We start from the raw sequence: 71,584 nt of genomic DNA on the forward strand, positions 1-71,584 counted from the left end.
ATTAAATTCAAACTGGCCTGGGGCGGCCTGCAAATCCATTAAATATGAAATTGTCTCAGAACTTCAGATTTTGCTTCTATGCAACGTTGTCTCTTTTTCCTGGATGAAAATGCGCAGCTCTACCAGAATCAACACTCTTCTACTGAGCTTTCAGAAGCTTTGCCCGCACCCCAAATCCTTTAAACCTCTAAAACCAAAATCTATGGATTATACTGATATTTCCATGGTGCTCAAATAGATCATATAAACCCCTCTGTCTTTTGATGATGTATTTTTGTTTTTCTTTTCATTTCATTCTTCTTAAGTACCGTGTTCTGAATGCCATGCTAGAAATATCATATTATTTTCATTAGTAGCAGTACCAGTAGTAAAAGTGAAGGGCTGATAAATGGCCTCATCCTGGCCATATCTGTTTTTATGTGATTAATAGTAAATACAGTATGTCCTTCCAACATTAAAATAATAAGTCAGCCAAGTAATTACACATAAATCTGTTTTTGTCCATCCGCTCTGCTGCCCCAAACCTAAGAACACACATTCAGTTGAGAGTTTAAGGCTGAGGTGATCAGATATAATGCGTTTTAAAAAGACCTTTTATTATAACCCTCAAATCAGGAAAATGTCAAAATGTGTCAGTTTGGAAAGTGCAAAAAAAATTATCCATTGGCAAAAACTAGACAAAATATATGTAAATTGAGATACATATGCTTATACACTGCCTGGCCAAAAATAAAAAGTCTCCACCTGGATTTAAGTAAGTAAATTATGTGGGGTTGATGCTGCAGTTGGTCTGCAGGTTTAGGTTCAGCAACAGTATGTGCTGAAAGAATGAGGTCAGCTGACTACCTGAATATACTGAATATAGACCAGGTTATTCCATCAATGGATTTTTTCTTTCCTGATGGCACGAGCATATTCCAAGATGACAATATCAGGATTCGAGAGTTTCAGGTTCAGGGAGCATGAGATCATCATTTTCACACATGGATTGAGAGAGAGTTCACCACAGAGTCCAGACCTTAACCTCATTGAGAATCTTTGGGATGTGCTGGATGGAGAAGAGCTGCTTTGTGCAGTAGTCAGACTCTACCATCATCAATTCTGCTGCAAGATCTTGGTGAAAAGTTAATCCAGCAACACTGGATTGAAATAAATCTTGTGACATTGCAGAAGCTTATTGAAACAATGCCACAGTGAATGCATCCTGCAATCAAAGCTAAAGGCGGTCCAGAAAAATATTATACTGTGTGACCTTTTTTTTTTGGCCAGGCAGTGTACATTTACGCCATTTCTTAATAACTTAAAATGTATAATGATTCTTCGTAATCTGTCATTTTCATATTCTTTAAAAGCAGTAATTAAAGCTGTTTAATAATTAATCCAAATCCGAATCTCATCTTTTAAATCATATCCTGACTTCGATATATATGCTGACCTCGGGCTACATGAGGGCAAATGAAAACTCTTCTCCTGAATGCTCCAAAATTCTTGTTTTTATTTGGAAGCTGTGCTTTTGTAGATTAATGGCAACACAATGCATCAAACACCAATAATTCAACTTTCACATGTGATTTATTTCTATAATCCCCGTCGTTCTCTGCGAGCAGAACCCAGAAAAAGTAAATCATCGGGTATTAATTGAAAGCAGACCTTTGCACAGGGTCTTCTGACTGGGTGATATAATCGAGCTTGGCTGGTGGAGGATTTCTCCGGGTCCAAATTGGAAAATATGCAAGACACGGTTGGAAATGAGGCGGCGTGCACGGCTTCTTTTGGGAAATCTTTCTGGGAGTGTTGTCTCAAGGACTATTTTGGGGTGTGTTTGAATATGCACATCTGGAATTATCTTTGCAATCAGGCAGAAGAGAAGTTTGAACTTTTTTTGGGGCTGATCTGGACTTGATGAAGAAGTGAAGCATTTACAGGATTTGAGAAGATTAGGATTATTAGACGGGGTGTTGACGGGGTACATGCGTACAGTCCTGATTGCACCTTAAACACTTCACCTCTCATTCATCACTGTGTCACATTAGCTGACTGGGTACGGGATGGTCATTCATCATAACCCGTTTGATATGACGTTCACGTGGAAATTGTGGGTTGATTACCCTGTTTTCCATGGCGGAGGCCGAGCAATCTGCTTTCACTCACTTCAGAACGCCAGAGCCGCTAATGGTCGGCGTTTTTCGAGTTTACTTTCAAACTGGCAGAGCGACTGACCCTCCCTAACGCTGTCCTGTTAGCTGCAGGAGAAAAGGAGAGGGAAGCCTAAACAAACTCCTCTAATATAACTACGGCCCAATGTGCTCGTGCCCTCCGTCTGCCACTCTATTAACTTTGAGTGTTTTTCCTGTGTGAACCTCAAACAGTGGGGATCAGGAAAGGCGCACGGATGACTGAAGTGTTTATGACAAGGCGGCTCACTATTGTCCGTACTCCCTTGGCATGGTTCTGGTCATTGGCTGAAATGATCGGGGCCAACATAATTAAGCGGAGGGAGAAGGCGTAAAAAAAACAGACCCCTTAAAAGATTTCGGAAGTATTTTGATGGCGCGTTAATTCAGGGGTTACTTGAACACCTTAATCAGCTATGAAAGCAAACACATCTATCAGAGTTAATTACCTTAACCCGGTTTGGCTCGCTTTGAATCAAAAAGGCCGTCTGATTGATTTGCAATGCTTCAGTTCCTCAACGGCCGTGAATCCGCGAGGCACCATGGAGCGCAGCAGCTCAGGGCCAGGGATTTTACATATTCATTCACAGTCTAACCACCTGCCTTAACACAGACAGCACATGGCTCTACTTCTACTACAGCACAACTTAAACTTTAAACTTTTTTACACTTATTGGGACCTTCCTGTGAAAAGAAAAAATAGAACTAGAACTCCTCACTAGAAACAAAAAGCTAATTTTCCCCTAATGATGTATGTTCATCACAAGTAAAATAACAGTATACAGCTCTGGAAAAAAATAAGAAACCACTTAATGATGATATTTTTTCCTTTGATTTTACCAAATTCAAAACCTCTGGAATATAATTAAGAGGAAGATGGATGATCACAAGCCATCAAACCAAACTGAACTGCTTGAATTTTTGCACCAGGAGTAAAGGCATAAAGTTATCCAAAAGCAGTGTGTAAGACTGGTGAAGGAGAACATGCCAAGATGCATGAAAATTGTGCTAAAAAAACAGGGTTATTCCACCAAATATTGATTTCTGAACTTTATGAAACTTCATTATTTGAGGTCTGAAAGCTCTGCATCTTTTTTGTTGTTTCAGCTATTTCTCATTTTCTGCAATAAATGCTCTAAATTACAATATTTCTGTTTGGAATTTGGGAAAAATGTTGTCTGTAGTTTATAGATGATAGGTGGTCTCTTAATTTTTTCCAGAGCTGTATAACATCACAACATTTCTCCATTTCTAACCGATATTCCCTATAGATCATATGTTTTGTGTATAGTGCCCAAAGCCAAGAGCCATATCTGATATATCCTCTCCTATCTGTTAAAATTGAAGGCTTTAACACACAGGCCTGTAAGAACGGGCAGCAAGGCTGAGTGGGCACGCTCCTACAGAGAACTGACCCCTCCACTTGATTTATACCCAATGACTGCCCCCAGCTGTTCAAATTGCCAGAGCCAAGACTAAGCATGCATAGCAGAATCAGCCAAATGCTATTTAGAGGGAATTCAAAACCTCCATCCAACAATGAAGGATCCATGCAGATGCCAAAGATGGCAATGTTTAAAATCAACTTTGTGTTCCAACAGCAAGTGTTAGACACTCTGGCCAGCCAGAATATTCCAATCCCTGTCAGAGCAAAAGTGATAGAGATATAATACTTATTATACCACAGTTAGTTCCGATCCTGCAATGTGATTGGCTGAGAGATGTTTTATTAGTGACATTATCAGCCGGTAATGCACTGTAACCATGCACTGAAGTTCTCCATGTATTACTCCACCACATACAGGTAACCTAGCAACGATGCAGCGCTTACAAACCAAATACAAACCAAATGCGATATAATACATGAGATATATGTAATGGAAAGCTTATCTTCCTCTCTTAATATGCAAAAAGGTCAATTTAATCGGATATGAAAACGATTTATTGAGTACACTAAATCAATAAGACCAAATTACTATTGGTCTTAGTAATAATACCACTATACCTGATGATGTAAGGCTGTAGTATGCATGTATGCATATATAACAAAACCTCCTTGGATGTGTGTAGGGTGTTTATTTTTTGGTGTGTTTGTATTATTTTTTAATTATGAATAAAAGTCTTACAATTTCAAATGTGTAATGTAAAACTTTTTCCTTTCCCAAATAAAAATTGAAATAAATTAAAAACAGTGAACACTTGGCTGAACAGTGGGTCAATCCGGTTAATTTTCACTCTGGTTTTATTGATTTCTGCATTAAAATAGCACACAATTGTGTAATTTTGATCGGCTTGTGCTGCCAGCAGACACAATGTACTGTTATCCAAGGGAACTCTCAGAAATTCCACAGTTCCAAGAGGTGATCAGTGCAAAACCACTGGCATACAAGGCCATGGCAAGCAGCACTCCCTGTCGCACCTTTGTAGAGGCTGACTGGTAATATGGGGTATCAAAAAAGAAAAGAGAAAGACAGAAGACAACAAGAAAAGAAAAAAGTAAGATCTCAAAAGAAAGCAAAGAGATCTTAATAGAAAACAAAAAGTTTTTTTCACTGTCCTTTGTTTGAGCCATGCCATTTGCCAAATAAATTTTAAATGAATAAAAAAATATATATAATAATCGCAGTGTTTTCAAATGCCCATTCCGAAACCGTAAAATAGGAGCACGGAGTAAAATCCTCGTTGGCTCCCTTCGAGCCATTCAAAGAGAACAAATTGCCAGAAACTGTCAGATCCAACAGCCAGCGGAAATAATTCACAGCTTCATTGTGTGACTATTAAGGTCTGCAACTGAGGGGCTTCTGTTTCAAAATATTTTGTCAGGCCTTCAGTGAGAGATGAGCAGCACTGTCTGGCACTATGTGTGAGGCCAACACAATGAGTCATTGTGGCGGAGAAGGGAGGGAAAGTGGGCTTTCGGGGTTCAGACAGAAGGGAAGGGATATTAGTCACAACTCTCTGAACTTCTCCAATCTGTGTTCCGTGGCCAAGCGCGGTTCACTGTGATGAGCATGGGCGCCGAACAAAAGTAGATTATCTTCCACCTGGTGACCTGAACAAGACTGTCGACAAGCAGTTCACAGGCCCGTTCCCTCTGAACCTCGGCTTGGCTGCGGAACGACAGATCCATTAAGCTGCGGGCCACTGAAACGGCGTTGGTTGTTCTGCGCTGTGAAATACCCTGCACTGTGATGCGTCGCAACAGGTGGCTAATGCTTCGGCTGATGATATGTGTGGCAAAAGTTCGCTCGGACGTTCTTGAGAAGAAATATTGTAAAAAATAAAAACCTATGTGTGGAAAAACGTGGATGCTGGAGTTTTACAGCAATCTGATGATCATTAAATCATAAGATATACTACAGATGTCCTGACAAGGATCTTCTAGCCAATTCTGCTCGGTAGTGGAAAGTTCTGACCTACATTTATATCAAATTAACAGCGCTCTGTTGTTGGACCCGTCCAGTTCGGCCATCACAAGCCTTGAAAAAACAAACTATAGCGCTGTAGAGCGAGCCCAAATTTCGGCCAGAGCCAGGACCAGGAACAAATCCTAGAAAATTTGTTCACTAGTCCAGAAAAAATAGGCTTTGCCTCTGCTCTAAAACCTTTAGATTTCAGCTGAACTTGATTGCTGGACTAAATTTCCAAAAGAATCCAAGAAGATGCATCCACTGCTGATTTACAGTACCAATCAAAAGTGTTTTGTTCATTATTTAAAACTGTCTGCATTGTAGATTAATACTAAAGCCATTCAACCTATTAACAAAAAAAAATTCCCTACTATTAAAAAAAGGTCACACACTCTAATATTTGGTTGAACCGCCTTTATCTTTGATTGCAGCACACATTCACTGTGGCATTGTTTCAATAAGCTTCTGCAATGTCACAAGATTTATTTCAATCCAGTGTTGCATTAATTTATTAACTTTTCACCTAGATCTTGCAGCAGCATTGATGATGGTAGAGTCTGACCACTGCACAAAGCAGCTCTTCTCCATCCAGCACATCCCAAAGATTCTCAATGAGGTTAAGATCTGGATCTGGAATATGTCTGTGCAATCAGAGAAGAATAAATCCATTGAAGGAATAACCTGGTCTATATTCAGTATATTCAGGTAGTCAGCTGACCTCATTCTTTCAGCACATACTGTTGCTGAACCTAAACCTGCAGACCAACTGCAGCATCAACCCCACATAATTTACTTACTTAAATCCAGGTGGAGACTTTTTGGGAGCCAGGCAGTGTATTAAGCAAACAAGAAAGTTCTAAAAAAACAGCATATGTTTTATATTTTCGATTCTTCTAAGTAGGTACCACTTGCTTAGATGACAGATTTGTACATCAGGAAAGGAAGAGCAAGAGTTTCCTATGTTGCACTGGAAGAAGCACCTAAATGCTTCTTCACAGAGTATTTTGGTTATAAGTTACTTTTAAGTTACTACATGATTCCTTATGTGTTACTTCATAGTCTGGATCACTTCAGTATTCATTTACTAAATAGGGAAAAAAACACAGAATGAGAAGGTGTGCCCAAACTTTTGACTGGTACTGTACACTGTTAAAAATGAAGGTACATTAAAAGTTTTTTAAAGAAATTCTGTGGATGTTTCCTGACCCACAGTGTCACATATGTATCAGGAAAACATCATAAAACATCATATTCTGACAGTAATATCATAATTGTAAAAAAAAAAATAAATAAAAAATATATATATATATATATATATATATATATAATAAAAGCTGATATATATAATGAACTCTGATATATATATAATGAGATATATATATAATGAACTCTGATATATATAATGAACACTGATATATCTGATATATATATATATATATATATATATATATATATATATATATATATATATATATATATATCAGCTTTTATTAGATATTTCCTGTTTGGCTTGCCATAAATAGAAATACAAATATATAAATATAATATATGTATACATATATATTTATATTTTTGTATTTATATAAATATATATATTTATATATTTATATTTATATTTATTTACTATAGCAGTATCCTATTTTGAAAGCAGTTTGTTATTTACTATAAAGCTTTTTTTTATATAATTGTTAATGTTTGCATTCAGAAATATTCAGCACTTCAGTTTTGTGGTAGATTATTTTGTTACATTACAGTGTTTTTTTTACATCCACAGTGTCACAGGTGTACCAGGAAACCATCATAAAAGGCTAATCTTACCACCGAAAGTGGTCTGCAGTGCAGTGGGTGGTAAAGAAGCACTGCTTTTTAGCTTCCATGGCACATGGCAAAAGTAATGGGGCCTGATATTAGTTCTATCCTATGTTATTTTGAATGTTAGTGTACTAACTTTGCCTTTAAACACCATATGTGTATACAAAGGAGACAGACAAGCAGTTGATTTTTGTCAAAATGATGTTTGTTACTCTGCATTTACAATAAATAGTTGATTTTCATGGTATATAGTATATTGTATAGTGTACGACTAATGACAGTGCTAAAAAAAACACAATGTGGCCTACATCAACTTTATAAAAGTATTCTGGCCAATAAGCTGTCTACTTTACTCTTTTATGTACTGTACAAATACAGTGGTTGCTTGCTACAGTCACATACATGAACTGTTCTTTAATTAACATGAATACATTAAACCCTTTCATTTCATTAAATCCTTCAGAACTATAGAAGTGTAATACTGACACACGTAGAACCAATACATCTGTATATGTTCACAATATGTTCCCTCATTTCCAAAAGACCCCACTGCTGACTTCACTCCAGTTTAAGGTCCCTATGAAATCTACATCTCGCACACGACGGTAAAGTTGGACTGAGCTGACTCCTAGTGATAAACATGAGAGCTATCTTCTGCCTGCATGTGTGTTTTTGCACTATTTTTTTATGTACAGTATGTGTATTCTCTTTTACTGATAATAAGAAAGGTGGTGTAGGAGACAGGAGGCATGATATGTACTGTATATATCCAGGACAGTGCGGACACAGACTACGAAGCACAAAGAGTGTCCAGCTGCTCAGGGTTTAGGTACTTGACTACCTCCTTAATGCCATCTTCACAGGTCCTGCTCCCGTTCATGTCTCGCTCCTTGTCCTCCTCTTCTTTGAACTTTCTCCAGGTGTCTGTGGGGAGAAGATGCAGTGTTTTAGCCTCATTTCGCTAGTTCAGAACATGCTATCAGCTTGTGAGACTGTGAGTTCAGGCAGCTTCTATCCTTTCATGGGTGTATTTTGGGCTTAACGTGAAATAAACCAATTAGTGTGCCAGTTGCCATTCCCTTTAAGAGGCAGGTGAGCTCTGACTTTGTCGTGGTTCGTATCTTAACAGTGCGTCTCAGCAGAGGATACTGACCTGTTTGTTCACACTCATTTAAGGGAACAGCAATGTTATTTTATTCTTTATTCTGTTTATTGTTAAGTTAAAAGTCGGGCATGGCGCACCTTTAGAGCTGTTGTCTAGGTTTATTTCAGTCAGTTGAGCTCCACCAGTGTTTTCCACTACCAAAATATATAGAAACACGCCAGAATTGTATCTGAACACACCTCACTTCCAGAACACCACACCCATCAGTGTAGCTTTATTCTTAAACTCTTTTAACTCTTCTAAACAATTTTAACAGTGCAGGTGAAAGGCGTTAACGGGGTGTAAGATGGAAAAAGAGCATCACCACACGCCTTAGGGCGATAGGGCCTTTGGTCTTTGTTTTCTGGGGCGGTCCAGATGAGGGCCAGTTTCAGCATTTCAATTTTTTTTCTTTAATTAGTTAAGTAGTTCCTGCTTCTCATAATATGGATTAGAACACATCAAATAGGGCTATTCATGTACAAGTACCGTATGTAATAAACTGTATCTAGACTGTTTTAGAATAAAAATACACAGAAATTTTGGGTCAGTGATGGAAATTTGCAATTTACAAATGTATGTTTTTTAATTTTCTGAAAAAATCTATTTTGAGATAACAAATACATCAGCTCAGAGTTAATTCAGTAATTTAGCCCTACACAATGGAGCTCTCAGGATCTGTAACACATGTTATTATTATTGAAGATTGTGTCAACATTGCTTAAAGAAATGTCTTTTTTATCATTATAGTTTTAGTTGATTGTTGGTTTTATTGTCCATGTCTGCACTGATGTTTTAAAGATTGTATGGTCATGAACATTTGCATTGAAAACATGGAGAAGTCTGAAAAAAAGTCATGGAAATCTATTGGTTATAAAGTGTATGAACCCTGTTTTCATAACACCACTTGTTTTGAAGAAATGAATATTGTACTGTCTTGCCACACAGGACTGGGACAATATATTAAATGATCTAAGCAGACGATAATGTTGACATCATGACTACCCTTCCTGTAAGGCAAGACAGTCATTAGGTAAGAAGGAAATCAAACATTTCTTCACATTATACGCAGGGGTATCTAATTTCCTCTGCTCTGAGGACCCTGCCCTGATCTGCAGGTGCACTCTGCCCATCCATCCTACAGTATATTCTCCCTCTGTTCTCTTCAGACAATTATGATTGTGCCATATAGTATTGTACATTACATATTGTGACAGTAATATGATTTAAAAAGTATATATACTTGTTTTAAAAGCAGTTTATTATTTACTGTAAAGCCTTTTGTATAATTGTTTAAGTTTGCAGTCAAATATAGCCAAAATATTATAAAATATTATAAAACATTATAGAAGACTAATATTCCCACTCAGCTCCCTTCTTTAACTATTTACTGTCCCACAACATGTGCGATGTCAGTGTAATTCTTTTAACACTTTTGAGTCTTTCAAATTCATTATAATTAAATGAAGCTGCAGCATTAGGAGGTTAACAACACTGCCCCTTGGTAGACAGGGGTTCAATTCTCTGATCAGGCACCACATTCAAAGACAAATAATTTTTTTCAACATAACAGCTAATATAATACATCTAAAACTAAAAAGACAAACAAAACGGATATGTAGACTCACCCTCATCTAATGTAGTGAGAAGCACGTAGTTCTCCGGACGCTCTATTAGATCCTTTTTCTCGACATCACCCGTCTCCATTAAATGCAGCACCCCTAAAAATATATATGCATACATATAAACATATACATATAAAAAAATTAACTGTTTTATTTAGTGACTTAAACACAGTGTCACTACTGATGTTCAGAAGGTAAAAAATACTCTCTAAATTTCTTAGCATGTTCAATCTGTTTTCTGGATGATCTTAGAAATGTTTTTCAGTTTTTTAGTTTTATTATTATTTTTACTTTTATTATTACTTTTTATGTTTAGTTTTGGGAAAGTTAATGTTAACATTTCCATAATGTTAGTATTCGTCTAACTGGGAACGTTATGTGAGAAACATTCTAATAATGCTTTGATGCAAACCATTATTGTCACACTTTTTCAAACATGTTTCTGTAATGTCTTTTTTGTCTTACTAAACTTTGTAATTATAAGATTATATTGCTTATTATAGAAATAACACGACTTATATCACCTTATTTTAGGTTTGAATCAAAATAAGCAGCAATGGTCACCAGTCAAATTATTCTGATTCTTATTTGCAAGTTCAAGCTTTTGCTTACTTCCCTCATTTTGCTTATTTTAAGAAATCTTGTTCTGTTGATTATATGCATATACACCTAAATTTACATATATGTTTGCAGTGTAAATGTTCTTATGAGGTTTTCTTTTCAATAGCCTACACTAATTTTATTTACATTATACACTGCCTGGCCAAAAAAAAAAATCTTGCATTGATGATGGTAGAGTCTGACCACTGCACAAAGCAGCTCTTCTCCATCCAGCACATCCCAAAGATTCTCAATGAGGTTAAGATCTGGACTCTGTGGTGAACTCTCTCTCAATCCATGTGTGTAAATGATGATCTCATGCTCCCTGAACCCTGAACTCTTTCACAATTCCAGACCCATGAATCCTGGTATTATCATCTTGGAATATGCTCCGTACCATCAGGGAAGAAAAAATCCATCAATGGAATAATCTGGTCTATATTCAGTATATATTTAGGGAGTCAGCTGACCTCATTCTTTCAGTACACACTGTTGCTGAACCTAAACCTGCAGACCAACTGCAGCATCAACCCCACATCATTTACTTTTTTTTGGCCAGGCAGTGTAATATCCACTTTTACACTATTAAATATATATATATATTTTAATTGATTGACAGTAATAATTTATACACATTACCTTCTACTGTTTTCCATACTTGCACCTCGATGGCTGTGGCTCCTTGTCGCTCGATAGCGATGATCCTCACCGCATCCTCCGTCTGAGCGGCTGATCTCGGTTCCACTTTATACACCAGGAGACTGTTATTATCCTGCCCCAGATAACACTCTGTCCTGTTGCTCTCACTCTTACTCTCTGTGGGGGTGAATAAAAAATACAGGACATGTTTTATAAACACATTAAAACAACAGCGAGCTGCTCTGATCCGATCATGTGTTTATACAGACTGCAGCCCTGGAGGAAAGGTGTGTAAAGGTGTGTAAAGGTGAGGAAAGGTGTGTAAAGGTGAGTAAATGTGTGTAAAGGTGAGTAAAGGTGAGTAAAGGTGTGTAAAGGTGTGTAAAGGTGAGTAAAGGTGTGTAAAGGTGTGTAAAGGTGAGTAAATGTGTGTAAAGGTGTGTAAAGGTGAGTAAGGGTGAGTAAAGGTGTGTAAAGGTGAGTAAAGGTGTGTAAAGGTGTGTAAAGGTGAGTAAAGGTGAGTAAAGGTGTGTAAAGGTGAGTAAAGGTATGTAAAGTGTGTAAAGGTGAGTAAAGGTATGTAAAGGTGCGTAAAGGTGAGTAAAGGTGTGTAAAGGTGAGTAAAGGTGTGTAAAGGTGAGTAAAGGTGTGTAAAGGTGAGTAAAGGTGAGTAAAGGTGTGTAAAGGTGAGTAAAGGTGTGTAAAGTGTGTAAAGGTGAGTAAAGGTGTGTAAAGGTATGTAAAGGTGTGTAAAGGTGAGTAAAGGTTAGTAAAGGTGAGTAAAGGTGAGTAAAGGTGTGTAAAGGTGAGTAAAGGTGTGTAAAGGTGAGCAAATGTGTGTAAAGGTGTGTAAAGGTGAGTAAAGGTGTGTAAAGGTGAGTAAAGGTGTGTAAAGGTGAGTAAAGGTGAGTAAAGGTGTGTAAAGGTGAGTAAAGGTGAGTAAAGGTGTGTAAAGGTGAGTAAATGTGAGTAAAGGTGTGTAAAGGTGAGTACAGGTGTGTAAAGGTGCGTAAAGGTGAGTAAAGGTGAGTAAAGGTGTGTAAAGGTGTGTAAAGGTGAGTAAAGGTGTGTAAAGGTGAGTAAAGGTGAGTAAAGGTGAGTAAAGGTGTGTAAAGTGAGTAAAGGTGAGTAAAGGTGTGTAAAGGTGAGTAAAGGTGTAAAGGTGAGTAAAGGTGTGTAAAGGTGAGTAAAGGTGTGTAAAGGTGTGTAAAGGTGTGTAAAGGTGTGTAAAGGTGAGTAAATGTGCGTAAAGGTATGTAAAGGTGTGTAAAGGTGTGTAAAGGTGTGTAAAGGTGAGTAAAGGTGTGTAAAGGTGAGCAAATATGTGTAAAGTGTGTAAAGGTGAGTAAAGGTGTGTAAATGTGTGTAAAGGTGAGTAAAGGTGTGAAGGTGAGTAAAGGTGAGTAAATGTGAGTAAAGGTGAGTAAAGGTGTGTAAAGGTGAGTAAAGGTGTGCAAAGGTGTGTAAAGGTGAGTAAAGGTGAGTAAAGGTGTGTAAAGGTGTGTAAAGGTGAGTAAAGGTGTGTAAAGGTGAGTTAAAATGTGTAAAGGTGTGTAAAGGTGAGTAAAGGTGAGTTAAAATGTGTAAAGGTGTGTAAAGGTGAGTAAAGGTGTGTAAAGGTGTGTAAAGGTGAGTAAAGGTGTGTAAAGGTGAGTAAAGGTGTGTAAAGGTGAGTAAAGGTGTGTAAAGGTGAGTAAAGGTGTGTAAAGGTGTGTAAAGGTGAGTAAAGGTGTGTAAAGGTGAGTAAAGGTGTGTAAAGGTATGTAAAGGTGTGTAAAGGTGTGTAAAGGTGAGTAAAGGTGTGTAAAGGTGAGTAAAGGTGTGTAAAGGTATGTAAAGGTGTGTAAAGGTGAGTAAAGGTTACTAAAGGTGAGTAAAGGTGTGTAAAGGTGAGTAAAGGTGTGTAAAGGTGTGTAAAGGTGAGTAAATGTGTGTAAAGGTGAGTAAAGGTGAGTAAATGTGAGTAAAGGTGTGTAAAGGTGAGTAAAGGTGTGTAAAGGTATGTAAAGGTGTGTAAAGGTGAGTAAAGGTGTGTAAAGGTGAGTAAAGGTGTGTAAAGGTGAGTAAATGTGAGTAAAGGTGTGTAAAGGTGAGTAAAGGTGTGTAAAGGTATGTAAAGGTGTGTAAAGGTGAGTAAAGGTGAGTAAAGGTGTGTAAAGGTGAGTAAAGGTGTGTAAAGGTGAGTTACAATGTGTAAAGGTGAGTAAAGGTGTGTTAAGGTGAGCAAATGTGTGTAAAGGTGAGTAAAGGTGAGTAAATGTGAGTAAAGGTGTGTAAAGGTGAGTAAAGGTGTGTAAAGGTATGTAAAGGTGTGTAAAGGTGAGTAAAGGTGTGTAAAGGTGAGTTAAGGTGTGTAAAGGTGAGTTAAAATGTGTAAAGGTGAGTAAAGGTGTGTAAAGGTGAGTAAAGGTGTGTAAAGGTGTGTAAAGGTGAGTAAATGTGAGTAAAGGTGTGTAAAGGTGAGTAAAGGTGTGTAAAGGTGAGTAAAGGTGTGTAAAGGTATGTAAAGGTGTGTAAAGGTGTGTAAAGGTGAGTAAATGGTGTGTAAAGGTGAGTAAAGGTGTGTAAAGGTGTGTAAAGGTGAGTAAAGGTGTGTAAAGGTGTGTAAAGGTATGCAAAGGTGTGTAAAGGTGTGTAAAGGTGAGTAAAGGTGTGTAAAGGTGTGTAAAGGTGTGTAAAGGTGAGTAAAGGTGTGTAAAGGTGTGTAAAGGTGAGTAAAGGTGTGTAAAGGTGAGTAAAGGTGAGTAAAGGTGGGTAAAGGTGAGTAAAGGTGTGTAAAGGTGAGTAAAGGTGTGTAAAGGTGTGTAAAGGTGAGTTAAAATGTGTAAAGGTGAGTAAAGGTGAGTAAAGGTGTGTAAAGGTGAGTAAAGGTGTGTAAAGGTGAGTAAAGGTGTGTAAAGGTGTGTAAAGGTGAGTAAAGGTGTGTAAAGGTGAGTAAAGGTGAGTAAAGGTCAGTAAAGGTGGGTAAAGGTGAGTAAAGGTGGGTAAAGGTGGGTAAAGGTGAGTAAAGGTGTGTAAAGGTGAGTAAAGGTGAGTAAAGGTGTGTAAAGGTGAGTAAAGGTGTGTAAAGGTGTGTAAAGGTGAGTAAAGGTGAGTAAAGGTGGGTAAAGGTGAGTAAAGGTGTGTAAAGGTGGGTAAAGGTGAGTAAAGGTGAGTAAAGGTGGGTAAAGGTGAGTAAAGGTGTGTAAAGGTGAGTAAAGGTGTGTAAAGGTGTGTAAAGGTGAGTTAAAATGTGTAAAGGTGTGTAAAGGTGAGTAAAGGTGAGTAAAGGTATGTAAAGGTGTGTAAAGGTGTGTAAAGGTGAGTAAAGGTGTGTAAAGGTGAGTAAAGGTGTGTAAAAGTGTGTAAAGGTGAGTAAAGGTGTGTAAAGGTGAGTAAAGGTGTGTAAAGGTGTGTAAAGGTGAGTAAAGGTGTGTAAAGGTGAGTAAAGGTGAGTAAAGGTGTGTAAAGGTGTGTAAAGGTGAGTAAAGGTGAGTAAAGGTGTGTAAAGGTGAGTAAAGGTGGGTAAAGGTGAGTAAAGGTGTGTAAAGGTGTGTAAAGGTGAGTAAAGGTGTGTAAAGGTGAGTAAAGGTGAGTAAAGGTGTGTAAAGGTGTGTAAAGGTGAGTAAAGGTGAGTAAAGGTGTTTAACGTTACCTGGGCAAATCTTACAGCACTTGCCCTCTATCTTGACGGGATGTTTGCAGGGGTACTGGCTGGGGCAGGTGACGCGTCTGCACTCCTGAAGGCCGTCCCTGCAGGTGCACAGGATGCACTCCAGGACCTTCCCCAGCACAGGATGCCACACGTCACCGTGGGAGTAGGTCTTCCCACTGTACACGCAAGCTTCGACAAACAACCGTGAGTTAAAGCTCATATAATAGCATTTCAATAGATAATATAATATCTCCAAATGTTTGTGAACACCCCTTCTAATAAATGCATTCCCACTGCAAAAACGAAATAAATATTAGTTTTAAAAATTATTTAGGTTAAATATCAGACATTTCTCATTTTTGCAATGTTGTCAGACTTTTTATACTATACTTTATATATATATATATATTTATATACTTTATACTATATTTTCCACTTTTGTTTCTAATATTATTAAATTAGTTTGAAGCAGTTTAATCTACTTTAATCTACTGGAAGTTTCTGATTCCACATGCATATATTTTTGCTTATTTTAAGTTTTATTATTTCTTGACAAAAAACGAAAATAGCTTTCAGTTATTCCCTAAATTTCTCTGCCAATAGGATACTACACTTTTAATGAATCTTCACTGAGTGAATCATTTAAAATAAGTTAAATCAAGCATACTCCCTGATTTTATATCATAAATTTGGACACAAGAGTCGAATAACTTAAAATAAGGTGAAAATTCTATGTTAGACTGCCTAAGATTTTTGATCAATTAAATACTTAAAAAAATATCATTTATTGCCTTGAAATTAGGTCACTTCACTTGCTTAGATATTTTTTTGCAGCGTAAATAAGTAATATCTCTAGTGCTTCCTTGTATTATTACTTGAATTTTTTTCGTCATATTGACGACATACAATGTACAATAAGTCGATTAAATAATTATTGTGACAGCCCTATTTATGATTAATATCACAGCCCTTCAGCTGATCCTTGTTTTAGAGCTCACCTCTTTGATGCTTGCGCTGCAGGAGGATCTTCACAGTGGTTTCAGCAGCTCCTTTCAGGTGCAGCGTGTGCAGGTTGAGGCCTCTAAGTGAGCCTCTCAGTGTGGACGGAGTGGCCCTCACAGCGCGGCTCCTCGCCTGCTCTCTGGAGCACTGATCCACAGAATGCCTCTTGGGTTTTAGGAGACATGGAAGAAACAAATGTTACGTTTCTGGAATTTATAATGTTGTTGTTGTGTTTAAATTCCTTTCTATAAAATGATTATTTAACAGGAGAAAGGAAAAAAAGTTTCGTTTGCAGTAGTTTAAAGAAACCTGGACTTTAATTATGCAAACTTACATGCCTAGCAAACTAGAGCTTGAGGGCAGTTTTGATGAGAATATTTTAATATGATGAGTTACTGACTTTAATGGAGGAACACTAGTGTAACGCTAGTGTAGCTCCATATACCACATTTTCTGATTGCTGCAAAACTTACCATGCAGTTATGTGCCAGCTAGTTTCATCTGCAGTAGTTTCATGAAACCTGGAACTTTGATTATAAAGGCCTTGGGTTCTATCTTACACCCTGCACAAGGTACATCGCGATGTTCATTGCTATCTTACACCCCACCAACAGTCACCTTCTGCCTGCATCGTTTAAATAGCAACAGTGCTTGTGAATATAGCTACACCACTGGGCATCATGGTATGAAATTAGGTATTTAATGAAATTTCTGGTGTATTCCTATCTTGGCAATGGAAAACACAGGTGCTCCACTGACTGAATACAATCTAGACAGATGTGAACAGTCAAACGTTCATTGCTATCTTGGTAGTGAATTGTCAACACACGCATGTCTCTAATTTTTGTACACCCCTGCTTCTTATGCACACATAGACACGCAGCAGTGCTTTTACATCAACAAACTTTTAAATCAACAAAAAACAGAATATAAAATTATAACCATATAATAAAACAACATTATTCTACATTGACACAAAGTATAGCTCATTGTCATACCTGTTGTTCTCGTGAGTGAGCTGCTTGTGCAATTTCACAGATTATACAAGCTTTGTGTGATCAAGTAAACAGCCGAGTCAGAAGTGAGTACAGTAAGTACATTAAAGTTGCTAATTTACCTAGTAAAATTTGCAACTCTGCATGCAAAAATCACTAGGAACCAGTAAAGATCATTGTAGCTTGTAGGGTAATACTCTAATTTTAATTTATTATATGCAGAAGGTAAAATTTCTATCATTTCCATAAGTAATTACCTAGCATTAGTAATTAACAAATACATACCACTCCTCTATTCAGCTGCTGTGCTCCATCCCCATATGATGATGAATTGATATCAGTCGGACCCTCTGGTAATTTAACAGAAACAAGAAACATATTGCTACGTTACATCTATGTAAAAAAAAGCACAACCCTATTTGCTGAATTTTAGGGAGTATACATAATAAAAGCACAAATCAGGAAAACAGTAGGGACAGTATGGATGATATGGTGTTCCTTTAATACAGTTGTCGACCTAAGAAATTAAGAAATAACTGTATTAAGAACACATATTAATATATTCTGTGACTGATTATAATTAAAATGTATAAATGCTGGTACTCTGTATTTCTGGGTTTCAGCTTAGCAAACTAGAGCCTGAGGGTAGTTTTGATTATTGATTGAATATTTTAATATGGTGAGTTACTGACTTTAATGGAGAGCTTCAATGTAGGAAATAAACACTAGTGTAGCTCCATATTTCACATTCAACAACTTAAATACAAAGTATAATCTACCTTCTGAACTCGGCAGTAAGTGATACTTGTCACATGATTACTTTCCTTAAAAAATAACATGATAAACATTTTGAGATGAATGGCTGACTAAAATAACTATGTATATTAAATATGGCTGTAATGTACATCTATACCTACATTTAAGACCTGCAACACAACAAAACATTTGGTCTAGTACAGTATTTACCACTAGGTAAATACTATGTGATGCAGTGTTTCAGGTGCGATTTTGTCTTATGGAGACAGATCAGGACTGCAGACAGACCAATCGATTATCCATACCCTCTCCTATCATAGCTATGCCTTTCTAATACTTGACTGTAACATTCGATTTTGCTTTTGGATTTGTTGCTGATTGTCTATTTCTTCCAAAAAGGATCGGGATTACTGATTGAGTTTCCACTGTGTGTTGGTTAGACAAAACATGAAATATCTCGGGTTCATACTGTATGCGAAGCAATAAAAGCTAAAGTAAATGTAAGAAACAATGTTTTTTTGCATTTCCAGTATGTCTAAACTGCTTCTGATTTGGGGTTATAATACCAATAATCATAATAAATAATCACCTTTGCAAACTAAACAGCAAGTTTCTGGAACAGAGACAGGTGAAGAGCATGTGATGGGCTGACAGGTTTTCAGTGCACAGAAAATATTTCCACTCTTGAAGACAAAAGAAAGTAAAGAACAGGTAAAACAGTTGAGATCCACCACATTCAACCTATGTAAACATATACAGGTGCATCTAAAAAAAATAGAATATCATTGATAAAATATGAAACTCATATATTAGAAAGATTTATAACACACAGAGTGGTCTATTTTAAGCATGTATTTCTTTTATTGTTGATTATGGCTTACATCGGAATATTGTATAAGACCAATTGGTACTTTTGGAATTTCTGCTGGAAAATGAAATCCTAGAGCAGTTTGGACTGTGTGTCTCTCCACTCTTCCTCCAGACTCTGCTCCCTTGATTTACAAATGAAATGTAAAATTTACTGATGATCAGTGATGGTTTGGAGAGACATGTCATCTGCTGGTGTTGATCCACTGTGTTTTATTATCAAGTCAATATCTTACAGCACTTCTTGCTTCTGTCTGCTGACAACTTTTATGGAGACGCGGATTTCATTTTCCAGCAGGACTTGGCACACTGCCCACACTGCCAAAAGTATTAAGTTGGTCTTATATATAATTCTAATTTTCTGAGACATCGATTTTTGGGCTTTCATTGTCTGCAAGCCATAATCATCAACAATAAAAAAATAAATGCTTAAAATAGATCACTCTGTGTGTAATACATCTATATAATATATCAGTTTCACATTGTGACATAAACTGAATTACTGAAATAAAGTAACTTTTCAAAGATATTCTAATATTTCTTGAGATGACCTAGTATATACTACACTATATTAATTTACTGTCCTTTTCCAAAAACAGGTAAAACATGTAATAAATCAGTGTAAAAATGTGATCTGACTCACCGAGCATGTGCACATGACACACTGGTTGAACTGTCGTGATGGGAAGAGGTCATGATTGGTGAAAGTCTCCCCTGTTTGATATACAGTTCCATTGTATCGACAGGTTTTGATTGGAGCCCTTAAACCAGCTGGAGTTCTGTGCTCATCTGTGGATGATGATAATATAAATCATGATCATCATCATCACACAGGTTAAACAACCTTTATACCTGACTAGCAGTCAGACAGACAGACTAGCAGTCAGACAGACAGACAGATAGACAGACTTAATGTCAGATACAGCAGTTATTAATCTACGCTTATTATTGGATTATTAAATAGGTTTGAAAGTCACATTTATCCCTTTCCAATCCCAGGTTTATTGTTTCAACTAAAACACTCAGAAAAAAATAGTGATAGAATTATTGGTTGTTGGTTATTATTATAGTGGTTTGGAAGTCAGTTGTTCCCCATTAAATTATCCGCCTTATAAAATCCCAGGGCTATTATTCTGCAATTACATGAGAAACAGTGTAAACTGGCTCAGTATGTTTAAAGTGAAGCAGTCAGAATGTGATTGATGTGCAGAGTTTCAGCTTTAATTCCAAGGGTTTAACAATAATATTGAATTCACAGTTTAGAAATTACAGCAATTTATTAAAGTGCCTTCATTTTCACAGGATTAAAAGTAGACTAATTGGAAAACTGACGGATTGGCAGTTTTATCCGCAGCCTGTTCTGGTCTGTTCTCTACATTATACATGCTGTAAATATACTGTATACAGTAGTTAAAGGTCTGAAGTTAATTTAAAGGAGAAATCTGGTGTGAAATTGACATTGGATGTAGTAAAACATAGCCCACCTCCACTCTCCTGCGACTTTCTAGGATCCAGTTATGTTGTGCACGTTGTCCAAACAGGCTAGAATGGGTTTTAATGGGGCATATTTTGCCCCTGCAGATAAATAGCTTTTTACACTGTTATTCAGGCTCAAAGTAGCTCCACACCTCATTGCTAGAATCCGAACATTTAAAACAAGGCATTTAAAACTTTAAAATTGTACAAGAAGTTTATTAAAAACACTGTTTACCACCCGTAGCGAAAGCTAAATCTCTGGGTGCCGCCAGCATAACAGAGGAGAAGGCAAAGGGAAAAGAAGACAGAATGGTTTGCATTCATGCCTTTCCAGGATGCAACATTATGTGCTCGTCACTTATAAAGTTTTTAATGCCAGGCCCTCCGTATTCTACCTATGAGGGGTGGAGCTACTTTGATCCTGAATAACTGTGTAAAAAGCGATATAACTGCAGAGGCAAAATTTGCCCTGTTTAAATCCCATGTTAGCCTGTTTGGACAATATGCACAAAATTACGGGATCTCAGAAAGCTGTAGGAGAGCGGAGATTGGCTATTCAACAAAGGTTAAAACTCTTTATTATGTTTTATTACACCAAAAGTCAATTTCACACCGGAGTTCTCCTTTAAAAATACATTTGTTGAATTTAGTTTTGGTTGCTACTCATTTAAACTGGAATTAGAGGTGATACTCTGAAACTATGGAGGGCATAATTAAACTCTTTTTCTTTAAAATCTATTTTTAATTTTATCCCATTTTATTCATAATTTGGAAGGCCAACTACCCCGCCCACTCAATAGGACTCCCCTTATCACTGGTAATGCTCCCAATACTCATCACATCATCACAGCGCATTCAGAGGAAAGCACAACAACCCAGTTCTGATACAACATTTAACAGACTGTGGGACTAACAGACCAACTGTACTCTCTCAGACTCCGGCTGCTGATGGTGAAGCAGCATGACCCGGCATTTGAAGGCAAAGCAACAACTCTAATAGTCATCAAATCATTCTTTGTTATAATGGTGTACATCCCAGAGTTGAGATTTACCAAATACATTATGTCATTTTTAAACATGTATAATATATCACAAACCTAATACCTCTGTATATTATAATTTGGTTTGATGTTTTAAATTACAGTATCTTTTAATTCTGTTCATAAACAAAATGTTGAGAAAGGGGTAAAAATAAATACATTTCTAATTATGTTTCAATGAAATCGCATCCTATAGTCTTCATGTAAACTGTATGTCTATTTTCACCATAGTTTTGCAAACTAGGTATCTGTAGCCTAATAACAAATGCAATATTCTTTATTACATATATTTCACTGACCAAATTTATCAACTCAGAACAATGCTCCAAAAATAAAGGATAAAATCTCAAGTGCCAAGGTGCTTTTTAAGAAAGAAGTAATGCACAGGTGAACTCAGTAACACTAAAAAAGATTAAAAGTAAAAGAAGTAGAAGAATTATTTAACTGTTTGACAGATGAACACGAAGAAGAACAAGCTTTTACACCAATAAACAATAAACAGAAAATAAAATAACACTGCTGTTCCTGTAAATTACCTGCTCAGTGCACCGTTAAAATAGCAAACCAGCAAAATCAGAGTACACCAGACTGTTAAAGGGAATGGCACGTGACACACTGATTGGTTTATTTTATGTTACACCCAAAACACACTCATGATTAAATAAGAGAATTATTACATGCCTTTTGTGCATTTAACGCCACGCAAGGCATACTTTTCCATTCGTTATGATAGCAAAGACACACTGACACACCTTAAATCAAGCTATATGGTGCGTAATTGATGGCTCACATAAGGATTGCTTAAATAGAGCCCAATATGTTAATCGTGTCTTGACGTAAAAGTAAGATATCTTTATAACACTGTAATACTTAGCAAACATGGTTCTATTCAGTAAAGAAAAACGTTCTGAAAAACACTGCAGAGCATCATTACCTGACAATAAAGAGTGCTAGAATAGAAAGTGCTCCTTCCACTGGTAAACGGGATTAACAGGTCACAACTGGCACATGAACAAGAGAGGGACGGTGACAGCTGAGCAAAAGCTGTCAAGTAAACTAGTCATGTCACAGGCATGACATTTAAACAATTCCTATAAAATCCCAGGAGTGTGTGTTCTTCATAACCACACTCTCAGTGCAGTATGACTGAAGCTGCTTTAAATATACACTCATTGACAAAGAAAAATAGTGTGACAATCATCCTAGCTAAATTGGGAAGAAAAAATGGGAAAATATTAGAAATAAATCTTAAAAAATAAAAAAAAAGTCAGAGTCAGTTGCGCTCTTATTTGGTCGGATTGCTACTGTAACAGCGCAGCTACCTGGACCTGTCCAACATGTCACATGCCTGTGTTGACAGTTCACTATCAAGATAGCAATAATTGTCTGACTGTTGATGTTTGTCTAGATTTTATTCACTCAGTGGTGCACCTGTGTTTTCCATTGCCAAGATAGCAATACACCAGAAATGTACCTGAACACACCTCATTTCCAGATTACCACACCCATCAGAGTATATATATATTCAGAAGCACTGTTGCTATTTAAACAACGCAAGCAAAATGCATAAAAATAGACTGTAGCAATAAGCATTCAAGCAGTTCAGCTTGGTTTGATGGCTTGTGATCATCCATCTTCCTCTTGATCATTTTTAAGTGATCTCTTATTTTTTTCCAGAGCTGTATCTGCCTGTAATAAACTGTAATATATAACTGCATGTTGGGTTCTGCAGCAATCCGGGGTTTGCTACTGTTTCTTTTAGGATGTGATGATGTGTGAAGGTCTGGGTTTAGTGTGGGGGTTTACCTGCACAGTGTGGGCAGCACTGCTGAGAGTCGGTCACAGGATTCTCACATCTCAGAACAGGACACTTGATGGGGTTACATTTCACATGACCAGACTTGGGAGGGTGACAGGGTTAAGAGCAGATGTTATAGTCATAGACGCAAGAAGACAAGGGACAGACAGACAGACAGACAGACAGAAGGTCCAAACAACCTTAAACACATCTTTCTTCTTTCTATTTCTTTCCTTTTGGACAAACTCAAAATCTCATTAAATGTTTTTATTTTTAATGTTTTCCTACATTGTAAATGAATAGTGAAGTGATCCAGAATACTCTGTGAATCATTTAGATGCTCTTATCTTGTGGTTTCTCAGGCTGGTAACAATGATGAACTTATCCTGTGCAATTATCCTGAGGAAATGTTTAAGCTTCCTTTCCTTTGCAATCCTGATGAGAGCCAGTTTCATCATAACATAACGTTTTTGATGGTCTGCAGTGACTGCACTCGAGGATATTTTCTTGAAATTTATTGTAATTTTTCGAAATAACTGACCTCAATTTTTCTTAAAGTATTTTTTTCTTTACTTAGATTAGTAGTTCTTGCTTCTCATAATCTGGATTAGAACATTGCTCAAATATTCACTATTCACTGTATACCTGTAACTCTACCTCTTCACTACTTTACTTTAACTGATGCTCTCAAACACTTTATTAAGAGACAAGAAATTCAAGTAATTAACTCTTGATGAGTTCAGCACAGCTGTTAACTGAAAGCCTGAAATCCAGGTGTTTCTACCTCATAAAGCTGACTAAGAAAATCCAGCAGAGATGTGCAAAACTGTCTAATCTAAGCAAGAGGTGCTACTTTGAAGAACAGCTCTGGAAAAAAAATAAGATACCACTTCAGTTTCTGAATCAGTTTCTCAATCAGTTGCTATTTATAGCTATATGTTTGAGTAAAATGAACATTGTGGTTTTATTCTAGAAACTACAGACAACATTTCTCCCAAATTACAAATAAAAATATTGTCATTTAGAGCATTTATTTGCAGAAAATAAGAAGTCAATATTTGGTGGAATAACCCTGGTTTTTATGCACAGTTTTCATGCATCTTTGCATCATGTTCTCCTCCACCAGTCTTACACACTGCTTTTGGATAACTTCATGCCTTTACTTCTGGTGCAAAAATTCAAGCAGTTCAGTTTGGTGGTTTGATGGCTTGTGATCATCCATCTTCCTCTTGATTATATTCCAGAGGTTTTCAATTTGGTAAAATCAAAGAATCTCGGTCAGCGGTCTCTCATTTATTTTTATTTTTTCCAGAGCTGTATATTATATTTCCAGAAGGGTATCTCTATGTATCTCTGTATAAATCTGATAGTCCTCTACAAAAAAAATCTTCTGTACTTCAAAGCAAGGTACAGTCAGTACATACTTCAGTGCAAGCACAGCGCATGCAGAACATGAATCCGAAAGGCTCCAGATAGGGATGCCAACTGTCCCCTGGGTAGTATGTCTTCTCTTTGAAGGTGCAAAATACAGCAGGCACTGCACACAAGACAAGCAAATAACACATTTACCCCAACTGAGGTCATCCCTCAACACTTACATCACCCTGAACATCTGGCTGATGGTGAGTTTTACAGCAGCTCAGAGCTTCTTTTATATCCAATTATCAGAGTTTAGGAGTGGATCTGAGCAGACAGCTGATAAGTCTGATAGCTAATGACTCTATAAACTGGCCTTCAGGCAACTCCATAGTTAGAGATAAATCCTCTAAATGTCTTTTCTCTTATCTCCTGAACGTTATTTAACCTGTCTAACATCCTATACAAGACAAACACATATATATATATGCCCAAAACCATCAATAATAACAACATCTCTCTCCAACTCCATCCAGTCTCACTTACTTCTCTTGCTCTGTATCGCTTCTGTTTCAGCAGCCACGAGCCAGCGCATGGAGACTAGAATAAAAAAGTGCTTCAGGTATGACATTCTTCTCCTCTTAATCCAGAACTTTCACTGCCTTCAGCTACTTCACCCCTCGCTTCTTAACTGCGACAGAAACTACAGCAGCAGCAGCGGCGTCGATGCCCCTATAAAGAGCATGAAGCTCAACCAAAGCTCCTCCTACAGGCCTGACCTGGGATCAACACTTAGTACTTTACTGCTATCCTTATTTATGGGACATTCCAGGATTTTGGTACATTTCCTGTCCCACCACTTACATTTCAAATGTACGTATCCAAAATATCCAAATTAATATTTTTTTGTGAAAAATGTACTTGTTATAAGACAAACTGTAAAATATGGTGGAAAAATAAGCTCTTTAGATATTATTCAAAAGACTTAATACCTTTGGACCACCTTTTCACTTGTCACTTGTCCCACACATGGATTGACCAACTCCTTTGGCAAATTTAACAATTAAAATAAGCTCCAAATAAATGACTTCCTCTTGTATATTGTTGATATGCATCTCCTTTACTTATGAAAACAACTTCTTTGGTCTACATTGTTTTGCATGTTACAGCTTTTATGCTATTAAGTCGTGTCCCGCCACAACATGCGTGCAAGAAGGCAAAGAGACAGACAAACAGACAGACAGAAGGTCCAGACAACCTTTAACACATCTTTCTTCTTTCTATTTCTTTCCTTTTGGACAAACTATCTCATTAAATGTTTTTATTTTTAAGAACACATAGAGAATCATGTAGTAACTTAAAAGTGTTAAACTACTCTTAAAATACTCTGTGAAGCATTTAGGTGCTCTTATCTTGTGGTTTCTGAGGCTGGTAACTCTGATGAACGTATCCTGTGCAACAGAGGAAACATTTAAGCCTTCTTTCCTGTGGTGATCCTGATGAGAGCCAGTTTCATCATAACATCAACGTTTTTGATGGTCTGCAGTGACTGCACTCGAGGATATATATATATAACATGTGCGCAACCCTGTTACCATAAGGAATTTTACCTGGCAGAGAAAGAGTTAAAAATATTTGTCTACTGGCACAAAGGAAGTGACATCACAAGGACATTTTCTGCCCACATGGCAAGACCAAGAGTAAGTGCTATAACAATTTTCACATTTTTTTTCCAAATATCTTTGTCCAAGTTGTGTGTGTCACTCAGTGAACTCAACCCTGTTACTCATATTGTAAGACTAATAATGAGTAGAGTCAAAATTTACTTTATATACTTATATAACCATGTTTGTCCTTGATGTTGTATACATAGCTAAATTTTACAGTTAGAATCTGTTCCTGGGGTAAACCACAACTTAGCCTAGATTTGCAACCCTGTTACTCGCAACCCTGTTACTGTAAGTTACCAATCTAATAAAAAAAACTGCTTTGATACCTGAGCTTCACGAATCAAACTTTTTGATAGTCTATTACCTGTATTTAATAAATATATGACTAAAAATGATCAAATTGAAGATCAAATTTTCAGAAGTGACCACCCCTGAAATCCTGGAATGTCCCATATATAGTTCTTACTTTCTTTGTAGTTTCTTTTACATGTTAATATATAGTATAAGTGCAAAAAATAACTTAAATATCTTGCCTCTTAATGTTAGTTTGAGAGCATCAGTTGTAAAGTTGTGAAGAGGTACAGTACAGGCCAAAAGTTTGGACACACCTTCTCTTTTTCAATGCGTTTTCTTTATTTTTATGACTATTTACATTGTAGATTCTCACTAAAAGCATCAAAACTATGAATGAACACATGTGGAGTTTTATGTACTCAACAAAAAAGTAGAAATAACTAAAAAACATGTTTTATATTCTAGTTTCTTAAAAATAGCCATCCTTTGCTCTGATTACTGCTTTGCACAATCTTGGCACTGTTGCTATTTAAACTAGGCAGGTGGAAAGTGTAAAAGTAGGCTGTTGGCATGGTGTAAGGTAGCAATAAGCACCGTGACATTCCTTGTGCTGGGTCTATCAACCAACTCCTCAACCAGCTTAATTAACTTGCTTGAAATTACCAAACAGATTTTCCAGAGAATTTGGGGTCTGAAATTAAGGCCAGGGCATGCAGGATTCTGATAAACCTAAACCGGTACCAGTTTAAAATAAGACTACCTTTATAAAGGGTTTAGAATTGGTTTACAATTAGTTTATTAATGGTTACTAATTAGGTTGTAAATGCCTTAAAAAGCATTAATAATCAGTTATAACACATACGTAGAAAGGGCAACAATGACCTGCTGTTTGCTAAATAGTGATCCCACAGCCATCTATATTGTTGCCCTTTCTACGTATGTGTTATAACTGATTATTAATGATTTTAAGGCATTTACAACCTAATTAGTAACCATTAATAAACTAATTGTAAACCATTTATAAATCCTTTATAAAGGAAGTCTTATTTTGAAGTGGTACCCCTAAACCTTAGGTTGGCGTGCAATACCTGCAATTGACTGACGCAAGACTGCGAGTGACTGACGTAAGAAAGTTCTACCTCATTCACTCTCCTCAAATTGGTTTATCTGCTCTTTTTAAACACTGTGAAACAACAGCCAACAATTCCTGCAAACATAAAAGACAGAAGCTGGCACACTTACACAAGCAAATCTTACTATATTTCCGACAACACAGTGTAAGACATGATGTTTATTTCCATGCAGTGCAGGTGTCATACCCATTTGAGTTCATTCAAACATACTCCAGCGATTAACACAGAGATTAAAGAGCTCTGTTGATGTTTCACAGGCTGTTTAGTAGATAAACCACACAGTAACTTGATACAGGTGGAATAAAATACAACCAGATGAGCCTTAAAGCCACAATAAGGGATTTCAGTGCAGAGAAGAATATGATTAGTGTTTTACTTCATAAAAACAGTAACAGAAATAGACTCTGCTATTATAAAACATACAGCTCTAGAAAACAATAAGAGACCATTTAAAAATTATGAGTTTCTTTGATTTTCCCGAATGGAAAACCTCTGGAATATAATCAAGAGGAAGATGGATGATCACAAGCCATCAAACCAAACTGAATTGTTGCACTGCTTGAACTTTTGCACCAGGAGTAAAGGCATAACGTTATCCAAAAGCAGTGTGTAAGACTGGTGGAGGAAAACATGATGTCAAGTACATGAAAACTGTGATTAAAAAACAGGTTTATTCCACCAAATATTGATTTCTGAACTCTTAAAACTTTATGAATATGAACTTGTTTTCTTCGCATTATTTGAGGTCTGAAAACTTTTTTTTCTTATTTCAGCCATTTCTCATTTTTTTTGCAAATAAATGCTTTAAATGACAATATTTTTGGAATATATTTGGAATTTGGGAGAAATGTTAATTTTAACCAAATTTTACTTTTTCCAGAGCTGTATATGGTCAGTTTCCTGGATAGAGATTAAGCACATAGTTATATATATATATATACATATATATATATATATGTATATATATATATATATATGTATATATATATATATATATATATATATATATATAACTGGCCCGTTCTCTATGCTAACAAAACAGTGTAAATCTCTGATATCGACCAACTATAATTAAGAAATCTCTTTTTGTTTAAGTTCCATTTTCATGTCTGACATCTCTCTCTATTTGTGCTGCGTGTTTAACTGCGTTGAGGTGGACTGTCTTGTACTTTTCCTTCACATCTTTCAGTAAGGTCAGAGCCTCTTCATATTCCTTCCTGTGTACGTCTTTTCTTCTCATGACTTCACCTGAACAGAGAAATAAAAAAAGATTAATAGTGTTTTATTGAAGAAGCAGCGACAGCAGGCCTCAGACTACTGTGCTCATGCATCCAGCTCGGCCCATCACACAGTAACTACTGTTCTGGTAAGTGATGAGATAACAGGAGCAGCTGCAGGGCCAGAGGAGTTCCAGGAAACAACCTATTCCTCTCAGGAGATCCCAACTGACTGACTCAGCAGTAAAGCAGAAACAAGTACAAATCAGAGGAACTAATAAAGACACAGCAGTATCTTTCACTGACTGAGCCTACGATGATCTGAAGCAGTGTCTAAATGATAGAACAGTCATTACTTAACCCCTTAAAATGCCTTGTCCCGTATACAAGCTTATACAATGTGTAGGTGATACAAAAATTACACATTTTAGTTGTGTCCCTGGGTTTTACTCTGTCCTGTTACCATAACACATTACCCCATCTGAAACATCTGGAACATTTTACAATAAGTCACATATACAACAGGAAGTGACATCAGCTGCTTCTTCTAAAAAAACATGGAAAAACCAAAATTAAGTTCCTTTATTAGTTTTTCTGTATATTTGATCTTATTTGAACTATTTTGGGAAAATCACTACAATGCGCAAAAAAATGCTTCCTGTTACTTTCAGTCCTGTTACTCAAAACATAAATAGTAACAGGAATGAGTGCCAGTAACAGGAGTGATTTTCTTGTCATAAATATCAATTATTTGAACATGCAGTCAGCCATTCTTTAAAATAAAGACACAGCATTGAAGAAAAAATGAAATGAATTAGTGGACTTTTAACATTTTTTAAATGTCACCTGAGTTTTGTAACCATCTACAGTTTAAAAACCTTTTTTAAGTAAATTTAAGTAAAGCTGCCTGAGTTTGACCAGTACATGTTTTAAATAGATAAATATATGTGTTATTAGACTGAAAAAAAGATAACAAAAATAAGTTTATTTTGGAAGAGTTACAACATGCAAACAGGAACCATTTGGTGGAATGCCCCATATGATGTGTATTGGTTAGTTCATAATGTGTATTGTACAGTATGTGATGTGTAGTACGTATTCTACAGTATGTATTGTACAGTATGTAATGTGCAGTATGTATTGTACAGTATGTATTGTACAGTATGTAATGTACAGTATGTATTGTACAGTATGTATTGTACAGTATGTAATGTACAGTATGTATTGTACAGTATGTAATGTACAGTATGTATTGTACAGTATGTAATGTGCAGTATGTATTGTACAGTATGTGATGTGCAGTATGTATTGTACAGTTTGCAATGTGCAGTATGTGCTGGGCAGTATATATTGTGCAGTATGGTCTGCAGGATAATGAATAGAGAAGTAATGAAGTTTACCCAGAGGAACTTCACTTATTGTTCTCATCTCCTTCATTTTAGTGAGGATTTCTTTAACCTTCTCTTCTTTGGGCTTGCTTGGTTTTACAGAGGGCAAATTTCTTATCTGGAAAAAGAATTCATCAGAACAAAATAAACAAAAGATTAGCAATGCAATTTAACTGTAACTGGAGGCTAGAAAATAATCCACATTTTGTGTGGATGTAGAATAAGGTTATTTTATTTTGTATTCTGTTTTATTGTTGATGTAAAAAATTGCATAGCTAGCAACCGGCACGCGCTATGTGTTTGTGCACTGCTAAGTGTCCATGTGTGCGTAACAAGCGGGGATGTATGTGCCAAGATAGTAATGATCGTCTGACTGTTGACATCTATCTAGGTTGTATTCAGTCAGTGGCGCACCTGTGTTTTCCGCTGCCAAGAAATAGAAATGCTTATCAGTTTCTCTGATTTTGCTATTTATAGGTTTATGTTTGAGTAAAATGAACATTGTGGTTTTATTCTATAAACTACAAACAACATTTCTCCCAAATTCCACATAAAAATATTGTCATTTAGAGCATTCATTTACAGAAAATGAGAAATGGCTGAAATAACAAAAAAGATGCAGAGCTTTCAGACCTCAAATAATGCAAAGAAAACAAGTTCATAAGAAATCAATGTTTGGTGGAATAACCCTGGTTTTTAATCACGTTTTTCATGCATCTTGGCATCATGTTCTCCTCCACCAGTCTTACACACTGCTTTTGGATAACTTTATGCTGCTTTACTCCTGATGCAAAAATTCAAGCAGTTCAGTTTGGTTTGATGGTTTGTGATCATCCATCTTCCTCTTGATTATATTCCAGAGGTTTTTAATTTGATAAAATCAAAGAAACTTATCTTTTTTTTTCCCAAAGCTGTATATTCACAAGCTCAATTGCAGGTACAAGGCTTAAGATAATTGGGGGTGTTAGGCCCCATATAATATATTATAAGGTGTTTCCAGTGAGGAATTCTTAATTGATTGAATTTAGAGCATTAGAGACCAGGTAAAATGATAATCTCAATAGAACTGTGGCCTCAACAAGCCTTTCCACAGTCACTGATATTTTTTCTCTCTTTTTTGTTGTATTTTATTTCTAAAATGTTCTAAAAAATTCCCACCACCTCATTATTAAAACAGATGGACTGTCCAGGAAATAAATGGTTGGAGAAGTCAATAAAACGAACTCTTGCGAGAGCTGGTATTTGATTTCTTTCTCACCCGCTTCTGTTGTTCTTTATATGGTCTCTGAAGTTGATCCAGGTTTGCTTTAGGATCTCTGTAGACGAGGAGGTTTCTGAGTGTGTGCTCCAGTGCTCTCACTGTGTGCTGAATCCCTGATTATAAGAATAGACCCTCAGAGCCGTCATTTATATTGTGTATTATACTAAAATCAAAGCTTAAACAGCCTGATCAGGCCAATACTTACCAACTGGATCAGGTATGTCAAAATCAAAATGATGCAAATCATCATCTTGGAAAATTTCATAGCCTGTAAGTTTCTCTGCACAATTTTTTGTGTCTTTTCTCAGAATTTCAGCAGTTTCCACTGTCTCCGGGGTTCTTTCTTGATATTCATGTTCAAGCAGGTCAATCTGGACAAACAGGATAAAATAAAACTATGAATAAAATGAAATATAACAATGATATCACAATGCTTTGGCTCCTGAAGAGGATAAAATACTGCTAAATAAGCAAATACCTGGAATTATGGATTTATTGTCATATATGTAATAGGGCCACAGCGATTATTCGAGAAAGATACATTGTTTATATATTTGTTTTTTTCTACTTTTTATCCCATTTACCTCAATTTACACAGCAATTACCCAACCCACTCATTAAGACACTCCCCCATCACTAGTGATGCCCCAACACCAGGAGGATGAAGACTAGCACATGCCTCCTCTGACACATGTGAAGTCTGACTGCTTCACATGTGTCGGAAGCAGTTTCGATACATCAGCTCACAGACGCAGCCTTGTGCTGATCCACATTACCCTTTGGAGTGATGTGGGGAGAAAGCGCACCATCTACTGTACCCACCCAGAGAGAGCAAGACCAATTGTCCTCTCTCAGGGCTCCGGTAGCCGATGGCAAACTAGATTAACAGGATTCAAACCGGCAATCTCCTGATCATAGTGGCAGCTCTTTAGTCTGTGTGAGGCATTGAGTCTGTGTGAATGTTTCCTATAATATTCTTTGTCATTTTTAGATTACTATATCTACGTCAAACTTTTACAATGTTTTGTACAAATTTGGGCCCAAAACGCTTCACAGTAAATTAAAGTACAGTAAAACATGCATTGGACTGGGAGCCTTACCAGTGGAAAGTACAAGTAAAGTGGCTGACAAAAAAATAATCGTGGATAATTGACTTGTAGAGAGTAAGTGAGGGTTTAAATAGGGCTGAGTGGAAGAAGTAAAGGGCGTGGATCAATCTTCCAAAATTATTTTATATTCATAACTCCACACTAGAGCTGGGCAATATGGCCCAAAAAAAATACGATTTTCGATTTAAACAGTTTTTTTCCCCTACTAAAATCTCGTAAAAGTCGCTAAAAGTTGCTAAATGACGCCATCGCCTAATTTGCATAATACATGTTTTTGAAGCTGTAAAGGATTAACATTGTGTGAGTGAGTAAAAAAAACTCTAAATATGTTAGAAATGATACAAATGAACTCCAACAAATTTACAACTTCTGTTGCTTTTTAAATAGGCAGTCACGTCTCGCGGGAGAGAGGGGCGGGGCTAAGCTCAGGGGAGCGTCGGTGGTGACAATTAAAACTCAGAAAAAATCGATTTTCATAAAAACACATCGACCTTAACTGTAAATTCGAATTAATCGATAAAATCAATTAACCGCCCGGCTCTACTCCACACTGTATTTTGGGATGTTTATTTGTCATTTGATATGTACTATGAACCCCTGAGTATGTCATTGTACAGTGCACAAATACACACTGGATTTTCTCTTTTGCATTTGCACCTATGTGTCAATATGAATATCGATATTTGACGCCACATAATGATAATGTATTGCAAGCAAAAATTATACAATATATTGCAATATCAATATTTTGTCCCAAATCTAATCATTCTCACTCAGAGGTCCTGCTGTTTTAGCCTCCTAAGTCTCATTTTGTAAATTAGAAATGCACTAGAATCACCTCTGTTACGAAGAATGGTTGCTCAGCCTCCAGGGCTTCACTGGGGAGTTCAGTATCTTCAGTATCTTCCAAAATCTCCGACCCGCTGGCCACAGCCCCGTGTTCCTCCCACTCCTCACTGCTGGTTTGTGAGAAGCTGGGGAGCAGTACATCAGTGGACTTGTTCTCTGATGGCAGAGGATTGCTGTTTTTATTGCGTCTCTCTGTGTGAGGATTTTCTGAAACACTCAGGGCTGAAGTGATCAAGGGATGCTTTGGTACCTCCGGGATCTTAGATTTGACCTGAATTTGTAAAGGAAAAATATATATATTGTAACAATAATCTTACCAAACAATGAGGACAAATAACACATCATAAAGAATGAAGGCAGTGAGTACTTGGCTGGCAGTTTTTACTGGTTTAAACCTTAAGGAATAATAAGAATATTCACTATTGTTTTTTGGGAGGAAAAAACTAATATAGCCTGTCTTATTATATTACATTAAATACCAATTAACAGTTTCAGTAGTTCAATAGTTTCTCATTTTGGTGATAAAGGTCTTCTCTGTGTGCTTAGAACAGCATTAAGTATGATAAACACATAATGAACAAAAGTATTGGGACACCTACAGCTCTGGGGGAAAAAAATAGACCACTTAAAAATTGAAAACCTCTGGAATATATACAATCCTAGTGAAAAAAGGTAGATTAAATTATACTAAGCATTATTATGTTATAGTGCACTAAAGTGTTCTTGTAGCCACTTGTTTTATTATTAATCAGTATATTTAAAGAGTGCTAAAATATAACAACTTCTTTTGTACCATTTAAACATAATTCTTAATTTATGTAATCCCGTATTTTAAATATACTTACAGTAAAATTCTAATACATTAAATGAGTATTACAACTGTATCACTATTATTATACACCAGGTATTTTAGAAATGTACTAAGAATTGATGTTAAATATACAGTATTTACATTAGAGTATAAATATGCTCCTTGTTCCTATTTTTTTTTTATTAACACACTTCTAATATAATTCATTGGGTTTAAAAATATATTTTAATATACTGGACTACAATTTTTTTGTGAGTTACAAATTTACTTAACATTTTATAAATGTAGTAATTAAATTTACTTTCTAAAAACTTTACATGATATATTGTACTTTAAGTGAACTTCTGTGACAGTTGTTTTTAAGACACTTTGCTTAAAATGTACAAAATTATATTTAAAAATAAGTATTTTAGAAATATATTTAATTACATTAAACTAAATGTGTACTTCATAGTAGTCTATTTTTATAAATGCACTATATTGTACTTTTTAAAACGTATGTTCAAAGTTTACTTTCATTCATTTAACATTTAATGAATATTAATATCTGTTAGTATATTTAAACGCACATTTCTCAATATGTTTTAATTACAATTAAGTATATATTTTTTCACCAGGGCAAGAGGAAGATGGATGATCAGAACTGCTTGAATTTTTGCACCAGGAGTAAAGCAGCATAAAGTTATCCAAAAGCAGTGTGTAAGGAAACATGTAGAAGCTCCTTATGAGTGCCAGTTTCATCATCATCATAATATTTTTGATGGTCTTTAAATTCTTTCAGCATTCTTCATTTTTTTTTTTGATTGATTGACTTGTAACACAAAATGTAACATAATAAATGTAATAAAAAACACTGAATTTAAGGTGGGTCCAAACTTTTGACTGATACTGTACTCTAACTCTAACACATTCTAGGGAACCTGGTGTACCTTAAACTACATGGGCTATAGAGTCCATAGGACGTCAGAGGAGACATCAGAAAATGTCCTGTATGTCCCATTATGTCCCTCCTTTAAGAGACCTACTACAATATTAGGAAGTGATAAATAAATAAAAAACATGAAATGTATCACCTTTCTTTTGAAGTTAAGTGGGAGCATAATATGCGCTTTCTTAGCATCAGTGTTCTTCTTGCGTCTTATCATAATACCCAGCCTGTCTTGAAGAAAATATGTCAGTACTGGCGGATCACCTAAATAAAACAAAAACAAGAGAAGTTTAAAAATGCAAATGATAAAAAGGAGATTCTTTCTTAAATTCTGCAAATAATAATGTTAACATTTAAAGATGTGTCCGTAATAGCAAAGAACACTGAATCAACATTTTTTTTCTTGGTAACATTACTTTAATTAATGTACTTCTATTAATGTTGATGATGGAAAAACAACCTTTACACAACCTTTACTATGTATTATTACTTATTAGGCTTTAGTTAGCGTTGAAATTCTGACATTGAATCAACATTCAATTAAATGTTTTAGATAGATAGATAGATAGATAGATAGATAGATAGATAGATAGATAGATAGATAGATAGATAGATAGATAGATAGATAGATAGATAGATAGATAGAGTGGTATAAGAAAGTTTGGGCACCCCTGATCATTTTCATGATTTGCCTTTATAAATCATTGGTTGTTCAGATCAGTAATTTCGGTTACATAAATCATATAGCAGATGAACACAGTGATATTTAAGAAGTGAAATGAAGTTTATAGGATTTACAGAAAGTGTGCAATAATTCTTTAAACTAAATTAGGCAGGTGCATAAATTTGAGCAGCCCAACAGAAAAATGACATCAATATTTAGTATTAGATCCACCTTTTGCAGAAAAAATAACAGCCTCTAAACTCTTCCTATAGCTTCCAATGAGAGTCTGGTTGAAGCTTCTGGTTGAAGGTGTTTTAGATCATTCTTCTTTATAAATCATCTCCAGTTCAGTCAGGTTTGATGGTTTCTGAGCATAAACAGCTGCTTTAAATCACACCACAGAGTTACTATAATAATATTTAGGTTTGGGGACTAAGATGATCATTCCAGAATGTGTACTTGTTCCTCTGCGTGAATGCTTTAGTAGATTTTGTAGATGTATGCTTTTAGTAGCTTAAACTTGAACTTTCTCACTAATTCCTAAACATTGTACTCAAGAATCTGCAGGTATTGACTGGAATCCATGCATATTTGTGTTGAAATGCTGTGTTCTTTTCCCTTCATGCATATCGCCCTCAAAAAAACTCAATTTTAGATTCATCAGTCCACAGCACCTTATTTCAAAATAAATCTGGCTTGTTTAAATGTGCTTTAGCTTTAGCATACCTCAAGCGACTCTGTTTGTGGCGTGTGCACAGAAAAGGCTTCTTCTGCATTTCTCATACTCTTCCACACAGACTCTCCTTCTGCAAAGTCCACTGAATAGTTGAATGATGCACAGTGACACTGTTATCTGCAGTAAGATGATGTTATAGGTCTTTTGAACTGGTCTGTAGGTTGATGACTGTTCTCACCATCCTTTTCCTCTGATTATCTGAGATTTTTCTTGTTCTGCCACTACAGATCTTAACTAGAACTGTGTCTGTAGTTCTTCCATTTCCTCACTATGAAACTGATCAGCTGAAATCTCTGAGATTATTGAGCTTTTTCTATCCTTCCTCTAAACCATGATGTTGTACAATCTTTGTTTTCAGGTCATTTGAGAGTTTTATTTTGAGGCTCCCATGTTTCCACTCCTTAGAGAAGATGAGAAAAGAGGAGAGAAACTTGCAGTTGGCTTTTTAACCCTTTCTCATAATTGTATTCACCTGTGTATGTAGGTCAAGTGTCAGTGAGCTTCCCAAACAAATGTTGTGTTTCAATAATAAGTGCTAAAGGTATTCAAATCAACAAAATGACAAGGGTGCCCAAATTTATGTGCCTGCCTAATTCAGTTTAAATAATTATTGCACACTTTCTGTAAATCATATAAGCCTTCAAACCAAGCTGAACTGCTTGAATTTTTGCACCAGGCATAAAGTTATCCAAAAGCAGTGGGTAAGGAATCATTTAGTAGCTCCTGATGAGTACCAGTTTCATCATCATAATGTTTTTGATGATCTTTGAATTCTTTCTTGATTTTTTTTTGGATTGATTGACTTGTAGGTCAAGTGTCTTCCCAAATAAAGTTTGTGTTTCAATGATTAGTGCTAAAGTTATTTAAATCAACAAAATGACAAAAAAGGGTGCCCAAATTTATGCACCTGCTTCATTTAGTTTAAATAACTATAGCACACGTCCTGTAAATCCTATAAACTTCATTTTACTTCTCAAATATCACTGTGTTCATCTGCTATATGATATATTTCAAAAACCGAAACAGCTGCCAACCAACCTAAAATCAATGTGAACAAATAATGAAATTCTGAGTCAGAGATCAGTGTCGTTTCAATGCATTAGAAATGGAAAAATGAGCGTTGATTCATACTTTTGCTATCTGGGTGTTTAATAAATATTTGACCCCAACAGTGGGTGTTGGGATCAGTAATACTTATATTAAAGACACAAATAGACGATGAGCTCACCACTCCTCTGGGTAGTCAGTGGGTTTGAGTGAATAACAAGCTCCCTGAGCTCAGGAAACAACGCCACAGCCAGCAAGGCCTCTTCCTCAGCTATCTAGGGAAATGTAAAACTAAGAGTTCTTACTGTTTCTTCACCAAAGTACTTTTTTCCTAAAGTGCAATCTTCCCTGCTGACACCAGATAACAAACAGACCTTATTCCCAGCCAAATTCAGATGTCGAAGCTGTGGAAACTGTGTACCGAAATCTCTGGAATATGGCCTAGCCTCCTTGTCCTCCTAGCAAAGGATGAAATATTGACAAGACAGGAACATAAATTCTTCTGAACGTGAAAAATGTTCTTTTTAACTTGAAAGGAAAATATTAACAGCATGTGTGACCCTACATCAGCTGCTTTATTTATAAACTCTTCTTGGTCCATTGGTGGATCAGAGGAACCTAAATCAAACAGAAAAACACACAGAACTGAGAACTGAATCTACAGGAATACAGGATTCTCAAACCTATATATACATTTTAGGTCTTTTTCTTTTTTTTATAGTAAACATACACTGTGGTATAATGCCATCCTCAGCGTCTTCCCCTGTCTCCCGATCTGAAGCATCTGCCGGTTGTATCGGTGGATTCTGCTCGAGGTAAGGGACCTCAGAAATGTCATTTCCTTCTAGGTTTAGGTGCTGAAGACTGAAATAAAACAACTAAATTAAACATAATGATACAAAAACATAAGCAAAACAATTCAAATACAACACAAATACACCATAATTAATTTATTAATTCTCAATTGGCAGAACACTGAATAAACCTCCAATAATATGGTTTCCGAGATCTCTAAAACATCTTCAAGTCAAACACCCACACAAAAATGCAATACATAGAGGTGGGTAACCCAGGTCCAGAAAGAAAAAATCCATCCCAGGGTTTTGTACCTACTGCCTGGGGGATCATTTTTACTTTCTGGACCTGGGTTACCCACCTCTATATATGACATATATGTCCCTATATCAATTATGGAGTTTTCATATAGGTTACATTATTATCTCATCCATTATTTTAATATTTTCTGCATTGTAGATTAACACTCAAGTCATCCAAAATAGTAGAGAAAAACATATGGAATTATTTAGTAACCAGAATATGTATATGTATATTTTAGATTCTTCATAGTAGCACCTCTTTCTTAGATTAGACAGTTATGAACATCTCTGCTGGATTTTCTCAGTCGGTTTTATGAGGTAGAGTCACATGGAATACATTCTTTCAGTTAACAGCTGTGCTGAACTCATCAAGAGTTAATTACTTGAATTTCTTGTCTCTTAATAAAGTGTTTGAGAGCATCAGTTGTAGAGTAGTGAAGAGGTAGAGTTACAGGTATACAGTGAATAGTGAATATTTGAGGAATGTTCTAATCCAGATTATGACAAGAACTACTCAACTAAATAAAGAAAAAGAAAGAAAAAATACTTTAGGAAACAAATCAGTCAATCAGAAACATTCCCAAAAACTGTTATGATGGAACTGGCACTCATCAGGACCGCCCCAGGAAATGAAGAGCAAGATTTCATTCTGTTGTACAGGATAAGTTCTCAGCCTCAGAAACTTTCAATTGAAGTCAATGTAAAAAGAGCTTATTTCAGGTAATTTTGCAGTATTTCTATTGGTCCGTTCATCAAGACATTTAGGCACAGTGTAAGAAACAGCTTGTCTGTTCAATTTATGTATTTAACTAAAAATCAACAAAAATGGAGATACTTGTTTTTCACTGGACAGCGGCATTATGTGTCCTTTCATAGTCTGGATGACTTCAGTATTCATTTACAATGTAGGAAAAAATAAAAACAATGACAGGTACTGTACTTCACAATACTGAGTACTTAAAGAGTATTAATGATACAGAACATATGCAATATATAAATGATCTAAACAAGTAACTCAGTACATTTCTGTAAATCTATTTAATGTGATATTTCTATTATCCCCCCCTCTATGTTGTGTATTGTGTTTCTTTATTAAACCACTAGATGGCACTATTGTTTCAATAAATGATATTTTTACTACCAAATATATAGAGAACAGTGATTACTAACCTTCTGAGATTTCCCAGGCTGATAAAAACTCCGGGTGAAGAAAGCTTATTATCATCCAGCATCAGCACCTCCAGACTCTGAAACAGTGATCTGCACTGAGGAGCCCTGTTACAGAGCAGTGTATTACTGATTAATGCAGTTATAACCTCATAATAAATCAATATTATCAATAAAAAACAATAAACACAAAAATAGCATGCTGTTATTAACAAACTTTACCGTTTATCAGGAGGATAATATGGGCCAGACATGTTCGGTGGAAGCATCTGCAGATTATTTCCAGTTAGATGAAGCATCTTCAGACGTGGGAGCAGACCGACAGCCAGTATACCATCAGCTGATAGATTATTATAGGACAGATCCAAAACCTAAAAAGATTCATTTGATTTGGTAAAGATTGTGGCCGGTGGTGTCAGGCTAGAACTGTCTTTATAAACAGTTAAGTTCTGTGACAAAAGTCATGTGACACATTTGTAAAAAAAAATTCCCATGACATTTGGCATGTCAGTGTATATATTAGTTCTGTTCTCTTTTGATTTTACCAAATTGAAAACCTCTGGAATATAATCAAGAGGAAGATGGATGATCACAAACCATCAAACCACCAAACTGAACTGCTTGAATATTTTCACCAGGGGTGGCATAAAGTTATCCAAAAGCAGTGTGTAAGACTGGTGGAGGAGAACATGCCAAGATGCATGAAAACTGTGATTAAAAAGTTTCTGAATATGAACTTGTTTTCTTTGCATTATTTGAGGTCTGAAAGCTCTGCATCTTTCTTGTTATTTCAGCCATTTCTCATTTTCTGCAAATAAATGCTCTAAATGACAAAATTTTTATTTGAAAATTGGGAAAAAACATAAACATAAAACATAAACCTATAAAAAAACATAAACCTATAAATAGCATTACTTCGAACAAACACATTTCAGTTATTAATGAAAAAAAATTAAGTCATACCTCTAATCTAGGAAAGTCTTCAACATGAACTTCCAAAGTGTAAAGGCCATTTAAAGAAAGCTCCAGCTCCCTCAGTGCAGGAAACCTACTGAAAGCCTCTACAAATAGCATGCAAAGATCAGATTAGTTCTGATTATCACACACACTATACTATAAACAATATATATATATATATATATATATATATATATATATATATATATATATATATATATATATATATATATATATATATATTAAGAAATTCCATAATTTTGGATAAAGTTTTCCATTACCTAAGGTCAATCTGTTGTCAGAAGCATTGATAAAGGCAACACTGTCAAATTCCTCCAAACCTTCTGGCTCAACCTGTTCCAAGCAAACCAACCAGAGCAGAGAAACACACAAAAACAGTGCTGTTAGCATCAACAGTTAATATAAATATGAGTGTTAATTTTTTACAAATAAATAATTTGATCAAATTAACAGAGTTAACGAGACATGGATTAAATCCTATAACTAACACTTACTGCCCCTGTCTCTCTCTCTCTCTGTTAAACTTTTACCTTTACAGCACAGTAAATATTCTCATTTTAAAAGCAGTAAAACTACAAATAGATATTACAGTAAAGTAATAAAGGCTGTGGTCTGTTTGCCAGGCACAACACTGTACAATTATTTCTGTATTCCTCCTAAAAATACAGGGAAATATGATATTAATTGTGATTAATCACAGAATAATTAAAACAATTACTGTGTAAGTGATTTGCAAACTAATATAAACATAATTCCATTTATCCACATACATAATTCCAATCCTTCTTTTATTTATTTTTAGTTAAACAAATGATTAGACACTTTATTAAAAGTCTTAAGAAAAACAAGTATGATTACAATTCCCAATCGACACCACACCAGAAATATAATATGTATATAATATAATACATATAACATGCATTAAACTAAAAACAAGACGAGCCAGTGACGTGTCGGCAGTCGTACCAGATGAAGGTTCCTTTCACTTATGTTGACGGAGCACAGCTCAGACGGTTTGTCCACATAATGCAAGGTCATCTGGAATAAAGGTGGAATATCTGGTGAAATGAGTTACACCTAGAGCTGTGTATTTAGCAAAACATTTGGCAATGCAATACGTATCGAATACAGATTAAATTCTATCAATTTTTAGTATAAAAAAGCATACTATAGTATTTATAGAATCTGAATAAATAAAATATTTATTTTATCTTTTTATCAGAACAGGGGGATTTATCGGCAGAGTAAAACATTGCTATCGAGTAGGCGGGGCTTAAACATAACATTAAATAAATCACTGTCTGGGACTCGAAGTGGTCCAGTGAGCTAAGTGCTGCCACTATGATCAGGACATCGCTGGTTCGAATCCTGTTCATGCAGCTTTCCATCAGAGTTGGGGCATCACTAGTGATAGGGGGAGTCCTAATGAGTGGGTTGGGTAAATGGCTGTGTAAATTGGGGAGAAAATGAGGAAATAGAAATAAAATTATAGAAATTATAGAAGAAAAAAATAATCACTGTCTGGTACTAATCTTGACATCTAAAACAATAATATTAAAAGTATACTGTGTTTTTAAATATCGACATAGTACTGAAAAACAAAATATCGCAATACGATACGAAATTATATTGTTATTTTCTTACACCCTTTGTTACACTGTTTATTCATTCCAGATTCAACACACTGACTGATTACTTAATTATTTCATTTCATACACAAGGAGTATTTCCCAAAAATCACAGAAAGATATGATTCTCACCAGAAGTTGTGCATTCAGTGGGTCACTTGCACACTTGACTGTTTCAGAGAGTGGTTCTGACCCAGCAGACGGTCCTGAGTAAAGCTGTTCTGCTGTTTTCTGCTCTCTGGTTCTTCTGTACCTTTCCTCCTCCTGTCTCCTGTGAGCTACTAGCCAGTGTCCCGCCCCTTCAGGTATAAAATTTAACAAGATTAATAGGGCATCACACGATATATTATCACAATACATTGCCCACGTTGTCCCATGATTTTTCGGTACTCAATATTTTAAGACAATTTTCTACAATACTTTACAGCATCTCTGTGACTGAAGAGGATAAAAAATATAATGTGATAAGTGAATAATTATATGATTTAATATGTCGCTCTATTGATATCTTTTTTTTTAACAACTACAAAGAGAAAGCGACATTTAAATTATAATTATTAATATTAATATTTGTGTTCAGCACTTTTTACCTAAAGGTATTAATTGTGAGTGTAGAACTTCCCAGCCCAACCATTCAAAACCTTTAAATAATAAATGCCTATTAGTTAATTAAATTAAATAAAAGTTATTTAAGGAATTTTAAGGTTGTTTTTCTGTCATCAGATATAATGCAACCAAAAGATGAACATTTATATTCAATGTTCTTTGCTATCGTGGTAACTTAGCAACTTTATTTTTTGAACATATGAACATATGAATAACAGTGCAGTAATAATGTGTAATTGGTACAATAATCACCTTCTTTGCTCCGATGAAAAAAAGATCTTATAGGAAAACAGTTTGAGGGGAAATTTTGTCCAGTGTCCAGTTTATAGACTCCCATTTCAGCCATTCCTTCAGACCAGCAGGTATAGAAATATATTTAACTTGTGGGTATCTAGTTAACCTATATGTCTAACTCATCTAAAATAAATTAAAATAATAAATCATGCACTATTTGTTAGACCACACTGTTAATAAACAAAGATCGATATAAAACAGTTTTAAACAGATCAAATACTTTCCTGTCTATGAAAATGTAGCCAGTGTTGAATGGTCTCCTAGCAACAGCGGCGAAATGAATGGAAGTTGTAGCAGAGCCTGTTTGTAGAGGACCGCCCACTTTCTATCTAAACCACTGCTAACAGCTAGAGGGAGCGCGCAGGAGAGACCTCAATGAATGGAGATGAATGGAGCTAATCGGCTAAAAACTCAAATTAAACATAGTAATAAACTATTTCTTCACAATATTCCATTAATTTTAGAAAGTATTATTAAGCATATTTCTAAAACAGCAAAGAAAACCTACCTGTAAAGTTTACTTTTTCTACAGATAATTGTTTTTAGACAATAGATTAGCTAGCATTACTGCTACTGAATGCTAACTGGTATGAGCCAGAGCACGTTTAAAATGTTTATTAGTGGAGTTTATAAGCTTTAAACAGTTGTGTCTGTGTCAAATGTATGGACACACCTTACATTGTGTTTTTTTTTTCATTATTTGCAACTGTTTCTACTTTTTAGATTAATACTAAAATCATCCCAAATATGATAAAAAATATATGATAAAAATAGTTAATTTCTTGTCCTCTTATTGTGTTTGAGAGAATCAGTTATGAAGTAAAGAAGTAGAGTTTGTAAACAGTAAACAGATATATTTTATAACAATGTAATGTTTTAATCTATATTATGGCAATAACTACTCAAATACGTAAAGAAATGAAAGTTAGTCAAGAACTGTAAAAAGTGCAGTCGTAAATACAATCAAAAACTGATGTTATGATGAAACTGGCTCTCATCAGGACTGCCTCAGGAAAGGAATCGCAAGAGTCCCCCGCAAAGAGCTTTGATACCCTATAGTAAAGTAAAATTTACTGAACTGGTACTGAACATAACAATAATACTCATTTTTAATCAATGAAACCAATCGTTAGTGAAACACACTAATAATAATAATGACGATGTAGCAAATGCGCTAAGAAGACTACATTTCCCAGAATGCAGTGCGGCAGTGTTTTCCGCATGTACAGCGATGGTCCTCCTCCGTGTAGAACAGCGTTCTGTAGTGTGAAGGTGTTCTTCTGCAGCAGAGGAACCCAGAGGAACCCAGCAGTGCCAGAACCGGTAAATACACTCTAATCTAATGCGTTTCTATCAGATCTGGGGTCAGACTGTAGTGCTGGTGGTGTAGGGGGCTGGGTTATTCTGTGCTCTGTGTGTATAGACGTGCATGTATAGATATATAGCTAGTTATATAGTTGTAGTATCTCCCCTCTAACTATTTTGCTTATAATTTCATTATAGAGAATGAATAATGTAACTAATGCAAAAATAATGCAATGTCAGCCTGAATATCTCCTGTACAGCGGTGTTTATAATGCACATTCAGCAATTTTATTATTGTTTTTTATTACTGTAATTCTTCTGTCCATGCCCGGCAACAGGCATTATGCCAATAGTTTCATATTTATCTGCTTTATAGAGGCCTGTCCTGTTGGCACTATTTCTCTAGAGAGACTAGAAAAGCTGTGTGCACAATTGCAGACATCCCACCCTGCAAAAACTACTTTTCAGGGAGGTAAATAAAAATATTTACATATATAATCCAGTGTACAAAAAAATGCAGTAAACTATTAAGGCCTTAATAGAAACAAATGAACTAAAAAGTGAAATTAATAATTAAATATAAAAATAAATGTATTGTAAATGTGTATTGTAAAAAAAAAAAAAAAAAACTTATACAGCTCTGAAAAAAATAAAATAAAATAAATAAGAGACCACTTAAAATGATGAGTTTCTTTGATTTTACCAAATTGACAAATTGAAAACCTCTGGAATATAATCAAGAGGAATTACAAGCCATCAAAACAAGCTGAGCTGCTTGAACAGGAGTGGCATAAAGTTATCCAAAAGCAGTGTGTAAGACTGGTGGAGGAGAACCTGATGCCAAGATGCATGAAAACTGTAATTAAAAACCAGGATTATTTCACCAAATATTATATTATATATTTCTGAACTCTTAAAACTTTATGAATATGAACTTGTTTTCTTTGCATCATTTGAGGTCCGAAAGCTCTGCTTCTTTTTTGTTATTTCAGCCATTTCTCATTTTCTGCAAATAAATGCTCTAAATGACAATATTTTTTTTTGGAATTTGGGAGAAATGTTGTCCATAAAATGGTAAAATATCTTGATAAAATATCTATACCGAGTTTTTTTATTTCAGGAGTTTCCAAGACTAGAAAAAGTTTCCAGCACTGATTTCTTATCTGTCTTTTTTCATGATCCCCTCTGTAGATTCAGCGATGGAGTGCAGAACTTCTACAAAGTACTCAGCAGTAAAAGAAGAGCCTATAAGAACTGCGTTATTCAGACAGGAGCCGAGCGGTATAACATACAGAATCCCAGCGCTGATCTACATCAACGAGGGTCAAACCTTCCTCGCTTTTGCTGAGAAGCGCCGCACATCACGAGACTGTGATGCACAGATTCTGGTCATGAGACAAGGAACCCACCAGAATGGATCCATCCAGGTGATCCTACAAATCTACACATATACATGATATATGTTATATGGAGTATATTATGCAGGTGCATCTAAAAAAAATGTATATGATTGAAAAGTTACTTTAGTTCAATATTTCATTTGAAAATGTGACACTCATATATTAAATAGATGTATTACACACAGAGTGATCTATTTAAGCCTGCTCTGGACAGTAGAGGAAGTAACTTCAACAAAAGTCATATAAACGACTTGATCTGGATTAGTTTTGTTGTTTTATTACATAAACTACAGACAACATTTCTCACAAATTCCAAATAAAAATATTGTCATTTTTAGAGCGATTATTTGCAGAAAATGAGAAATAGCTGAAATAACAACAACAACAAAAAAGATGCAGAGCTTTCAGACCTCAAAATGCAAAAAAACAAAAAACAAAAAAAAAACATTCATAAAGTTTTAAAAGTAAAAGAAAAATCAATATGTGGTGGAATAACCCTGGTTTTTACAGTTCAATCACAGTTTTAATGCATCTTGGCATCATGTTCTCCTCCACCAGTCTTACACACTGCTCTTGGATAACTTTATGCCTTTACTCCTGGTGCAAAAATTCAAGCAGTTCAGTTTGGTTTGATGGTTTGTGATCATCCAACTTCCTCTTGATTACATTCTAGAGCTTTTCAATTTGGTAAAATAAGAAAAATAAAGGCTCCCAAAGGCTTATTTATTTTATTTTTTTCTTTTAGTGGTCACCTGCTCAAGAGCTCACCACAGCATCCCTGCCGGATCATCGCACTATGAATCCATGCCCCGTCTACGAGAGGAAATCTCAGACCCTCTATTTGTTCTTCGTCTGCATATTAGGTAACACCACTGAGCAACACCAGATCTGCTCTGGTAAGAACAAAGCTCGTTTGTGTTACGTGACCAGCAAAGACCAGGGACAGAGCTGGAGTAAAGCCACAGATTTGACGGAAAGCGTGATCGGAGACGAGATCGGCAGGTGGGCTACATTTGCTGTGGGACCTGGGCACGGAGTTCAGATGAGGAGTGGGAGACTTATTGTTCCAGCTTATGTCTATTACATTCATTACAGATGCTTCCCTTTTCATTTCCCGCTGCGTGTGCGGCCCCACGCTTTGGCGTTCTTCAGCGATGACTGTGGAAGCACGTGGCAGATGGGTGTAAGAGTAGACGTGAGCTCTTGCGAGTGTGAAATGGCCGAGATCGTCGACCAGGAGAATAGGAGTTATCTGTACTGCAACGCACGAAGCAGTGAAGGCCACAGAATAGAGGCCATCAGTAAGAACAGTGGAGATGTTTTTCATAGCCCTCACTTTGCTCGGAAACTGGTAGAGCCCCACCATGGCTGCCAGGGCAGTGTGTTGAGTTTCACTCCAGCTCAGCTCCCCAAAGAGGAAGAGAAGAACTGCACAACATCAAATGCAAAAACCTGGCTCATTTATTCTCATCCAACCAACAGGAGGACGAGGAAAGCTCTTGGAGTGTATCTGAACAGCTCTCCCTTCAGCGACTCTGGCTGGAGTCAACCGTGGATCATCCATCACGGTCCCAGCGGGTACTCTGATCTCACGCAGTGTGGAGGACCAGAACGCTTTGCTTGCCTCATGGAGTGTGGAGATAAGAGTGAGCTGGAGGAAATAGCCTTTGTGGAGTTTTCTCTCAGTGACCTGAAACATCTGATGTGAGAGAAAATATAGTACCAAGTGTTTAAGCACCCATCACAGCACAAATCAGTGATTTCAGATCAGCTCAAGAGCAGCAGAGTGTAATGGAATAATGGAGTTTCATGGAATGGGTTTCCATGGTCAAGCAGCTCCACCCAAGCCTTATATCACCAAAGGCACTGCAAAGCATCGGATGGACTCTAGAACAGAGGAAAAGTGTTTTCTGGAGTGACGAATCATGCTTTTCTGTCTTGCAATCCAATGGGCAAGTCTGGGCATGGTGGTTTCCAGGAAATTGGCCATTGTCTAAAAGCCAATTGTAAAATTTGGTAGAGGGGGGATTATGTGTAGGGTTGTTTTTCAGTAAAAGAGACTCTTAATGCCTCAGCATACCAAGAGATTTTGGACAATTTTATTCTCCCAACATTGCTGAAACAGTTTTGGGGATGACCCCTTCCTGTTCCAACATGACTGTGAACCAGTGCACAAAGCAAAGAATGAGCAAAAAAAAAAAAAAAAAAAGACATGGATGAGCAAGTTCGGTGTGGGAAAACCAAGAGAACAGCTTTGGGATGAATTAGAGTGGAGACTGTGAGCCAGGTCTTCTCATCCAACATCAGTGTCTGATCTCACAAATATGCTTTTGGAAGTATGGTGGTCAAAATCACCATACACACACTCCTAAACCTTGTGGAAAACCTTTTCAGACGAGTTAAAGCTGTTTTAGCTGTAACAAGTGGGAAAATAGCATATTAAACCCTATGGATAAAGAATGGGATGTCACTCAAGTTCATACGCATGTAGAGGCAGACAAGTGAATACTCTTGCCAATATACTGTATATTTCATTCAAAACATAATAGAGCAGTAATATAACTGGTTATGCTCTGCCATCACATTTTTAGGAAGAATAACTGGACTGCTCATGTGCACATTTTAATCATTTTAAACACAATTTTTTAAAGATTAATTTTAAGCATGTTTACAATTAATATGCCAAAGACGTGCTTGTAAAGAATTCAAAGAGATAATAAATACTTTTTTTTTTTAAATGACCTGCTGTCAGTTTTTTAAGATTATGCGAACTTAATATGCCAGTAAAGAAAATGAGACTGGGGTGATCATCACATTACTTTTAAGTAGGGCTGCAACTAATGATTATTTTTTCAATTAGTCAAAGATTATAACACCCTATAAATGCCCAGAAGACATTTAAATGACAAATGTTCTGATATTTATTGAATAAATATGTAATCTGTTTAGTTTGGTTACTTCAGTTTGAGTGTAAACTGAGTGTTTCTGTCCCTAGCACAAATTAACAATTAGTCAACACTATAAATTAGTTAAAACTGTCTTATTTACAGTATGTGACTAAATAGCAGTTCCTGCTGTAATATATTTGAATATGTTGCTAGTGCCATTACTAACAGTTATTAACAATATCATGATAATTCATTGATCACATACAGCAATTTAGCTAAAAGCTGGCTCAAATACCATATACCAAATACCATAGAAGTGTTGGTTAGGTGTATGTATATAAAATAAGAGCTGTATTTTCCATTACCTTTCATTTATTTGTAAAAATACAAAAAATTTATGTGGAATAAAATCTCCATTGACAGTTAAAAAAAAATGTTCTTTTCTTCTATGACATTTTTGCTGAATGAGGGTTTTGTGTGGCAGCATAGACCATCAAAACGTGACTCTCATCAGGGCCGGCCCAGAAAAAGGAAGAGCAAGAGTTTCCTCTGTTGCACAGGATAAGTTCATCAGAGTTACCAGCCTCAGATTAGAAAGAGAAATACATTGAATGAGAAGGTGCGTCCAAACTTTGGATTGGTATATATATATAAATATATATATGCAGACTAAAAGAAGCAAATGTCACAGAATTCTAACTATAAAGGGGTATTTATCGGACCTGACTTTTTTTCTGAATGTTTCAGTTACAATTTTGACATTTTATTAAATGCCAGCTCAAAGCGTCTCGTTGTTTTTGTCCACCCAATCCCAGACATGCATAGATCCGTCTGAAGCTGCTGAGAGAAGAGTTCTTGGTCGCCAAGGGTGCCACGCATGAGTAGTGACCATAACTGGGCTGTCATCAGTCTCCATCTCACAGGACATGATGTGACCACGGTGTACAAATATGGGCTCGGGGGTCTGTGACTCTGTGGTCCAACTTGTTGTATCAAAGACAAGAACTGATCCATCGAACCCTAAAAAAAAATAAAAATGTTACTATTAATTACTGTTATTACAATGTTTAATTCTAATAGCAAGAGCTTGCTTCATTTTATAGAATATCTTTACATTTATAAGATCTATAGTAGTCAGTTTTTTCACTCAGTTATTGCCCAATCCAGAATATATATCTTTATGTTTATGACTATTTACATTGTAGATTCTCACTGAAGCATCAAAACTATGAATGAACACATGTGGAGTTTTATGTACTTAACAAAAAATGAGCTGAACCTCCACAGTCACCGGACCTGAACCCAATCCAGATGGTTTGGGATGAGCTGGAGCACAGAGTGAAGAAGCAAAGGAGCAACAAGTGCTAATAAACACCTCTGGGAACTCCTTCCTTCAAGACTGTTGGAAAACTTTTCATTTCAGGTGGCCACCTCTTAAAGCTCATTGAGAGAATGATGCCAAGAGTGTGCAAAGCAGTAATCAGAGCAAAGGGTGGCTATTTTGAAGACACTAGAATGAATATAATTATTTTTTTATTATTTCACCTTTTTTTTGGTTAAGTACAAAACTCCACGTGTTCATTCATAATTGTCATGAAAATAAAGAAAACGCATTGAAAAAGAGAAGGTGTGTCCAAACTTTTGGCCTGTACTGTATATAATGACCATTTTAGTCTGATACTGAAATATGTAACAGAACGGCCCTAATTTTTTTATTTTTAAGTCAAAAACTGAATTTCTTCAGTTGGTCTTTATTGTTAGCTTCTTGTGCACTTTTTATTATTATTATTTTTTAAATTTTGCCTCAATTTCAATGTCAGGGCTTTCCAGATTCTACCAATGAGGTATGGAGCTACTTTGAGCCTGGATAACGGTGTAAAAAACTATTTATAGGGGCAAAATCTTCCCCGGTGAGGCCGTTGTAAAGAGTGCTGGGCAAAAAGCACAAATTTACTGGATCTCAGAAAGCTGTGGGAGAGCGGAGGTGGGCTATTAAAAAAGGTGGGCTATTAAACAAAGGTTTTACTACAGCAAAAGTCCATTTTACACCAGAGTTCTCCTTTAAATCTCCTGATCTATAGAATAAAAGCCTATAAAGCTCCTACCTGACACGGCTAAAGCGTTGTCCAGAGCGGGAGCCCACGTCACGGTCAGAAACTCACTGCTGGCATCACCGTGCTGCACATTAATCTGAGCTCGTCTGACTGGAGTGCTCATTTTTCTCAGATCAGACACGAACACCTGACCAGAGGAGGAGAGTCTTGCGACAGTGCAGGAGGAAGAGTCCGACTCAGGCTGGCCTGATCTTAATCCGAAAGTCCAGTCTGATCTGCTCGTAGTCTCCTGAAGAGCGAAACACTCGATCTTCGGATCCCTCGTGTCTCCCAGGTACAGAGAGCCGTTATTTCCACACACGACAAACGCACTGGCATTCACAAACTGCAGACCACTCACTGCATCCACCGAGTCAGATCCTAAAAAATAATAAAGTCAGTTTACTTGATTATTTTCACTATTAAAAAGAAAAATAAACTATTCCCTAAAGCAGGGGTGTCCAAACTTTTTTTGTTGGGGGCCAGAAGGAGAAATATATTTGAAGTCACGGGCCACAGACTCTATAATAAAACAAATAATGAAATATACCACTTTAAATAATAAATTTTCCTGATTACTTTCATTTACACACCATTTTACTTGACTTACTATCTTTATCTTTGACAGTGTTGTGTAAACTAAGATTTTTCAAATTGATGTTTCGTTTCATGATGTCTCTTAATATTAAACTCCTTAATTACAGCAACTTTTAGACTATTTGCCCCGTTTTTCTGCACTAGAAATGCGCACTCTCTCCGCTTTTAGACTCTTTGGCCCGTTTCTGACACCTAGCGTTCAAACTTTGAATCTCACATTATAAAAACCTGCTTAACAGCGGGCCAACTTTCATTCTATTTCTAAAATACCTCGCAAGCCGTAGTTTGGACACCCCTGCCCTACAGAGAAAGAAAATAAAAGAACAATTAATTTTATCATTACCTATTGAGTAAATCACTTTCCCCGAGGCCAGCTCAGTCAGCTGGACGTTGCTGATCTGATATCCGTGTAGAACAGAAGGATCCTCCGTCAGTCCTGAAGCTATTTTTCTGCTTTTAGGGGACGAGTCGCTCAGGTTTAAAACTCCAGTCCTCCTGATGATGTCTTGGTCATTTTGGAAATACAAAAAAAAAAAAAAAAGAATATGTTAAAAACATTAAAATTAAGATCTAAACCACTATACAAACGAACTAGAAGTCAAGATTGACCAAAGATGGATAAAAAAAATAATAATAAATTAAACCAAGGCCAGTAGTAGTTATGGATTTTTTCTTTTTCATCCACAGAAAACCGCTACCTAGACCTGTTATGATATAACTGATCTTTACTGGACAATATATATATATGTTTTTTAAATATTTTTCCAATAAAATTAAATATTTTGTTGTGATTTTTAAATATTTTTTGTGGCACTAACATACTGCAAGCTGCTGCATTTTGTACAGAAATCTCAATGTCTATTGGTCAGTGCATGGAGAAGTAGGGCTTTTCCTTATGATGATTGGTAAACTGAAAGAAAAGGCAGAACCTTGTAACATAACTGCCAATCATAGAAACACTAATGAGTCTTAAATATACATACATGCCTGCAGTAATGGTGTATTTTGTAAATGTATGTAAATAAACTGTAAATATAATGTTTGGTTTGATTATTTAACATTTTTTTTTAATTAGCTGCGCAAAATTCTGGCAAAAAAAGTCGTCTCTTCCTTCTTTAGCAGCAGCTTAGCTGTGTTCTGCCTTCTCTAAGGTTGACATGACATAACATGAAGAGACAAACACCTGATTTTAAGTCATGAAGAAAAAAAAAATTAATAAAATGTTTACACCCCCCAAATTGCCCACCTGTTATTTATACAAGCCCACTCTAATATAGCAGCAGGCTAAAACCAGTACTAACATATGATACATATGCTAAAACTTACCAGTATCATCTCCTCCAATATCCCAAACCTGAAGTTTGGAACTATTACGTCCACTAGATACAAGACACCTGTCAACAAAAGAAGAAGATCAGTGAACTAATTAATGCACTCAAAAAATATACATATATATTTATATATGTATATTTTATTATGGTCAAGTTACCAAAATGTTCTCTGTGTTATCATTTTAATAAAATTAGTAACAAATAATTTCGACCTTTTTCGCCTTAGCAGAATTAAGTGTGTTATTGTAAGGTGTAAATCACATTTTATTGGTAGTGTAGGGTGAATGTTCAGGGTGAATGTCAATACTGCATATGTTCAGGACATTCAGAGAATTTAAATTAAGTTACTTTTCTTCCCAAAAATTACAGCAAGTATAGAAAATAAGATTCTAACTATAAAAGAATGGGAGACAGTAAATCTACAACACAACAATGTAAACTGAACCTGTATAAACAGTATCAGCTTAAGGCTGATAAAGTGAATTAGTGCATACAGTTCTTTAAATGTCACAGTTTATGGGGAATTAAAGTGGGTATGATTGTGCAGTAGTATAAGTAGTAGTGCAGGTATAAGGGTGTGTGAGTGAATCAGTTCTTCTAATGTTTCAGTACTAAGTTTCAGTACAGTGTGAATGGGGCAGGATGGGGATGGGGGGGCAGAGCAGGGAGAGAGTTAAAGGAAGGAAGGAAGGGCTAGAAGCAGAATATGCAGGTAGGTATCCTTTTTATAGTTACTTACTATTGTTATTGTTATTTACACACCAACAATAAACCATTTAGAGTTTTGCAATTCTGCACAAGCTAACTCTATAAACAGACATATAAACAGATTCATTACAATAGTTAATAGTTGTTGTTTAAAGAGACTGTTAATGTTAAAACATCACCTTTTTCCAAAGATGTGTCTCAGACACTCAACTGGCTCCTCTGAGAATCCTCCATGCTCTACTTTAAAGTCTCTCTCTGGACACAGGCCCTATAAAAATTACAAGAGAAAAAAATGACACGAGATAAGAGATAAATCCTGATCCTGTATTTGTTTATCAGCATACTTGAGAAATGACAATAATAGGCTTGATCATGTATATTAACACATCATCAAGCACTTTTGAAATCTAGATGTGTGTGTATATGAGCATTGCTGGTGTATATAGGTGTCCAGTAGCTAATTTACCTGTTTACCTCCGGCGTACAGCTTTAAGGGCAGGAGAAGCTCTAATATTTCATTTTTGGGTGAAGAATAACCTGCTACACATATACCTGCAAAACATACAGTATTATAATACATTTCCACATACTGCAATCTATTTATTTATTTATCTATTTATATATGGAAAATAAGGAGTGTAAGTGCTTTACTTTTTTCACTTGTCCACTCAATGACTTTTGTAGGGTGCTCAAGTTGAAAGACATGTAGGTCTTTGTACCTGCAAAACAAAAGATATGTACAAAGTACATTTTTCTTTTAGAACTTCATCTTCTGTACTGTCTCTACTGCCCAGGGTTTTTGAGCATTGCTATTTGGATTTGATTGTATTCAGAAACAAGAGCATTAGTAAAAAGCATTAGTAAAACCAGGTTCTCCAACTCATTCCAAAAGTACTGGATGGAGCACCGACCAACAATCATTCTAACATTCTTCAATATACTGAGGGTCTTTATACTGCTCTAGCCCATGCTTGGAATTGGGCATAATGCCAGTATGTTCATGTTTATCTGCTCCTGTAGAGTCCTACTCTATTGGCACTAGAGTATCGACAATAAGAACATAAAAAATATCATCAGGGCTTAAAAGACACTGTCCTAACTGTACATTTCATTATTACAGAGAGTGTAAAAATCCTGTTGAATTGGATGATGCTAAATGTGATGAAAACTCCTGTATTACATTTAATTTTGGAACAAACACCGTCCTGCTCCTAACGAAATGCAATCCTGTGCATTATGATTTGCTTTTAAACATTTGCAGCACAGTGGAATACAATGCAGTTGAGCTGATCACATTTTAAGGAGGTTTGTGTGCAATTTTGATACAAATTCCGCGTTTGGTTTTAAAAATGTAAATTCTTGTGTATTGTTTTTCAATAAAGAGACCAAGTGCAGTGAAATGTAATGCAGACAAACCAAGTCTCCCTGAAGCTGCGGGAGTCTCCCGCATTTCGGTAGTGGCTCCCTGATGCCAGCGAGTCACATATAATCTCCCGGAATTCAGAACGAGTGCCCCACAAACGCGCACTGCACGCAAACGCGCACACAGACCACAGACTTTTTTCTCTAATCGCGTGTGGGAAGGAGAGAGAAAACAGAGAGGGTTCTGATTGGCCTGTTCTCTGCAAAGAGTCTGCGAGACAGCCAATCAGTTTTTAGTGTGGGCGGCAGTGTTTTTCCCCCCTCCCGGACGGGATTTGTTCAGTGAGTGACAGAAAGCAGATCATGGCGGAGCCAATATTAATAATTATTGTAATATGATATGAAATGTTTTTGATGTTGTGCATTTTTTTTGTGATATTGTAACTGTCAATTTTTGTCAATTAAAGGCTTTTTTTCCAAAAAAAAAAAAATTATAATAATTCACCTCCCTGAAATCAACTTTTGCAACTTGGGGTGTCTGGTAATGTAATAGTGGTTTTGTATTTATTTTTTGCACATATTCTGCATGCTAGTGAGGAAAAGCAATGCATCTTCTGGATTGCATTTGCATTTTTCTACAATAGTATTTTCTATTTTTTATTTTTTTTTTTAATTCCTCTTTATATAAACATCTGGACATTACTGTGTACATCAGCTACATAGGAGAAACACAAGATATAGCATATAATAAAATTTTCAAGTGAATTAAAATAAATGTGCAATAATGTCAAACATTTACATATTTAATTACATTTAGTTGAATAACAGTTAACAGGGATATTCTAACCTGTGTATAATACATAGTAGATAAACACGATCAAACCATTAGCACTGTATACAGATTTAAACACCATATATAACGTTTTAGTTATACAAGTTATATATAATAAACGAATGTGAGTATATATATATATATATATATATATATGTCTAGAGAAGTACTTACATGTGTAGAGAGTCCATAAACCAGTCTTCAGCTTCATCACTGCACTGATCCATACTGCACACACCAGATACAGGACTATACACAGCTTTATAACCTATATAATCTCTATATTTACATTAATAAAAACATTAGATAGCACGTGAAGCTGAAGCTAACACAGAGCAGCAGCAGCACACCTTTCAAACACCACTTCTTCTCCTCTCCATCTGATCATCACACAGCTGATCTCTGCCACCTGCTGGAGGAAACATGTACAACACTGACTACACATAAAAACTCTTTCCAAAAATATTCCAAAAACATTATTCCTAAATGTTAGATTTATAAAACACTGTATATAAAATACGCAAAAAACAGGGCTGTTTTTCCGTCTCAACACATTTATTAATGGATATATGTAAAATGATGTGGAACAGTGGGATCCTATGTACAGTACCAGTCAAAATTTTTTTATTTTTAATTATATATAAGTTGTCCAGGCCCTGAAGCAGCAAATTAGCCCCAGATCATCACACTACCACTACCATGTTCTACATTCAGTATGATGTTTTTTTTTTCTGAAATTATGTGTTACCTTCCAATGATTTCCACTTTTATCTCGTCAGCCCACAAAATATTTTCCCAAAGTTTTGGGGATCATCAAGATGTTTGTTGGTATCAGTGTTGGGAAGGTTACTTTTAAAATGTAATCCCTTACAGATTACTGATTACATCACTCAAAATGTAATTTGTAACGTAATCAGTTACGTTACTTCAAGTGAGTAACGTAATCTGATTACTTTGGATTACTTACAATATTGTCGTTTTTTTAAGCCTGAATGAATGTAGCAACCACATCTTGCATATTATTGTTTTATTTTTCCTTCCAGTTAATAGATAGAAAATAAAAATAAAACAGCCTTTTCAATCACCCTATAAAATACTTATGAAACCATTTAATCAAACAATTTTATAAAACACTTCTATGAATTGATGATAAAATCATTAAAAACCAAACAATGTAACAACAACTGTAAGCTAACTATTTGCAGGTTTGCCACTTTCTGCAGGTGGATTTTTTGCCAGGATTATCTAGGGGTGTAAATCACAAGATTCATTACGATACGATACAATACGATTATTTTAGTCTGCGATACGATAGTGTACGATACCTCAAATTATGTCTTTATACGATACAATTCGGTCCAATAGGATTTAATGCGATTACAATCTGTTCCTTTTCTAAGATCTCACAAATGCAAACAAAATATAATTTGAATGTTTTATTATTAAATGTCAAATGCAGTGTAATCATAAACAGTAAACAATAATTCACTTCAACACTTTAATTTCCATTATTTAAGTTCCATTTGAGAACATCAAATGCAGAAGAAAATGTAAAAAAAAAAGCGCCTGTTATATTTAGAGTTTACAATGTGTGTATGGATGTTGGTGATGAATAGTCAATCATTCTCTACATTTCCTGATTCAGTAGGGTCTTGACAAACAAATTACAAAAATTGTAATTTATATCACAATGCATTGAAGAGTTACACTGCATTATATTAGGTGTCCACCAGGCGTCTCCAAAGTGTTCAAAACCTCTCCAGTAAATCTGTCTCTATACAGCCAGAGTTTGTAATATTTTTGTTTGTTTGTGATAAAATAAATGAATGTAAGTCTATTTCAGAGTAATATTAATACTTTTTGATGAAATGACAAACAAAATCACACGTATGCGCGCTGTGGGCGCACTTATGTTTAGCAGAGGGAATTTGGTGACAGCGGTTAGGCATGCCCCTCCCCCAGCCATTAGGAGACCAATCAGGGCAAATTACGTACCAATGTTTTCGTCTAAGGGTGGACTATTGGTTGAAATAGGTGTCAATCACTTTTGTGACGCTGGAGAAAGGCTATGACCTGATTTGATTTGATTGGATTGGATTGATCCAGCGCTCACGTTATTGGTTCAAAAGACGATCACTCAAGAAAAATAGTGGTTTGTGGACCAATAAAAAACACAGAATCTAGAAGAGGACATCCTTAGCTTTGTATTCACGTACAACTTTACGTGAAAATATTACATTGTGTGGTCGCTAGGAGCTTGAGAATATTATGTTTCAGCTGCGCTGAAAATAAACGCATGTTTGTGAGGAGAAGTGAGCAGGCGAATAAAGGACTTTATGGATATTTTATCTGCGATTCAGTGCTGTATTGTGGATGCTATGATAGTAAGTGAATTTTCTATAATGTAATATGATGTTATTTTATATACTAATAATATTTTATAAGGCTATTTTGTTGGGGAGGCGTGTTCCCCATGTAAACAATGTGAAAAAACAGGCTGTTTTCAGTTGGCGATTTCTGGCGACTAGTTTCATGTAGATGGTTGTAAATTTGCATGCAGGTAGTTAAATTAGTACTAAAGAATATGAGTCGGTTATTTGGTCGGTGTGTTTAAAATATTTGACGCTTATAAGCATTCTACTTTACATAGTCAGAACGGGCCCGCCGACGGGCTAGGGGGCGCTTCTGCAGTGAAAACATTCTGAGCAGGAGGTTGTGAATCATAGAATATTTTGATGTCGTGATTTATGTGAATGTGATTGCGTTTTGTCAGTGTTGGATTGGAAGACCAAAAATAGAAAAGTACCGCAATGTAATCCATTTATTTTAGCAGAGTAACTGTAATCTGATTACCATTTACTGAAGCAGTAACTGTAACGGATTACAGTTACTCATAATTTGTAATCTGATTACGTAACGCCGTTACATGTAATCCGTTACTTCCCAACACTGGTTGGTATATAATATAAAAATGTGAGACAGGTCGTTCTCTTATGGAGACCACTTTCGCCCAGTCTCTTTCTTATTATGGAATCATTAACACTGACCTTAACTGAGGCGAGTGAAACCTGCAGTTCTTAAAAAAGTGGTTTTGGGTTTTTTGGGATCTCCTGGATGAGTTGATCATGCCCTTTTGGAGTAATTTCGGTCGGCCGGTCACTACTGGGAAGGTTCACCCGTGTTCCATGTTTTCTCCATTTGTGAATAACAATAGCTCTCACTGTGGTTCCTTGGAGTCCCAAAGCTTTAGAAATGACTTTGCAACCTTTTCCAGACTGATAGATGATCAATGTCCCAATACTTTGCACATAAAATTGCTGCACACAAAGAAAGATTCATACTGCTCTCATCTGAGATATTCATACTTAGCAAATTAAGTTATAATGAAGAAATCCTTACAACCAACCAATGACTTTGTTTTCTTATCCATTTTCTTTTGCTTTTTGAGATCTTTTATCTGCTTCCTGTTGTCAGACAGGTTCTATTTAAGTGATTTCTTGATGCTACAGGTCTGGTGGAAATCAGGCTTGATTGTGGCTTGTAGTAAAATTGAAGCTCAGCTTTCCAAGTAATGTGGTTAATCACAGTTAATTCATTAATGAATGAAATCATAATTTAAAAACTGTGATTTGTTACTCGGCTTCTTTTTTATCTGATATAAAAATTTGATTGATATTCTGAAAAATGTAAGTTTGACAAAAAAATGAAAAAGAAATCTTTAAGTGGTCAAATACTTTTTTACAGCACTATAGATGTCTGAAATACTGATTTGTCTGACAATAATCCACTGTGCGATGCTCTATCCCAGATTCCCCCGAGCCTACAGAGTTAACACCACTTCTGAGCATGATTAACATAAGGCTTCTGTATTGCACTATTAAGTTGTAAGCGATATTAATAAAAATAGCACTCTGTATTGTATTGTAGAGCTTTAGAAAGTTTTTTGCAAAGGTATTCCTTTGCCCATATATTTCTATCAGCTTTATAAAGTATATAAACAGCAAACAGCAGTTTAGTTCATCAGATAAGACATGTTTTCGTTTTCATTATAAAGTTCCACAGAACAGCAAAGTTTGTTTATATTGTTTATATTGCAGTGAAGACGAGGCTGTCAGTGTAAATCAGGCGTAAATGCTGCTTGGCTTGCCTGAATTAACCTGTCTGGGTGTTTTAGCTCCTTTCAGAACCGTGATTCAGATTGATGGGTCATAAATTGTGATCAGGGCCAGACAGACACACGGGGGCGGGTGGTGAGCTGTGCTATGATTGCGAGAGCCTCATGAAAACAGATTTGTAGGGGTTTACTCCATTGTGGTTGTGTCACGTTGTGCTGAATGAATAGCGGAGGTACAAAGATAACCGAGAAGACAAAGCAGGGCACAGTGCAACAGCACATGTTATGGATGACACTCGTGCGTTTACTCACGTCTGCACCAGGCTTACACACACGCCTCAGTCTGTGCAGAATCCCTGCTGATTATTATAGATATTAATGGGATAAAACCTACTACTACCACTACTACTACTACTTATAATAATAATACAAAATACATTTTATTTATAACATTTTAGTGCTACATGGTACAGAGCATTCAAATAAAACAAAGATTTTATACACAATATTAATACATTTGTTTCTTTTTAGTTTTTAATTTGCTTCCATTTTTTTGGTTCTTGTCTTAATCCATATGTTATTAACGCTTATTATTAAAAATATATGTTTTTATAATTTATACTTTATCTATATTGTAGTGAGATATGTATTTTTTTTCTAACCTCCTTTTTTCTAACCTATTTTTGCATCTTATTTAATGTTTTAATTAATGCATTTGTTATTAATGCTTTATTAATTATTTTTATGCTTCTATAACACATTTTCATATTTATCTCTCATATTTTAGTAACTGTATTATTATTTTTATTTATTTATTTATTTTTCCTACTAACCTACTTTTGCATTTTTTGTAACATTTTAGCATTAAATTAACTTTAATTACCAGACAGGTTATATTTTGCTGGTGCTTTTTCCACCTGTCCGCTGTTTATTTACAGCACTGCAGAGCCACACAGCTGCATTTTTATGTACGAAAGGTGCTATATAAATAAAGCTTATTATTATTAGTTTACAGTATAAACATCTTAGAAATTTACATGGTAGAGGGTCATTTTTTAACACTGAGTACTACAAAATACAAAGCACCCCTATTAATTATATAAAAGGAATTTAAAAAAAAGTTTATATAAGACAATTATACATTGAAAATGCATCAATACAATACAATGTACTGCACTGAATAAATTGGATTTATGATGGTTAATTTTTTTAAATATATGTAATGCCCATTGTAGAAATCTGTATAAAACGGTGACGACGTAGACGAAGTTAATTACCAGCACCATCCCAAACTGTAAAGCTTCATTCACAGAAGCAGCATTTCTCTGTAGCTATTTGGGTCAGTGGTTTAGTCATGTTATTGTCCAGAGTCTGTACAATACAGGCCACAGCCAGAAACCCCCCCCCAGACCAGAGCATGCTTTCACTGCCATAAACACAAAGGGGGCGGTGATCCAAGCTGGAAATGAAAGGCATGTTTTCTGTGTAAAAAGCACTGCATTAATTGTAATCCAGGATTTAAAGTGTGACTTAGCAACCATTCACACCAATTACAGTCTGCTCACCAGCACGAGTTGTGTAACCAGACCGTCCGTCCACTTATGTTATGATCCTGCTTTTAGACCCACAGTGTTACTGGCTTTTTATCTACTGTTTTTAGGGTTATTGCAACTCTCAGTTTTGTTGTGGTGAAAGTTGCTGCTGTTGTCAGTGTTGATGTTGTAACATGTGTCAGTTAGCTGATGTTGGTGTTGATATAACAGTTGCTGTCAGTGTTGTAACTATCTGTTGTCAGTATAGTTGATGTAACTGCTGCTTCTGATGTAGTTGCTTTAACTGTTATGTTATCAGTGTTGTAACTGTTTATGGTGTAACAGTTGATGTTGTTGTAACTGTTGTTGGCCGAGTTGTTGCTAATTTAATGGTTGTTGTAATCAGTGTTTTTGATTTTGTAACTGTTGTTTTTGTTGTAACTGTTGTTGTCAGTGTTGCTGATGGTCTAAGGCAGAGGTCACTAATGGGCGGTCCGGGTCCGGACCCAAACCTACTGAGAAGCATTTAATTGCCAAAATCTTCCGCCATGTTGGCGATCCTGACACCCGATTCTGCACAGTAGAGACCAGAGGAGGGAGAAAGACTGTGGAGAGACAGCCTACTCATTTGAATAACCCCGCCCCTGAGGGCTGCGTCGCAGTCACAGACTGCAGAGGGGGGCGGAGCGGAGCTGACGGTCTGTTATTGGTCCCGCCCATAAGCAGCCCTTTTACAATAACCACACCTTTTTTGAATAGAGCTGAATAACTTTTTTTAAAAAAGAGTTCTGTGGGGATATATAAAAAATATATATATATAAAATGTAACAATATAAGCAGAGGTTACACTAGCTGTTGCATTTAAATAATGGAGGTAGAATTACATTATATTAGAAAAAAACGTGATTGAAAGTTGTCTGTTTTGCCATTGAAACCTATGGGGATGGGTGGAGTTACACAGCTTTCTGCAGCCGAACAGCAGGGGGCGCCCGACCTGTGGTGGCTTCACTTTTGAGAGACGATGCTCTGTCCAGCTATATACAGTCTATGGTTTACACGCTTTGCGGCGCAGTAAACTCACAGACCAATCACGTGTGGGGTAAGATCACCAAACGCTCTCCTCTACCAATCTGGGGTACGTTTCCCAAAAGCTCAGTTGCTAACTACGTTAGCAACTTACATAGTCTGGACGATGCAGCTGCGACGCAGGTGTTTCCCAAAAGCGTGGTTGGAACTATGGAGGTAACCACGTTAGTAACTTGCATAGTGCGAACCTTAGTTAAGCTACTCAGGTGTTTCCCAGAACCGTAGTTCCAGCGAATGTTCGCAACTACCGTGGTTCAGCTGCGTCGTTCCAACTACAGCTCTAGACCTGTCGTTAGGAGCTTAGTTCCTGGTTATTAGTGCAGACGATGGACGGTAGGATTCAGAAAGCTGATAAATTACATTAATATTGCTGCACGAGGATTTAAGATGTCAAGTGTACCTAATTTTTTGATGTTTGTGTTAATTACATTAATTACATTAATTGAGCCACTTTTACCAATGTGCGCCCAGGGAAAATAATAAAATTCAGTACTCAAATGTATTTTGAAAATGTAAGTTAATTGCCCATTTTTTAATGTATGTCTTTAACATTTAGCTTTATTTGGCAAACATGAATTCAGTGTAGTGAAAAAAGTGCACTGAAGTGCTCTTTAGCTAAAATGTATTTTACAGTCTTGGAAAGATGTATGTTAATTATTCAAGCAGGCATCTCTTGAGTAAAGATAACTTGTGCTGTGCACATTTATGAATTAGTTAATAAATATTTTTTAAACCCACTGTGCTATATGCACTCTCTGAATAAGGCTATTAAACTGTCACTGGGGCAATACTCTAAAATGGCTTTAACGTAAACACCTGTACCCTAAGGACCTTTGATGGTATATTTGCATTGTTTGTACCCAGTGAAACAAATTTATCCATACAGTAGGCAAGAAGGTGTCTTTTAATAATATATTCATAACAAGAAAAAACTAAGTAAAAAGTGTCTTAAAATAAATAGAGGCATGCAATAAGCAGGTGTTTTGAATTACCTAATCATCCTCTGAAGGTAACAGGGCCAGACAGAGTGTGAATAAAGAAAATGTATCATTTAGCCAATACAACGTGTGTTTCTAGGCCTATACAAATGTTATCAATTAGTATTTGTTAAATAATATATTACAGGAAATAAGTAGAAATATGTAGGCTACATTAATATATATGTAAAAAAATACTAACATTAATTGCCATTATGAAAAAAAAAACATCAAGAGAATAAAACCACGACTGGGATTCGAAGGCTTCCATGTTCTGACGAGTTTTGCTACCCTGTCAAACCATACTACCCTAGTGCATATTTAAATTTTAAATATAAAATTGCTAGAAAAAGCCCCATATTTAAACATGCTTTCGGTAGAATATTTGTAAAGCCTGAATCAAAATATCAAGAGACAGTTTAGGTTCATTAGGGTGATTATAAGCCTTATTTTTTTTTATTAGTGCTCACTTATTATTACTTTCATTATCATCAGCTGTCATTTACGCATTTGTAATACTCAGAAATAATGGCAAGGGGTTTCTGGTTGTTTAATGCACCCAAAAGAACAGAATTACCATAAAAAAAACAATAAATAAAAAAAATGTTTCCACGCATGCACACTGGTGTTAAGAAGCACATCTCGATGGGTTGCACAATTAGACAGAACACCGCGCGCTGCACCGTCGTAGGCGCCCTGCTGAACCACTGAGTAACACACATTTCTCAGGTCTCATTTTAATAAGACTCATTCAGAATGGTGATTATTTTATTTAAAAAAAAATATTGCTATAGCAAATATGTGTTTTTTTTTAAGTAACACTGTCTGTTACAAATAATAATTAATATATAGCAATTATTGTGTACATTTTACTGGCAGTTCATTGTTATTTTATTAATAGTATTGTTGGACGTTATGTTCTGGTGATAATTATAATATAAATAGCCTAAATGATACATTAGAAACATATTTTTGGCATAATATTTTAAAGATTGTGAGTTTTGCACGTTTTCTGCTGGGAAAGTCTGGCCGAACACATCTGGAAACACCTTAGTTAAGACCACGGTGGTTCAAACCAACATAGTTCAGACTTCTGTGGTACCAACAAAGTACGATGGTTTCGGGAAACTGTCGTACTTCAGATGTTAGTTAGTTTAACGATGCATCGTACCACGTTAGTTTAATGCTAGGCTCCGTCGTTGTACGGGAAACGCACCCCAGATCTGTGCAGACGCGGTAGGGAGAAAAAAAAAACACACACCGCTCCTCACGCGAAATGCTCAGGCTGTTGAATTGGGACGCGGCTGTGAAAATGTAAAGTCATGCAGAGCGCAACAGAGAGACAGGAGAGGAATGTAAACAAAATCTGGCCAGAGAGGCATTATTTTATAATAATAATAGTAATAATAATAATAATTATTGTTATTATTATTATTATTATATATTTTTTTCATCATAGTCCAAACAACCTGACAGAAAATAGCACTTAATTATAACACAAGTTAAAAATCGGTCCGGACCTTGGCCTGTCGAAATTTTCTCTAACTGGACCATACTCATACTGAATTCTAATTAAATACCCCTGGTCTAAGGGTTGCTGTTGACAATGTTGTTGAGGTTGTCATTGCTTTTGACATTGTTTTTGTAACTGTTGTTTTCAGTGTTGTAACTTTTTTGTTGGCCGAGTTGTTGCTATTCTAATGGTTGTTGTTATCAGTGTTGTTGATGTCACTGCTTTTGTCTTTGTAACTGTTGCTATGCTAATGGTTCTAATTGTTGTTGTTGTCGTCTGTGTTTTTGATGTTGTAACTGTTGTTGTCTGTATCTTTGATGTAATTGTTTAAATTGCTGCTGTCAGTGTTGTTGATGTAATTGTTCTTGTCAGTGTTGTTTATGTCATTGTTGTAATTAATGTTGTCAGTATTGTTCTTGTTGCTTTTTTAATTGTCTTTGTTTTTTATATTGTAACTGTAGTTTCTGTTGTAACTGTTATCGTCTGTGCTGTTGATGGTCTAAGGGTTGCTGTTAACAGTGTTATTGATGTTGAAATTGTTCTTTCCAGTGTTGTTTCTGTTGTCACTGTTGCTGCAACTGTTGTGGTCAGTGTTGTTGTTGTAACTGTTGTTGTCAGTGTTTCTGATATTGTAACTATTGTTTCTGTTGTTTTTGTTGTTGTCAGTGTTGTTAATATAGCTTTTGTAGTTGTTGTCATTGTATACATTGTTGCTGATGTTGTAAAGCCCAATTAATACCTCTGTGTCGAACCTACGCTGTCGCCTACGCATATCCAGCTACGCAGCTGAGTGCGTTTATACTTCTGTGTGCGCATATCAGCGGCTTTGCGTCGTTCTGCAGTTTAAACAGCGAAGGTGGGAATGTGTGGGAGGGGACGTGAGGCCTGGCGGACCAATTACAGCTGCGGCTGTCCGCGTAGCGCAATTCATAGTTACATTTCCAGAGAGTTGCGCGTCAAGCTACAGCGTAGGGTATGCGGTGTTGCGTAGGCTACAGCGTAGGTTCGATGCAGAAGTATAAATTGGCCTTAATTGTTGTTGTCTGTTTATTTAGACATTCTGACCAAATGACAGAATCTGTTTAATGTTTAATTTTAATGTTATTAAGAAGCTCATCACATATACAGAGACTTACACACATATTTACACGTTACTGTTAATATCTGATAGTAACTAGTCATTCTTTATGTCATTAAAGGAGGTGAGTGCAAAAATCATCCCTAATACCTAAGCTGCATTTCTTTCAGTGGTTGGTTTTTCGTTGTCCCGCAGTGTTTCTCAGCATTCGCTAAAAACGAACAGCACAGCACCTGCAGATCAGATTTAAAACAAGAAAAACCAGTCAGGATGCATGTATTGCATGCATTAAATACAGTACATGCATTTGTTCATTCATTTTGCCCATAGTGAATCTATGTAGCATGAAATAAGTGAAATACCTGTATCTGCGGGGACAGCCATGGTGACCAACAATGTACTCCTGGGCGAAGCAGAACCGACGGCAGAGTCCTCTGTAGCCACACGTCCAGTACTGAGCCTCAGTGTCCTCAGCTGACATACAGAGACACAGGGAGAGTTCTAAAGTTATAAAACTTAGTTAAATCTTTAACTCTACGCTGCTGAATTTAACTCAACCTGATTATGCCATCTCTACTAATTGGCAGGGGTATGATAAGCTAATAAATTCACTATAGGTCACTGAGTATGTTAGTAATACGACTTTTAAATTCCCACCAGTAAATTTACTGTGGATGATTTTGGTGAAATTTAGGAAGGTAAGCATCTTTTTTAAAATCTTTTTTAAAAATGTCTGTTTTTGATTATATTATCATTCTATCATAACTGTCATTCATTTGTATTTGCGTATTATATTTTATTAGTGTTCATTTTAATTTACTTTTTGTTGCTGTTGTTTTTTCATATTCCCTTTCTTCCTATTTAAAGCATTTCAGCTGCATTTTTATGTATGAAAGGTGCTGTATAAATAAAGATTATTATTATTATTATTATTATTATTATTATTATTATATTACATTACTTAATCCATAAATAATGATGTTAAAGGGTTAATACAGATATGTCAGGAAAATATTATAAATAACAATATAAATATTTAATTAATGTTAAGTAAGCACAAATATAATTGCAGCAATAAAACTTAAAAAGAAAAAAACAAACATTATATTGTACATTGACGTCCACTGTTAAAAGTTATATAGTGTTTTTCTTCTCCTGTAAATATAGCCATATAGTTGAGGTACATGTTTGTATGTGACTGCATAAACGCAGACAATATTAAATGCATTACAAACTTAGACTTAACGATTAGAGTGTAAATACTGTATATATGTTGTGTATCTCTCTCTGTCTCTCTCTCTCCTGCTCTCACACTCTCATACAAAAGCACATCACAACAGAGACAGACACAACAGAGTTCATTTAGAGCTGCCATTGTGTTTCAGACACAACACAAACAACAATGCAGACACAACACAGACGCACAATCAAACATACATAAACATATATATATATATATATATATATATATATATATATATATATATATACAGTATCCGCTAATACTGAACAGTGCCTACCATTTCCAGCTGACAGAACCATTAAGAGGACAAACAGGATCAAAGCCAGTCTGCTCATGGTTTGGCCTCTGTAACTTGTCAGTCAATGCTGTGATCAGGGCTGATGCTGAGTTTAAATAGTCTGTTAGAGAGGGGAGGAGTCAACAGGAGCTTGTCTAACCTGACCTTAACTAAGGGGAAATATTATATCAGTTTTAACACAGGTTAGAATAAAATAGCACAAAATCACTCTCACATAAAGATAAAGATCTCACCAGCTCTATTATTGCCAGCTTCAGTTCCTTTTAGAATGAGATGTCTAGACATTTAAGGGCTCTGTCACTTTAATGCAACTAAGCTATTGCTGGCCATGCCCCATGTTTACGCTGAGCGTTTACCACAGGTTAGTAATAGCCTGTGCTAATTGTCAAAGCACAAACAAGCATATAAGCACAAAACTTATCTGCTGACTTGATATGGACAGTAGTTATAGATCCCTCCCTCAGACAAAGTCTGCTGGCTAATCCTGCTGTGCACTGTCTGAGGTTCTCAAACAGCAGACGCAAATAGAGTTTCTTCAACTAATTTAGTTGAACAATGCATTGCATTGAAGTCACACTATGCAGGAAAATAAATAGTAACTTGCTCTTATTGCCTATAACATAAAATTAAAATTTAAAGTTAAATATACTCTAACTGAATACCCAGGGGACGATAGCACCTGGTGGGAAGGACAACAAACTGATGGTAAGTGAGTGTTGGAGATACACACCCAGCATGCACATACAGTAATTGATGGGAGGGGTCAATAGGAAGCATGTACTTTTTGTGAAATGAACTAAAGCCCTATCGGGATGGGATTAGTTTCTCTGGGGGTTGTCTGTAAAAAATATTTCACACTTCTACTCAGTGATAAAACTCCTGCATACGGACTGAAATATAAAGAAAACAGGAGGACCAGTGAGGTTTTTTGGCTTTCTCGGTCACATGACATCGCGTTCAGTAGCTCCTCCATTTCCACTCGCTGTTGTGTTTACATGGATCTCTCTGGAAATGCACGCCCAAAGTGTAATTGCGGTGCGCTGGCAGTGGACAAATAGCTATTTTATTAAACGCGAGGAGACGAAACTCAGAGATGTGCTTCCGAACGAGACTAAAATTACTGGAGGACCACGGAGTTCGGCGAAAAACAGTAGATAATTCAGCCTGTAATTTACTCAGAGGATGTCTGAGAAAAACACGTACATGGTTGTTCTGGACATGAATAAAATCACAGAGGACCCCCATAAAAGAGAAAATTACCCCAGAACCCCCTGAGAAACTAATCCTGTCCAGATAAAGCTTAAGACATCTTAGGTAGACCTTACTTTTTATGTTTATAGTGAGTCTCAGGTGAATCAACAGCAGGAGAGTTAGATCATAATCCTGAACTCAAGTCATGGCCAAACTCAGTGAACAACTTCTAATCTAGTAAAATGTAAAACTTTAACACATTTTTTTCTCTGACTCTGTATTATCCAGCTCCAGAAATTCGCTGTGTATGCTTAATAATGCTTTTTGCTCTCTGTTATGATGATTTACAATATCTTACAGTGATTATTTGCACATTAGCTGTGACCAAATTCTGATCAGGGCCAGAAGCGCAGAGCCAGGAAGCAGATTTAAAAGGTAATCAATATCAGTGGAGAAAAGTTTGGTATTCTGCTGTTTCTGCATTTCTGTTTTGCTTTTCGGAGATGATAGAGATTGATTACATGACACAGAGTTGAATGAAAATAATAATTTAGACTAGTTTATGATAAAGCACTGCTCCTTGGTTAAAGCAGCTATATTATACACTTTAAAAAGTGAAGATGAAATGGAGCAAATCCAAAGAAGAACCAGGAACTGGCCAACAAAATGGTCACACACTCTAATATTTGGTTGGACCGCCTTTAGCTTTATTTGCAGCACGACACTAGACTCTAATAAGTCTAGTGTGCCTTACTTGTTTTGTTCAGTTATTTATACAGCTCTGGACAAAAATTAACAGTCTACTTCAATTTCTGAATCAGTTTCTGTGATTTTGCTATTTATAGGTTTATGTTTGAGTAAAATGAACATTGTTGTTTTATTCTATAAACTACAAACAACATTTCTCCCAAATTCCAAATAAAAATTGTCATTTAGAGCATTTATTTGGATGAAATAACAAAAAAGATGCAGAGCTTTCAGACCTCAAATAATGCAAAGAAAACAAGTTCATATTCATAAAGTTTTAAGAGTTCAGAAATCAATATTTGGTGGAATAACCCTGTTTTTTTTATCAAAGTTTTCATGCATCTTGACATGTTCTCCTCCACCGGTCTTACACACTGCTTTTGGATAACTTTATGCCTTTACTCCTGGTGCAAAATTTAAAGGAGTTCAGCTTGGTTTGATGGCTTCTGATCATCCATCTTCCTGTTCCTCTTAAAATCAAAGAAACTCATCATTTTTGAGTGGTCTCTCATTTTTCCAGAGCTGTATATTTAATGTTATACTGATCTAAGTTTGTTGATTTTACACCACACAATCCCTATAATGAATTAAGGAATACATAACATTACAAGGTCAGTGATAATTTATTCATAACACATTATGCATGAATTGATTACCCATAATAGTCTTCCGTAATGCTATTAAAAGTGCAGTGGAAGTACTGCTGAAGTACTTTCCAAGACTATGTCAAATGAAGGGTAAAACTGAAGCACTCATCAAAGTCAGCTTTGATAATCTGAAGGAGAGGAGGCCGTGTGCGAGATCTGACGGAATTGTTAATCATTGAGCCAAGCTGGGATGGAAAGATTACAGAAACCGGCTTTAGCAGTTAAAATGTACCGTTATTAAATATTTAGAGTACATATCCGAACTGCCTACTACACTCTATTCATGGCAAGATTGTAAAATGTGCTTGGAACATTCATTTTATTTATTGCTTCCCTCAGTTTTAAGCAGTCAGCATTTATATTCAGATATTATAAAGTGAATACTGACAGCCAGCAGGTGTCATCCTTGCTTTACCAGAAAATAAGCAAGTTTCCAGAGCTGTGCAAAATGACAGCTATCCAAATGAACAGCCTGCTTTATTTATCCTTTCATATCCTTTCATATCCTTTTAGTGCGCCCACTAAAATGGACATTGTGTCTTTTAATTGTTTTATTTTTTCCATGTACTAGACAATAAAAAAGTGTTTAAGCTATAACACTTAAATTTAGCCTCACCTAATGCACTGGAAAAAAAACAGCAACTCGAACATTAGGGCATTTCAGCACTAAAGCCAATGCTGTAAATTGGAACAAAAATGAAATATTGTACTTAATTGGATTTTTTTCATTAAATTTTTCCTTTTTGTGTGCATAACAGACATGAAACAGCCCTTTTACATGTTTTAATCACTGGAACATAGTTTAGGTCTGAAAGGGTTAAAGGGTCTCTACCAAAGAAAATGTAAATTATTCTAAGTTATTTCTGCAGTACTGAAATAAAAACCTAAGCATAGCTATCAAAAGTATTCACAATAATTACTTTGAAGCTAGAAGTATAGATACTAGGATTTAAAATACGTCTGTAGAAGTTAAAATATCAACTCAAGCTTTAAGCTTATTCTTTAAGTAAAAGTGTAAAAGTACTGGTTTCAAAACTACTTAAAGCATAAAAGTAAAGGTAATGTAAGGGGAAAAAAATAAATCCATTAAGAACAAAAGCTTAGTCTGCACCACAGGGTCCTATAGTGCACCAAAACACATTTTACAAAAGCCATAATGTTAGATCAAAATGTTAATTTTTAAATGTTAATGTTAAAATATTAAAATGCCCATTGAAAATTATTGTATTTTAGTACAATGTAAATATATTGAATAAGCTTAAGCCCTATCTGGATGGGATTAGTTACTCAGGGGGACGTCTCTCCTGCATCCGGACTGCAATTGAAAAAACAGGAGGAGCAGTGAGTTTTTAGGCTTTCTCGGTCACATGACATTGCATTCAGTAGCTCCTCCATTTCCACTCGCTGTTGCGTTTACGTGGATCTCTGTGGAAACGT

At 35.9% G+C, this 71,584-nt stretch overlaps 5 protein-coding genes across 6 annotated transcripts; 1 reads left to right on the forward strand and 4 right to left on the reverse strand.

The window, feature by feature from the left end:
- Positions 1–7,579: 7,579 nt before the first annotated feature.
- chrdl2 (chordin-like 2) lies at positions 7,580–25,068 on the reverse strand. Its single transcript, XM_022675967.2, has 11 exons — positions 24,875–25,068; positions 24,397–24,509; positions 22,981–23,074; positions 19,302–19,447; positions 18,381–18,474; positions 17,321–17,385; positions 16,037–16,205; positions 15,039–15,227; positions 11,405–11,581; positions 10,169–10,261; positions 7,580–8,320 (listed from the first exon to the last, which is right to left on the reverse strand). Exons 1-11 carry the CDS (start codon positions 24,957–24,959, stop codon positions 8,187–8,189), a joined length of 1,359 nt encoding a protein of 452 aa, XP_022531688.2. The 5' UTR covers positions 24,960–25,068; the 3' UTR covers positions 7,580–8,186.
- A 3,329-nt stretch (positions 25,069–28,397) lies between these two features.
- Positions 28,398–43,470, reverse strand: xrra1 (X-ray radiation resistance associated 1). 2 transcript variants are annotated; one of them, XM_022675968.2, is made up of 17 exons: positions 43,164–43,469; positions 42,438–42,604; positions 41,644–41,715; positions 40,938–41,010; positions 40,663–40,760; positions 39,922–40,070; positions 39,703–39,807; positions 38,166–38,299; positions 38,001–38,053; positions 37,810–37,893; positions 37,617–37,710; positions 35,134–35,252; positions 33,239–33,520; positions 31,497–31,662; positions 31,289–31,404; positions 30,043–30,148; positions 28,398–28,673 (listed from the first exon to the last, which is right to left on the reverse strand). In XM_022675968.2, exons 1-17 carry the CDS (start codon positions 43,255–43,257, stop codon positions 28,516–28,518), a joined length of 2,070 nt encoding a protein of 689 aa, XP_022531689.2. In that variant the 5' UTR covers positions 43,258–43,469; the 3' UTR covers positions 28,398–28,515. The 2 variants fall into 2 exon arrangements, with proteins under 2 accessions (XP_022531689.2, XP_022531690.2); XM_022675969.2 differs by lacking the exon at positions 28,398–28,673 and having other exon boundaries at positions 30,060–30,148; positions 31,289–31,396; positions 43,164–43,470.
- Positions 43,471–44,422: 952 nt separating this feature from the next.
- Positions 44,423–48,648, forward strand: neu3.1 (sialidase 3 (membrane sialidase), tandem duplicate 1). Its single transcript, XM_007250035.3, has 3 exons — positions 44,423–44,528; positions 45,702–45,937; positions 46,656–48,648. The coding sequence occupies exons 2-3, from the start codon at positions 45,710–45,712 to the stop codon at positions 47,616–47,618; spliced, it is 1,191 nt and encodes a 396-aa protein (XP_007250097.3). The 5' UTR covers positions 44,423–44,528; positions 45,702–45,709; the 3' UTR covers positions 47,619–48,648.
- wdr73 (WD repeat domain 73) lies at positions 46,168–56,129 on the reverse strand. The gene is made up of 9 exons (XM_022675971.2): positions 56,072–56,129; positions 55,896–55,949; positions 54,179–54,246; positions 53,994–54,079; positions 53,707–53,795; positions 52,815–52,882; positions 51,832–51,993; positions 50,904–51,272; positions 46,168–49,818 (listed from the first exon to the last, which is right to left on the reverse strand). The coding sequence occupies exons 1-9, from the start codon at positions 56,107–56,109 to the stop codon at positions 49,577–49,579; spliced, it is 1,176 nt and encodes a 391-aa protein (XP_022531692.2). The 5' UTR covers positions 56,110–56,129; the 3' UTR covers positions 46,168–49,576.
- Positions 56,130–66,026: 9,897 nt separating this feature from the next.
- On the reverse strand, positions 66,027–67,659 carry defbl2 (defensin, beta-like 2). Its single transcript, XM_049466553.1, has 3 exons — positions 67,542–67,659; positions 66,384–66,495; positions 66,027–66,254 (listed from the first exon to the last, which is right to left on the reverse strand). Exons 1-3 carry the CDS (start codon positions 67,597–67,599, stop codon positions 66,233–66,235), a joined length of 192 nt encoding a protein of 63 aa, XP_049322510.1. The 5' UTR covers positions 67,600–67,659; the 3' UTR covers positions 66,027–66,232.
- Between the last annotated feature and the right edge of the window lie 3,925 nt (positions 67,660–71,584).

This window comes from Astyanax mexicanus, chromosome 17 (assembly GCF_023375975.1).
Source record: "Astyanax mexicanus isolate ESR-SI-001 chromosome 17, AstMex3_surface, whole genome shotgun sequence".
In the NCBI taxonomy this organism is placed as follows: Eukaryota; Metazoa; Chordata; class Actinopteri; order Characiformes; family Acestrorhamphidae; genus Astyanax; species Astyanax mexicanus.

Bases quoted from the DNA above. Each gene is read 5' to 3' on its own strand.
- chrdl2 (XM_022675967.2), bottom strand. From the start codon at position 24,959: ATGTCATACCTGAAGCACTTTTTTATTCTAGTCTCCATGCGCTGGCTC. The intron at 24,510-24,874 runs GTAAGTGAGACT...TCTTGTGTGCAG, and splicing joins AGCGATACAGAGCAAGAGAA to TGCCTGCTGTATTTTGCACC. The intron at 11,582-15,038 runs GTAACGTTAAAC...TCACCCCCACAG, and splicing joins GTGCTGTAAGATTTGCCCAG to AGAGTAAGAGTGAGAGCAAC.
- xrra1 (XM_022675968.2), bottom strand. From the start codon at position 43,257: ATGGCTGAAATGGGAGTCTATAAACTGGACACTGGACAAAATTTCCCC. The intron at 41,011-41,643 runs GTACGACTGCCG...TGCTTGGAACAG, and splicing joins GTGAAAGGAACCTTCATCTG to GTTGAGCCAGAAGGTTTGGA. The intron at 38,300-39,702 runs GTTAGTAATCAC...GTTTTATTTCAG, and splicing joins AGCCTGGGAAATCTCAGAAG to TCTTCAGCACCTAAACCTAG.
- neu3.1 (XM_007250035.3), top strand. From the start codon at position 45,710: ATGGAGTGCAGAACTTCTACAAAGTACTCAGCAGTAAAAGAAGAGCCT. The intron at 45,938-46,655 runs GTGATCCTACAA...TTTTTCTTTTAG, and splicing joins ACCAGAATGGATCCATCCAG to TGGTCACCTGCTCAAGAGCT.
- wdr73 (XM_022675971.2), bottom strand. From the start codon at position 56,109: ATGATCAGATGGAGAGGAGAAGAAGTGGTGTTTGAAAG. The intron at 54,247-55,895 runs GTAAGTACTTCT...TTTGTTTTGCAG, and splicing joins TTTATGGACTCTCTACACAT to GTACAAAGACCTACATGTCT. The intron at 51,994-52,814 runs GTAAGTTTTAGC...AAAATGACCAAG, and splicing joins TATTGGAGGAGATGATACTG to ACATCATCAGGAGGACTGGA.
- defbl2 (XM_049466553.1), bottom strand. From the start codon at position 67,599: ATGAGCAGACTGGCTTTGATCCTGTTTGTCCTCTTAATGGTTCTGTCA. The intron at 66,496-67,541 runs GTAGGCACTGTT...TCTGTATGTCAG, and splicing joins GGTTCTGTCAGCTGGAAATG to CTGAGGACACTGAGGCTCAG. The intron at 66,255-66,383 runs GTATTTCACTTA...TCTGATCTGCAG, and splicing joins GGCTGTCCCCGCAGATACAG to GTGCTGTGCTGTTCGTTTTT.